Source organism: Lactuca virosa, chromosome 2, assembly GCF_052849685.1.
Source record: "Lactuca virosa cultivar CGN04683 chromosome 2, Lactuca_virosa_CGN04683_v6, whole genome shotgun sequence".
In the NCBI taxonomy this organism is placed as follows: Eukaryota; Viridiplantae; Streptophyta; class Magnoliopsida; order Asterales; family Asteraceae; genus Lactuca; species Lactuca virosa.
The window spans coordinates 277,142,940-277,215,028 of NC_136427.1; the positions used below are offsets into that span (position 1 = coordinate 277,142,940).

At 37.2% G+C, this 72,089-nt stretch overlaps 3 protein-coding genes and 1 non-coding gene across 18 annotated transcripts; all 4 read right to left on the reverse strand.

Moving 5' to 3' along the window:
* Positions 1-8,119: 8,119 nt before the first annotated feature.
* Positions 8,120-12,614, reverse strand: LOC145161156 (G-type lectin S-receptor-like serine/threonine-protein kinase At4g27290). 10 transcript variants are annotated; one of them, XM_079080615.1, is made up of 10 exons: positions 12,371-12,505; positions 11,629-11,680; positions 10,960-11,196; positions 9,991-10,771; positions 9,787-9,915; positions 9,565-9,722; positions 9,243-9,453; positions 8,934-9,171; positions 8,707-8,857; positions 8,120-8,594 (listed from the first exon to the last, which is right to left on the reverse strand). In XM_079080615.1, exons 3-10 carry the CDS (start codon positions 11,140-11,142, stop codon positions 8,301-8,303), a joined length of 2,145 nt encoding a protein of 714 aa, XP_078936741.1. In that variant the 5' UTR covers positions 11,143-11,196; positions 11,629-11,680; positions 12,371-12,505; the 3' UTR covers positions 8,120-8,300. The 10 variants fall into 10 exon arrangements, with proteins under 10 accessions (XP_078936741.1, XP_078936742.1, XP_078936738.1 ...); XM_079080616.1 differs by having other exon boundaries at positions 11,629-11,686; positions 12,371-12,485; XM_079080612.1 differs by having other exon boundaries at positions 9,991-11,196.
* Positions 12,615-20,459: 7,845 nt separating this feature from the next.
* LOC145161158 (G-type lectin S-receptor-like serine/threonine-protein kinase At4g27290) lies at positions 20,460-24,239 on the reverse strand. 6 transcript variants are annotated; one of them, XM_079080626.1, is made up of 8 exons: positions 24,084-24,239; positions 22,729-23,931; positions 22,435-22,590; positions 22,211-22,368; positions 21,903-22,113; positions 21,579-21,816; positions 21,342-21,492; positions 20,460-21,158 (listed from the first exon to the last, which is right to left on the reverse strand). In XM_079080626.1, the coding sequence occupies exons 2-8, from the start codon at positions 23,855-23,857 to the stop codon at positions 20,850-20,852; spliced, it is 2,352 nt and encodes a 783-aa protein (XP_078936752.1). In that variant the 5' UTR covers positions 23,858-23,931; positions 24,084-24,239; the 3' UTR covers positions 20,460-20,849. The 6 variants fall into 6 exon arrangements, with proteins under 6 accessions (XP_078936752.1, XP_078936750.1, XP_078936753.1 ...); XM_079080624.1 differs by having other exon boundaries at positions 22,729-23,934; XM_079080627.1 differs by having other exon boundaries at positions 24,071-24,239.
* Positions 24,240-26,200: 1,961 nt separating this feature from the next.
* On the reverse strand, positions 26,201-29,574 carry LOC145161159 (G-type lectin S-receptor-like serine/threonine-protein kinase At4g27290). The gene is made up of 7 exons (XM_079080628.1): positions 28,260-29,574; positions 27,945-28,112; positions 27,687-27,844; positions 27,376-27,586; positions 27,036-27,273; positions 26,728-26,881; positions 26,201-26,592 (listed from the first exon to the last, which is right to left on the reverse strand). The coding sequence occupies exons 1-7, from the start codon at positions 29,548-29,550 to the stop codon at positions 26,308-26,310; spliced, it is 2,505 nt and encodes an 834-aa protein (XP_078936754.1). The 5' UTR covers positions 29,551-29,574; the 3' UTR covers positions 26,201-26,307.
* A 24,707-nt stretch (positions 29,575-54,281) lies between these two features.
* LOC145162075 (small nucleolar RNA R71) lies at positions 54,282-54,388 on the reverse strand. The gene has a single exon (XR_013738932.1). It is a non-coding gene; the product is annotated as a small nucleolar RNA R71 (small nucleolar RNA).
* Positions 54,389-72,089: the final 17,701 nt, after the last annotated feature.

The window sequence follows — 72,089 nt, forward strand, 5'->3', positions numbered from 1 at the left end:
CTGTGGTGAAGTTCGTGTCGGTGGTCAGAGCAGCTTGGTCGTATCTCTTCAGTCGGCAATTGCAGGTGAGTTATCCTCACTATATCGATAGGGTCTACGGCACCAAGGCCAGCCCTTTATCGGATGGAAATCCGGGTATTGTTTGTTATGTTATTGCTTTGCTTGATCTGCATCCTGGTATTTAGGATGGTGTTATGTTAGTGACCTGTTTAAGGTCGGTACCCGGTATTTAGGGTAATGTTATGTTAGTGACCTGGTTAAGGTCGGTACGCGGTATATAGGGTAATGTTATGCTAGTGACCGGTTAGGTCAGAATCCTAGTTAGGTTGTTGATATGCTATGTGATCTGTTAGACTGTTTGTCTGGTTAAGGATTTGTTATGCGATTAATTGTTTATGTGCACATGGTTGTTTGACGGGGGTTGGGTTGAGGCGGGTCCTGCTTTGTGCTGTAGGCCAACATACCCAGGGCGGACCGAATATTCCGAAGGCCTAGCGAGCGGTCCGGATAGGCTGAAGGCCCCAAGAGGGCGGACCAGACGTGCCGAGGCTCGGAGAGTGGACCAGGCCGACTGAAGGCCCGGTGTGGGCGGACCAGTCATACTGTAGACTCAGAGAGTGGACCAGGTGGATTGAAGGCCCGACGCGGGCGGACCAATCACACTGTAGACTCGATGTACATGGTTAGACTCGGAGGGTGGACCAGGTGGACTGAAGGCCCGTTGCGGGCGGACCAGTCACACAGTAGACCCGATGTGCATGGTTGTTCTATCTGTGATATGTTATGAGTATGTTTATGTGTGGTTGGTATTTTGGGGGTAACTCACTAAGCTTTCGGGCTTACAGTTTCAGTGTATTGTTTCAGGTACTTCAGGAGATCGTGGCAAGGGGAAGGCATGATCGTACCGCTCCTCATGTTTTATGATTTATGTGATATGGTTCTGGGGGATACTCTGATGTTTAAACTATTTTGAAAACAAGGTGTATGAACTTAATGGTTTTTGAATGAATTAAAATGTTTTAATTTGGCTCAAATTTTATGGGTGTTACAGTGTTATTAAGCTTTTCTTGCCTTTTGTGTGATTTGAGGATAGAAGGAGGAAGGAAAGGCTAGAAGATCCAAGGAGAAGGCATAAGATCTGGTGTTTGTGTTGCATTTCAGAACTCTTGAAGGTATAAAGCTTGTACCTTGGCTTCTTTCCACTTAGATCTTCATTTAAGTTGTTTATGGTCTTTTGGGGCCATTTCTAAGGTCATTTCCGAGTGGAGAGCTTTTGGGGACATAAGGACTTTAGATCTAGGCACTCTTGAGCTCCAGAAGCTCAAAGTTGCCACCTTTATTCAGCCATGTCCCCATTTCATGCATTAGGTTCTCATGTTTAGCTTGGTTTTGGTGTCCTAGCTTTATAACGTCATGCATGCACGTAAAGTTAGCAACTTTACGTGAAAGGCTAGCCTAAAGTGTCCAGATCTATGAGTTGGAAGCACTGGAATGGATTAAAATCGACTGAATGGAAGGGTCACAAGGAGGACTCGGCGAGTTGTTCTTGGAACTCGGCGAGTCGGGTCGTGAACCCTAACTCCTTTTATGGTTATGAGTGAAAACACTGAGTCAAGGAGATGACTCGGTGAATTGGACAATAATAGGACTAGGAAGTTGAAGAACTCGACGAGTCCAAGGAGGGACTCGACGAGTAGGAGTCAATATCTCCCGATGTTATGTCAGGAAGAACTCGACGAGTCTGTTAAGGGACTCGACGAGTGGACTTGATTGACCACGGGTCTGTTTTGGTCACGAACTCGCCGAGTTGGGATAGGACTTGACGAGTAGGGTTGACTGGGATTGACCTTGACTTTGACCTTGACCAGGGGTAAAAAGGCCATCTTACCCTAAGAAAGGATTAGCAGATTCTGATTAAGTGTTATATTGGAATTGATAGCCGGGGGAGTCGTCGGAGCAGCAGACAGGGATCTCACACTAGGGTTTCAGCAGCCAGTCTTGCAAGGTGAGTTTCCTTTCAGTAGGAACGGGGCTAAGGCACCAAGGCCGACCCGTAGTATGAAATGTTAGTAGCTGAGTGTGGGCGGGGCCCGTATCTCACAGTTTAGTTTGATTATGGATATATGTCTGACTGTTAGAATTAGTTATCCTTGTTGTCTGTGTGATACTTGTATGTTGGATTAGTGGCTGAGTGTGGGCGGGGCCCGTATCTCGCAGTAGATGAGTGTGGGCGGGGCCCGTATCTCATAGTAGCCGAGTGTGGGCGGGGCCCGTATCTCGAAGTAGCTGAGTGTGGGCGGGGCCCGTATCTCAGAGTCAGTGGAGTGTGGGCAGGGCCAGTATCTCTTAGTTGCATGATATATGTGTATGGTATGTGGTAGTTTGGGGAACTCACTAAGCTTCGTGCTTACAGTTTTCAGTTTTGGTTTCAGGTACTTCTACTAGCAAGGGAAAGGGCTCGGGATTATCGCATGGCACACACCACAGTCATAGCCTGGGAGTTTACTCTGATGTTTTATTATGAGAATTCGATTTGAGACAGATACTATGATGTTTTATGATATATGAATTATGATTTTACTTATGACTTTAGATGGTTTATGATTTTAGTAATGATTTGAAAACGAAATTTTTGGGTCATATTTTTGGGTTGTTTCACACTCATACTCAGGTAGACCAAAAAGGCCCAAGCATTCAAGCCCAAAAGGTGGCCCAAAACTCAAAGCCTAAAGTCCGAAAGCCCAACAGATGGCGTACGTTGGGCGTACCAAAGGTACGCAGGGTGTACGCGAGCCTCGCATAGACTGCATACGGGGACGTTGACAAAGTACGTGGGGCGTACCCTCGCAGAGCCCAAAACATTGATAAGTGCTTAATCGCTTAAGCACTTAAGCCCAAACTCCAGATCCATGACTCAAATGTACTCTAGAATTATAAAGTCTCAAACTTTAAGACTTTAGACGTTCACAAAGTCCTTAATACATGGTCTTAATCCCATTAAGACCTCCTACAAGGAACATGGAGCCAAACTAGCTAAGGGGGCCTCATTTTTATGCCTTAGAACCCATCCTATGGTATGAAAGGACAGCCCAACACGTCCAAAACAGAGCATGCATAACAATGGGACATTTGGGACAAAAAGAACACCAAAAAGCTACCAAGATGAGATCCAAACAAACCAAGCATAAAGGTTGCAACTTTTTACCTTTTGGAGCTTCTAAATGAAGTGATGATCCAAGATCTACTAGCGTGCTTCAATCCCGAATCACCTTGATGCAACTCCTTCTTCTTCTTCTTCAAACACACAAGAAACACACTCTTAGCTTAAAACACACACTTATGGGGGTTAGGGTTTTCCAAAAACGACTCAAGGACTTGGAGGCTGGAAAGATGGGAGTAAATGGTCCATAAAGATGCTTAAATACTCCACAAACCCTAAAAATTAGGGTTTTCACCAGGAGGCACACGTACGCCCAACGTACTAGGGCGCGCCCTAGTACGATTAACGTACTCACATGTACACTTAGCGTACACCCCTTCCTTTCAAAATCACCATTTTGCCACTAGGTCTCCGGTTGCTTTCTCATAATCAAGGGACCAAAATTCCATAACTTAAGACCAGAGGAAGGATTTGAAAAATACCTGAAATCTTGGATGTTACAGTTTTCTTTAAATCGCAAGTGGCTAAGAACCACATACGATTACAGGTGACAATTGATGACACGACACGAAAAAAATAAATGACACGAAACGAAATTGGGACGAAACTGAAATTTGAATTCGTGTTCGTGTCAAGTGTAAAAAACACGATGTCGTGTCGTGTCGTGTTCGTGTTCGAAATTCAACACGAAATTGACACAATTTAGCATTTGTTTTTCTTGTTTTTCATGTTTTTCGTGTTATGCATGATTAAATATTAATTAAATAAACTAATTGTTATATTATGTTATCTTTGTCGTGTTTGTCATTTTTTAATTGGTTCGTTTTTGTGTTAGTTAAAAACACGACATCGTGTTACATAAAACCTTCTCGTGTCGTGTTGTGCCAGAAAAAATAACACGACACGATGACCCGATTTATCACCCATACCTGTGATTGCTCTATCCTGACCATCGATTATATATATATATATATATATATATATATATATATATATATATATATATATATATATATATATATATATAATATGGGTTAAGTTATTTTGTTTTTACTAACTATTGTGTGCCAGAATGCACAGATATGGACCAACGGATGAAATTAATCAATAGACATGATTTGAGGGTGTATGATAGTACAATGGGATAACATGTACCATATAATCACATAAATTTTAGCAAAAGGGTATTTTGGACAATTAACTATATTTAAAAAAGGAAATTTTAGGATTTTTAGGGATAATAAATTCTCCTAATTTTAAAAATCTGATTTTTTTAATTAATTCAATTTTAATTCTAAAGTAATTTGTAAACATAACCGATTTTATTCTGTCAGAATATTTTTTTGTTATAATGATGTTTTTTTAGAATTTTATTCCATTAGAATATTATGGAAGAATAACAAACTTCTTGAATCCGAGGTTGAAAAATAACAACATTCTAATATATTTTTATACATCCGAACTTAAATACAAATTCATGCATATTCTTACAAACTAAAAGCCTTATACATTTTAATATAATTGTACATATTCTAAAAGAATATCAACAAAAATGAATAAAATTCTTAAAAAATAACAACATTCTTAAATTGTGAGTATGATCAAATTTTATTCGTTCTTCAAGTTATTCCTATTAGGTCTTCAATGCATTCTTCCATCCATTCCTATCACAAATACAATAAAAACTAATAATGGTTAAAAACATGTTACTTGCAATTAACTATCACTATATATTCTGGTAGAATAAATAGAATATGACAGAATACATTATGGCAGAAATACACAGATTTTATTCTGGCATAATACATTCTGAAAGAATACATAGAATACATTCAAGCCATTCCTATCACAAATGCAACAAAAACATCAAAATCCAACAATAAACACTAATTCATTCTAAAAGAATGCAAACATTCTGAAAGAATGGATTTATATAGATAAATTCTGACAGAATACACACAAATCCATTCACACCTCATACTCAACTTTCACATCATAATAGACTAATTTCTTCTAAAAAACAACACCAATTGGGTTTTTTTATACATTGCAAGAGAGAAAAAGTAAAAAAAAAAACAAACACTAATGGTATCCTACTGAGAATTAGTCAATTACCGGGAATTTAGCTTGAAACATCTCTTATGCATTCTATCGAACACCTTCTGTGCATTATCAAATGCTTCTGTGTAAAAGGAAAACCACCAACAAACAACCACATAAGTGTGACCTGATGTGGAATAAAGAAAAGAAACAATAAAAAAACAATCAAATTTATTGAAAATCTAAGTGATTTGAAGCCATGAAGAAAAAATAAAATTGTTTAAAAAAATTATAGAACCTGTAAACTGGAGAGGAGGCGTTGTTGGAGAGGAAATCAAAATCGAACTCACAAATGTAGAAATCAAAATCGGACTCACAAATGAACCTAAGTCTATTGGATTCGAAGACCACTCGAAATCACCCTCCTCCACCACAATTATGACGTTTGACAAAGGGCTTTCAACCACTGATACCATTGCCAACACCAATTGAGACTTTCCTACACCACCACCAAAAAGAAAACAAGATTATACATACGCATACACAGATAGGCAGATACACTAGCAAAGTGACTAAGTGAGGATAAAAAAAAACTTGTGCATCAGGCCATAAATTGAAGGTGCGAAAGTAGAGTGCTTTAGAGTTACACTTCAACTTACTTATTGCGATCGAAGAAAACAAAATCGAGTGAAAATCAAGTTCAGGAAAGCAATCTGTTCTCACTTCTCAGTTCGATATCTATTGGTCATGGCCAAGGGAACAGTACGTGATGCTGATGATCTGAATACCGATGAGGGGGTGGGGTTGTTAAGGTGCTGATGGCGGCGGCCGGAGGAAGACCGATGATGAAGAGAGTCAATTGTTTTTTTTATTATGATTGAAGGGTTTAGTGGGTAGGGTTTTAATAGGTAAATAAAAACCATCAATTGTTAATTTTGGTTATTAATTAATGCACATGTGTAATATTACTAATGTACCCTTATTAATTTAATTAATGATTAAATTATTTCCTAAAAATTCTCATTGGTGCATACATACACACAATACTTGCTAGAAACATTTGAACCTAGCTCTATATAATATATATATATATATATATATATATATATATATATATATATATATATATATATATATATATATATTGTTCCCAATAAAAGCGTGTACATTTGACTATGATTTTTTATTTGTTCCCAATAAACTTTTTATGGTTTACATCTATTCTCGTCACATGTTATATTCACGTATGAATAAAACGTATACTAGCTCTTCTCACAAGTTATATTTATATATTAATAACACATTTAACAAAATTTTGTTACAGTTCATTTGCTATTCATTTATGAATAATGAGTTCGAATTTTTAAAACACTTTGTCTTTTATCAACATAACATTTATTTATATATGAGTAACAAATGAACTGTAACAAAAATATGATAAATGTTTTATTCATGTATGAATATAACATATGTTGAAAACTAATACACGTTTTATTCATATATTAATATAACATGTGACGAAAGATGATGTAAAAAAAATATTTTAGATAAAAAAACTTTATTACGTGTTATATTTATATATGAATGATAGTTGAACTGTAAAAAAGATTAAGCATATGTTTTATTCATAAGTAAATAACGAATGTAATATAATAAAAATCTGATGCATTTTTATTCACTTATGAATAACAAAAGCTAAAAAAAAAAAAAAAAAAAAAAAAAAAAAAAAAAAAAAAAAATACTATATCACATTACTGCAAAAGGCGTTAGGACTCGCAAAATAGGACCCGGTTTTTGGGAAAACCAAGATATATTATTTAAAAACCGGGACCTAAAAGGGGATAAGCTATATGACCCGCAAATCAAGGAGTTTTTTTCGACACACAAACACGTTTATATCAGTTTATATTATTAACTAATGGTTGGTTATTTAGCTTGTCTACATTAACATAACTTCTTTATCAGAGCATGTTTTTTTTGTATTGAATTTGTGTTTTGGATGTAAGTTTCAGTTGTGTTAGTGGTTAATTGTAACATAATGTAATTTTGGATGTACGGTTTGTTAGTTATTTTCATAAAAAACTATTATAAAAAAATATAAGCTCTCTTTAAATGAAACAATTATTAGAATGGAGCTGATGCATATGTGATCGTTGTAAGACCCGGTTTTGAGTGGTAGAACCCTGTCCAAATCTCCTTGTGTGGCCTGGTTTTGTGGACTTTGATAGCGTTATATGTCCCGATTGTTAAAATAAAACGCGTCTTTTTAATATTGATAGAACCCGGTTTTGAAATCGGGTTTTATTGCTTTTTTCACATAGGACTCGCAGACAATAAGACCTAATTTAAAACTGGGTTATTTAACTGATATAATCGGGTCCTATAAGCTTTTTTGTAGTAGTGTCAATATGGATATCTACTTATAGAGAATAAAAAATTATGGATTTTGATATATTTAAAATAATTTTTCGATAAAAATAGCTCCTTAAAAAAAAAAAAAAAAAAAAAAAAAACTTTGTTTTTGTATAAATTAAGGTAATGATTATCATAGTTTAAGGAAACATGTTTGGTTTGAAAACACATGTGTATCATTTGCTCATTTCCGCCGATACGCCCAAGTGTTTTGCGGCGAAATAAATATGTGGTTGAGATTGATTCCCTTATTCTCAATTTTTTTTCTAAATTGAAGCCTTATATATATATATATATATATATATATATATATATATATATATATATATATATATATATGGAGAGAGAGAGAACTCCATTTAAAATGAGAAATTTATTTGTAAACAACATTTTTCAAAAAAAAAAAAAATCAAAATTGCCCTTAATTAGTGATTAAGAGACGTGCCTGAAAAAAATTTGGATTTTTTCTTTTTGCTACGTGTTTGCATGTATTTGCATTAAAAAAAATAAAAAAAAAACTTTTTTTTTTCACATAGGTGCAGAAATACAAGACCGAAAACATATTTACTTCAATTTTTTATTGGTGGGATGAAGTAACCCAAAACTATGTTCAGGAGTTAAGCTGTATTGGGAAGATATCGCGAAATATTGTATGGTTTATGAACTTTGAAATATATGAAAATTCGTTCTATCGACCTGTCAATGATGTAGTGATATTAGCAACAGAATATTGTTGTGCAGTGGGTGCAAGCAGGTGGAGATCAGGCTCGGTGAAAAAGGCAGGTGGTTTAGGCTGAGGCAAGACACCATCATTACCAAGCATCAATACCACAGATGACATTGTCGGCCTATCTTCTGGCTGATTCTGCACACATAATAGACCAATGTGTATTGACCGGAGTACCTCCAACATGATGCATGACTCCCTTAAAGATCCACCAACCAGATCAAGACTCTTGTCGTCTTTATACAGTCTCCATGCCTGAGTGATAAGAGGTGTACGTATTAAATCGCAAGTATATATAATCAATAATCACACATAATAGTCAATAATAACAGCAGGAAACCCAAAACATCAGATTTATTAAACTTACATGTCCAAGAAGGTTGTCGCCGTGTTCTTGAGAAGAGAATTCTTGGTTTTTCATCCCACTTACTATTTCCAGCACCAAAACACCGAAGCTAAATACATCTGATTTTGTGGAGAAAATGCCGTGAACTGCATACTCTGGAGGGATGTAACCACTGTAAAGAATCTGACAGATCAGTTGATATGGGGATATATCTGAGAAGTTAAATTTAAGTGGTTTCTGATTCTTACTAAGTTCCAACCACATTCTTTGTGTTAGATCCAGTTTCGTATCCTTTAAATCTTCTAGCCAGCCCAAAATCTGATATCTTTGGGTTCATGTCATTGTCCAACAAAATATTACCAGCTTTAAGATCCCTATGTATGATACGAAGGCGCGAATCTTGATGCAGATAAAGAAGCCCTCGTGCAATTCCACTGATGATGCGGAATCGGTGATTCCAATCAAGCATTGAACTTCTAGTCTCATCTGTATGAAAATTAACACATGTTAAGTATATAGCTTTGGCTTGAAACTTTACCATGTTAATAGATTCTCACCAAATAAAATTTGATCTAGGCTTCTGTTGGGCATGTATTCATAAATCAACATGATTTCATTTTTTTGAGCACAGAATCCAAGAAGCTTCACAAGATTTCGATGTTGAAGTCTGTGGATACATCTAACTTCATTTTTAAATTCGTCAAGTCCTTGTGTCGATGTTTCTGATAGTCGCTTTACAGCTATTTCTCTCCCATCTTCCATTACACCCTAAGTATTTTGTCAACATCAAATATTTTCATTCATATTTTTGATATTCATTTCCCTTATATATACAGCAATATAAAATAAATCAGGCGCATATTAATATATATATGTTACCTTGTAAACTGGACCAAAGCCACCTTGTCCTAGCTTATTGCCGATGGAGAAGTTATTGGTCAACTTAGATACTTCAGAAAAGCTGAAAAATGGCAACTCTACATCTTTATTTTGGCCTCCATCTGTATAGTCTTCACAAAGGGTCTTCATCAGAGTACCTACAAAGTTATACATTCTTAATTATTATGCATTCTTTTTACCTCAAGGAATTGATTGCATTACCTTGAATTTGAGCATGAGACCATTTCTTCCTAATATACACTACCACAGCTAGGCATATAAGAATAAAACCAACTGAACTTCCAAGGGCCACTTCGATTACTTTTTTCTTGTTAAAGCCAGATTTTATGCCTGAAAGATATAACACGTCAAAGAAAGATTACTATATTTCTATGAATATGAATGAGAAATAATTTTTTTATGCACCTGTTAACTCAGATGCAGCCATTCTTATGTAAAGATCTTGATCTTCATCGGATTCTCTGATATCCATAAGATCATTAAACCATAGCAAACATCCACTTCCACCTCTTCTAATATCCACATTTGCATAAGCTGTACAAGAACAATTCCTCTTGCATGCCTTTTTACATTCTCCAAGGTTCATGCTCAGATTGTACCATGATTGCCTGGTATCCGGAAATTTCAAACCTGAAATCGCCCGAAAACCATCTTCACTCCCACATTTTAATGGTTTTTTACGTTGACAACCACCTGACCAATCTCCTGCATTCCATTCTTTGGGGTGTTTTGGTTCAAACCCTACCATACAACTACAAACAGGTGAACTGTTTATGTTACAGCTTCCATATGAACCACAGAGTCCATATGGTGCACATATGTCAACCGTTGCAGCCAAATATGGGACCCACCCTTGGGAGGGATCATCCCAGTTTAACCTCATTTCGTGGCCTTCAGGACCAATAACAAGTCTCGAAAGAAATGAGGTATTAATAAGATTATATATAAAATACGCCTCTTTCTCATTCAAAACAAAGTCATATCTGTAAATAGGATTTGGCTTACTAGGTAAACCATTTGTCCTAACACCATTCCATGGTCCAAATCTTAATGTTATAACTGAACCTCGTCTCTGAAATGATTGTGGATATCCATTTGTATCCAGCCAAGTTACATACAGGCCTGGAGAAGGATCATCCAGACTCTTCCAAGATGTCAAGCACCCTTCTCTTCCTGTAATAAAATCCTTCCCGAATTTCATTCCAGATAGCAAGGTGTCAGTAGGGTAATCAAAACTTTGCCAGATAGGATCTTCATCTGTGCTACTCATGTTATCATGCACAATAAGATTTCCTGAATCTAGAAGCTTTGCGACAATATTTTTATTACTGACAGATAATGAGGAATTTGATGACCAAATCAAGGTATTATTACCATTGAGAAGCAGCAGTGTTCCCATGCTATTGACTCTGAGCACACCGGAGGTATCAGTAAGTGGAGTCTCTCTGTTAGCAACCCATACAACTGTCTGAGGAAGAACTTTTTTATACCATATCCCCAAGTATCGATACTTGGAGTTACCAGGGGTAAAAAAGCCAAATTCAAACATTTCACCATCTGAAACAATCGTGTCACTGTCTCTTATTGCTTTATCTGTGGTTATGGTGTCCACTGCAGAAGAAATTGTCAAAAGTAAGAATAAAACACTGGACAAGAACAGAATATTTAGGAAACTGCTCATTGATGTGTTGTGCACCCTTCTGTTTCCTGGAAGATTTGCAGCTAAGAAAAAAATAAGCACAGTATCAACTATTTGATTAAAATTCTCTCTCTTTTTTTGTTTTTCTTTTTTTTTTCAGTCAAAGCACTGCATGGACAAGAACAAATGTTGTGAAGAAGCCCTCGTTACAGTTTCCAGCCTCCATTTTATTTAAGAATAATTTACGGGTAAGAAATAATAAACTTGGGCTCAATTATTTGATTAGAATTGTCTATTTACCAATTGAAGGAACAGAGACCCACAAAGAAATTAAATGTTCTCCAATCTTGATAACCATTTTTGTAAATGTGATCATAAATACAAGAAGGATTTTGTTTGTTGACCTTTTCTTCTCCTGCCATTCTTGCTTTCCCAGCTTTGATAGTGACTACTGTGCTGCAACTTGACATTGATTTTGTTATTCTCTTTATCAAAGAAAATGCACATCTTAACATTTGATAGATAAAACTTGTAGGTTTTACATAATTTTAAATTTGATACACATCTTATGTTAAAACTTTTATTTACTTAGGATGATTGCAATGTGATATCAGCATGTTGTTTAAGAATTAAAAACATTCATGTATAATTTGAGTTTAAAAATGATCTTTTTGATCACGTGAAGTTGATCTTACCTTAGATTTACTCATTATCACGGAATTTTTATTGAAATTTAATTTTAAAGATTGTAGTTTAATCAGATAGATATTCCTTTATTGATATGTACATTCCCAATATCTTTGAATTAGCAGTATCATCTGTAAACCATTTAATGTAATCATCATTATTATGTGGAGATTATTCGATATGATCTGCTTTTAAAGTATTAATTATTTGACTTTGTTAAACCATCACTTTCCCCAAATTTACAATTTATCTGTAGGTTATGAATTAAGAGGAACATAAAATAACGTGGAATTTATGCTGATTTAGTTCTAAACAAAACTGATTTTCTTAAAATTCTTACATTCCTATAGGAATAGATTATCTCCAAAACCTAACTAATCACTCACGCACACCGGAACATCATCGAAGAATTAAAAACACAAAAATACAGAAAATAAAATAAAAAATGGAGCAACTCACCGCAACAGAAGATATAGCGGTGGCGGCGCCGACGAGGAAGTGTGACAGTGACCATAGAGTTGAATTTTGTATCGAAAATAACTGAATTCAACCAACTCGTTCGTGAAATATCAGCAAATGTCGTTAATTTGTGGTGGAAGTGGAAGACGTTAACGTCGTTGGCGGAGTTCATACACAACTTGTCAACCAAAATCAAATGGCTAAGACCATTTCCATTCCCATTCAGAATCAAACAAACCCGATCCAACTATCACAAATGGTATTTGCTCAGAATTGTCAATTTAGTCCAAAAAAGTTTAGACCTGGTCCAAAGTTTTCATTTTATTGCTTGTTTCCAATTAATTTTGATTATTTTCAGAATGACGTATTTGCCCATGTTAATATGATTTTCTCTTTTTTTTAATTGTTTTTCTGATTTTCAGATTAAAAAAAAATTAAATTAAATCTCTCTCTCTCTCTCTCTCTCTCTCTCCTCATTATAAACCACAACTGGAAAAGATGGCATCGTTGTCGCCACCACATCTCCCTCTCATTATTTGTCTTCATCTTCCTCACCTTCGTCGAAGCTGGTTGAGCTTGATATCTCACAGAACCTGTTCGTCGGAAGGCGGCATCAGAGACATTGATTTATAAAAGGAAAATAAAGGGATTTAGGTTTACCTATGGGAAATTTAGTCCGTAACTGATACTAATTTGCTTAGAAGGGAATACTGATATTACAGAATCTCCTTTTGACACATGAACAGGTTGAGTAAGATATGGTGCTAGTTTCTCACAATTTCTTCCATTGGAATCCATAGCAACTGCAATCCCAACTTGCTCGATAGCTTCCACCCATTCCCTCGCTGATCCATCGAGAATGGGAACCTGTAATTGCATATGAAACCTATCAACCTAACTGAAGATTTCTATAACGTCAAGATAAACACACACACACACACACACAAATACCACACAATCGAAGATTTGGTTATGAGTTTACAAACCCATAAATTTGCAAAAAATCAAAGAGAAAGAAATATGTAGAAAATCTAACCTAAATGTATGCATCATGTACATCCTTTCAAGATCCAGTTTTATATTCATGATGCTTTCAAGAAAACCCCCATGTTTGCAGCAGATGCACAATCTCACCGGTACTCTCTCCTCCGATTAGGGCTTGAAACGATTTCGACTTAATAACTTTGGGTTGTGTTATATCTGATTTGGGTTTTAACCTAACACAAAATATAGAGGAGGGAGAATGTAGAAATGACATTTGAAAAGAGGAGGTAAAAGGTGAAGGAGGAGGGAGAATACAGGGGTGACCATGGCTGATGGTGGATCTATGCATCGTTCTTCGACAGGGCTATAGAGGACCGATGATACTTCAATCACTTTGTTGAAGGTATGAGGGCTCAAACTCGATTTCTTAGGTTTGATTTTAGATTTTAGAAATATGTCGATGAAGGTGATGAAGATGAAAGGTAGTAGAAGATGGGTGGTCAATTTTTTACGAGGGTATCTCTGATTTAGATGAACCCATCATTTCTGGTTGTGGTTTGTAATAGAGAGAGAGAGAGAGAGAGAGAGAGAGAGATTTAATTTTATTTTTTATTTTTTATTTTTTTTTTAAAATCTGGAAATCAATAAAACAATTAAGAAAAAAGAGAAAATCATATTAACAGGGGTAAATCCGTCATTTTGAAAAAAATCAGAATTGATTGGACCAAACCAGCTTAATTCAAATTTTGAACCCAATAAAAACCAACCCATACCTATATTTTATTAAATAATACTATAATTTATAATTATTTCTTTATTTACTAAAAATAAATATAAATATTTAAAAATTTTGTTTTATTTCGAAATAATAATTTATTTAATTTGAATATAAAAATAGAAAAAATATATTACATTCGTTTTTATAACTTAGACAATATTAGGTTTTCTATATTATATATTGACAAAATTACAAATATGGTCCATGTTGTCCAATTTTGGTTATTTTGTAAGGTTTTGGTCCTTATAATTGATATTGATATGTTTTTTTGTTTTTTTGTTCAATACCTAGATAAATATACCTTTAAATCATTTTTTTAAATCTTTTTTACTTATTTTCTTGTTATTTTCATTAAAAAATAAAAAGAAAACATCACTCACCTCTCTCTCTCTCTCACTCACTCTCTCTCTCTCCTACAATAGTCGGTTCACTTTCTCATTCTCACAAAAAGAATCACCACCACCAGTCAACCAAGAGGAGCTGTGCCGCCACCAGTTCTATCGGAATTCGACTTAAATGTAGTGGCTCATGTTGGTGATTTTAGTGTCACCATGTCATTTTTATATAACTAGAATTAACATGTGAGCTAAAAGGCTTCTTAATTTGTACTCTAATATATGTACGGGTTGGTGCGGAGTGCACGCATGTATAAAATCGAATTAGAAGTCGGTTCGACGACTAGTCGGGGGTCCGGGGCAGCGCACCTTTGGCGGGGTCTAGGGGCAGCGCCCCTAGCGGGGTCCAAGGGGCAGAGCCCCTGGCTGGGGTCCCGCTAATTATGGTAATATGGGAACATAGTGGAAAATTCAATTTCTTGAGGGTGATTATGGTAAAACTAACGAAACTCGTTAGTTTTGGTAACCTTAAATCCTCATTAGATTCGGATTATCCTAACTTGCTTCCAAAACAACTAATGACGGCCCAACCCTAATGAAACCCTAATCTCGTTTAATATATAAACGGTTCTTCCTTATCAGAAGAAGGTTACGATCATTAGCTCTCGTTTTCATCAAACTCTCACAGAATCTCTCTAGCAGATTGGCTTACGATTTCTGTGCCTAGAATCGTAAGTGTCCACTTGGATTATCCTAGGCTGAATTTCTTGCAACCCAGACATAGGGTAGAAATATCAGTTCGGAAAGTGTACTCACGATCCAAGTTGGTATTCAGATCTCCACCACAAACCCTATAATTTCTTACAGCTCAGATATGGACATCAGTGCTTACCTCATCAACGCTATCACTCTCACCGGTGTTCTTGATGATCTTGAATATTTTCAGATCTCGTTCTTCATATCTGACCACCAGTGCCATCCTTACCGTCATATTTTAGATATTAACATCGCCACGACCATCGTTTGAAAAACCTTAACCTCATCGTGTATGTAACCCTAACCTTAGCACATATCTGGAAAAATCCTCCGCTACTACCATTTTAATGTCTGCTTTCTGGAACCCTAACTTCACCGACGCCAGCGACTAATCCCCTCATCTTCCTACTTCTTCACCTTCTCCCCTATAGTGGTGGCTATAGAACCATATTTGTCTCCAGTTTGATCTGAGAGAAAAAATGGTGGTGGTGGTTGTAGAATAAGAGTCGGAGTTAGAGATGCTCGAGGTTACCCCTTACCATGGTGGGTGCATGCATCTGTATAATGGAGGTGTAGGGTTGTGCTGGTAATTAAAAATGGTGGCCGTCAAGTTAGAGATGCTCGATGTTACCATGGTAGGTGTAGGCAACGATGTAATGGAAGTGTAGGGTTGTGCTGGTAATTAAAATGGTGGTTGTCAATGTGGTTTTAGTGACATGATAGGGTAGCGGCGGATTAGGTGGCGAACAGTGATGGCAGGCGGAGATGGAGGTGTGGATTTTCTTAAAAGTGTGTGTTTTGAAAAGAAGAGAGAGAGAGAGAGAGAGAGAGAGAGAGAGGGAGGGAGGGAGAGGGGGGAGAGACCTTTTATTTTTAATTAATTAAAAACATTAATACAAATATAAAAAAAATAAAAAAATAAAACTAATAACAAATATAAGAGGTATAATTATTTTTAATACAAATTCAATGTAGAGAACGTTCATTAATGTCCTACACTTAGATATGCCCAACACTTAAATGGAACCAACACTTAGATAAGCCCAATATTTAGATTTTTTTTTGAACGGCAAACTAACTAACCTACTCCTAGATAAGCCCAATACTTAGATAACTTAGATAGACCCGATGCTTAGATAAATCCAAAACTTAGATATTTATAGATATCCATATTATATCATATCATCATATTTCATACTATACTATAAATGAGACATTTTTTTTATCACCATATGCATTTGAAACCTCCACGACCTTTCATTTCCAACTTAATATCATTAATCTATTAATTTAAAACATGTTCATTAATACTAAATATTATCTCATTATTGGTAGACTTTAAAATGATTATTATAAATTTATAATACACTTATTTGTTAATTTAAATATTATGTTAAATCTAAAACATATTTCAAAATATAAAATAAACTTTAAAAAAATATATTCAAATACTATTTTTCAAAATAGTTAATTTTTTTTTTAATATTGTACATGTTACATGTAGAACGACAAGTCAAATGAAATAATTTTTTTATTATTATAATTCATTTTTTCTAAAGTTTTGAATTAATTAGCAAAAAAAATTACATTGCGTTAACTTACAAACAATGGTTCATATACCAGTTAACCATAATGATCGAAATTAAAAGAAAAATCAATAGATGAGTAATTTATAAATTAATCACTCATAATGTTACATTGTAATACTAAATTGAAAACCATTTTTATTTTAATTTAAACGCAAACCATGGGTATGTGCTATGGAATATTATGATTGTAATAGATGAATAGCGAATGCACTTGACCGACCCGCCATCTGTTTCCTTCAATAATGTCTTCCCTTCACTTCAAGACGCTATTTGCCAATAAGAAAAAATATATTTTATAATATGTTTTAAAATAGATACAAATTTATAAATCAACTTAGTGTAATAATTATTATTTTGTTGGTAATGTCTTATTGTTTTCAACATGTATATACGAAAAAGCTTAACTATATAATTTTATTCTGCGCAATACACGGATATTAGCCTAGTACTTAAGTAAAACCAAAATGACTAACACATTGCTCTAAAAAGACTTGTATCTTATAAGTGTTTATTTTCATAAATTAGCTTCTAACTTCCATTAACCTTAGTATTTTCCCAATGTTCAACTTTTAAATCAATCTAGGAATTTGATAATTACAATATCCAACTAAAATTAGTCCTTTATAACAATTAAGGTCTCAACAAAATGGCATTGCATTTTCTAAATTTCCAAAATACTTTAATTCATCATAAGGAAGGTTAAAATGAGAATCACACTCACTCCTTTTTTTATTCATTAACACCCGATTATACAATACCCCAAAACAACTTTTTTTGATAGAAATTTCACACATAATGGTGCGGACTTTTAGCCCAAAACGTGAATGTTACATATAATGAATGTAAGTTTTCGAAGTATATTGAAATCAATAAAATTTATTTGTTATGAAACCCTAGACATTTATTTATGTTATTTTTCCCGTTCTGCGTCAAAATGGACGGGGGAGGAGCTCACTTTGTAATGATAAATAAAATATAATTATTATTAATTTTTTGAACAAAAAAGTCATTTCATGTAGTCTTAATAGTTGAATGTAGAGGTGTAGTAAAGACGAAATCCAAGAGAAATAAAATCACTTCTTGAACAAGATATAAGATAAATGGTATATCATTGTCGAAATTTGTAATTTACTCTAATTTAAAAGAGTCTTCTGCAATCAATCAAGTGCATGAAATGTTTTTTAAGAAGACATTTTTAAGAAAACTCGTGGATCACAAATTCACAACAATCATACCAAACTCTTGAACAGTTATTAATAAACAAATATAAAATTTTAAAAATAATCTTAAAAACAATTTAAAACAATCCCATATACAATAATCTATATATCTTATAAAACAAGCATTTTTCCTTGAATCTCATGCATTTGAAACTCCCAAGACTATTCAGCTTATACAAATTAGTTTATGATTAATTGAAATATTATAATTTGTAACTCCCAAAACTCTTTAAATCATACTATTTAATTGATGAGTTAAATGAAATATTTAGCCTATATAAGAAATTTGTAGATTACATATTGCATGTATGTCAACACAAAATGATAGATTATATTTGTAGAGTTTGAAGAGTTATATGAGTGGTTCCATGGATGTAAGAAAGCAATTGCAACTTTTCCAAATATAAATTCATGTAAACTCAAATTGGATGCATGTAAAGTTTTAGATATTAACGAAGGTTCAAATTTAGGTATGTTTGTAAAGATATACTTGAGATCATTTTTTAAGTTTATGTGTTATGCATCTTTCATTAATCACAGGATGATGAAGTGGGACTGATAATTACTTCTCATGAGCTTTTGGTAATCAACTTTCAAGTTATTTATCAGTTAGAACAGTTAACTTTGTTAACATGTATGTATCTTTATGTTGTCTCTCTTTTTTATGTTAAGAAAATATATTTTATATCCAAAAGAATATTATTCAACATGTAGTATATGCTATTATAAGTTATATATTATGTTAGTTTCTATCGCTTATTTTGTTGTAAATAACATCGATGTAGTTTTTTATAATTGATTTTGATGAAAGTAGTTTACAATAATTATTCCAAATTGTTGGTGATAATGACGAATTAGAACGAATGATTTTTAATATGATATGACTTTATTGTTGAAAACCAATGATTATGTGTGTTATAAAAATGAATTATTTATGTTCTACCAAAACTTATATGGATGTATCAATTTTAAATGTTTTTATAGTAATAAAAATAAATTATTATCTTATTACATTTGTCAATTTCCTTTTTCTCTATCGCTCTTTATCGTAAGAGAAAAGTAAAATAAATAATATATTAATATTTTCATAAGAATATATAAGTGATAAAAATATACCTCAAGTGTAACACTCTTCCTCCCCTAACCCACTCTTAACATATTTTTTTTAATATTGGTCGTAATACATAACACTTACTATAGTTTTGAAATTCAAATCACCATTTTATTTGTACTGTTCATTCTTTTCCAATATTTCATAGCTTTAATAACAAAAATGAAAATACAATACAAAAGTACGATAATTTTGTTTAAATATAATAATGAAACTTTTTCAAATAAGTAGTTTTTAATTAAGTAAAAAATAATAATTGTTTAAAATAACGTAAAATTAAAGAATATATTATATTATATCTAAAAATTATTGTTATTTGAAATAATAATAATAATAATAATAATAATAATAATAATAATAATATAGGAAATACAAAATATGCAAATAAAATATTTATAAATTAGTTAAAAATACCTATAGTTTAAAATAATTTTAAATCAAAACTTAATTAAATTTGATTCAAAACAACTTTTTATATCTTTATTACCGTATACTTATAATTATTATAATATTAGTTACAACTTAGTATAAAAATTATTATTTCAATAATAAATGTTTATAATATTGTTTTTATAACATATAATTGTTAATATTTATTTTACATTATTGGGCACAACTCAAGAGTTTAAAACTCCCACTACAACTCAATAGTTTTTTAATTTAAATGTAATTATGATTACAAATTTAATGTAATTAGCCATGTCTTTATATTTTCACTACGTTGAAAAGTTTTTTAAACTTATGGTTATTAATGTGCAATGCCTTTTTATTTTCCATTTATTTATTATACACATTGTAATTATATTAGTAGTATATAAGTAAGTTTTGATTAAAAATTATATGTTTGAAAAGATTTGTGATTCAAAATGAAAGAGTTGAAAAAAAAAATTATCGCATCAATGGTTATTTCAATACAGATTTTTTATAACAATGTTTTTATATATCAAATGTATGTTGATTTTTAAATATTCATTTTGATGATTTTTTGTGTTTAATAAGTTTTGTTTGATGTAAATGTTATAGTAGACGTTGTAGTGTTTTTATTTTATTAAAAGTTATAGTGTTTTTCCATACTATTTGTTATTTGTTTTATATACAAATCGGCATACGTTTTATATATAATTTCCACAACTTAAAATATTTTATAAAATCATCAAAAGTTGTAGTATTTATTTTTTCATACTAATTTGTATTTTTTTCATACTAACAAGGCACAATACTTTTTAAAGTTTTTCTATATTTATTATGTTAAGGAAATCTACATATAGAAATCATTATACTTATCATTCTCATGTAACCGTACATGCTATATATAGTTCAAAAAAATATAAATAAGTTGATATGCATGTATTGTTAGGTTTTCGTAATTACATTCTCTTTACATATACATGATGCATTATAGAATCATATATAGTTGAATAAAGAATACCATAAGAGCATCCACAATGCATGTAGTATAAGAGTTGAATATGGTGATGACTATGATTGAATAGGAGTTGAATGGAGTGTTATGATGTCATGGAGTAGAGTTGAACGAAGGAGTTGAATGGTTCAATAGAAGGAATAAAGTGGTGATTAGGATTGAATAAGTGTTTAATGAGTTGTGGGTGTTGTTGTATAGATGTTTAATGGATGATGTGACAATCTATTGAACTCTATAGAGTTGAATGGATTGTGGATGCCCTAATAAAGGAAGAATTTACTTGCTATCGAGCATCCAAAAGTGTTACAGTGACTTCATTGACAGAATCCAATGTTGGCGCCGATGACATAGAGTTGATTTCTGTCACAAACCTCTCTTCTGCAAAAAATGCAGGTTGTTTAGGTGGAAGCAAATAGTTCTCATTACCCAACATAAGAACCACTGACGACATCGTGGGCCTATCTTCTGCATGATGTTGCACGCATAACAAACCAATATGCACTGCTCGTAGTACTTGAGAGGCGACACATGAGTCTCGCATAGATGAGCTAACTAGCTCAACCGACTTTCCATCTTTGTGGAGTTTCCATGCCTAAGTAATGTCAAAATAGGAAGTTATTAGCATAATCTAGGGAGTTAATAAGCCTTAAGGCTACAAATAACTTCTATCATGCATGGTTTAAAGTTAGTTGATCAAGCAATTAATGGGTTGGACTATAACTTGGGTGGGTGTTTCAGAATATATAGGCCTCTCCTCAGGTTCTTATTTACTTACATGTCCAATAAGGGTGTCGTTGTAATCTTGTTGAGAGAATCCTCTGTTTTTCTTCCCACTCACGATTTCCAACACCAAAACTCCAAAGCTATACACATCTGACTTTACTGAGAAAAGCCCATGCACTGCATACTCCGGAGAGATGTAACCACTGAAATGTAGTTTCCGAACTTCATTGATATATGAGAATTTTAAATGAAACTAATACAATCAAATGAGAATAGTTTAGATTCTTACTAAGTTCCAACCACTTTGTTCGTGTTAGCTTCAGTCTCATATCCGCTAAACTTTCTAGCAAGGCCAAAATCTGATATCTTGGGATTCATGTCCTTGTCCAGCAATATATTACCAGCTTTCAGATCTCTATGGACGATTCGTAGGCGTGAATCTTGATGCAAATAAAGAAGTCCTCGAGCAATCCCATTGATAATATGAAAACGAAGAGGCCAATCAAGCATGATGCTTCTAGATGCATCTGCCAGATAATAGTCACTAAATTAGTTTATATACAATTATTAATGAACTTAACTATATATCACAAGTGAAATGAGTGCGTCGAACCAAATATAAAGAAGTCAAGGCTTTTGTTCTCCATGTATTCATATATCAACATTCTTTCATCTCCTTGGATGCAGTATCCGAGAAGCTTCACAAGATTTCGATGCTGAAGTCTGGCAATACATCCAACTTCATTCTTGAATTCATCAACACCTTGTGACGAAGTTGCTGAGAGTCGTTTCACAGCTATTTCTCGTCCATCTTCAAACACACCCTAAAGATTCAGGTTACGGATATATTATTAGCTATCTGTTATATCTAAATAACCTAATATTAATTACTATTTTTCACATAAAGAGGGAATGTATTACCTTGTAAACTGGACCAAATCCACCTTCACCAAGCTTATTGTCCAGAGCAAACTTGTTAGTTGACTTAGAAATCATGGACAAGCTAAAGGCCGACAGCTCTGTATCTTTATTACTATCCTCATCATTGGTATAGTTCTCATCACGGGCTTGCATTAAAACTATAAATTAGGATATATAATTAGTGTCTGCTAATTTCTAGTAAAAAAAGAACTTGGTTGGGGTACCTTGTCTTCGCTTGCCAGATCTTTTCTTCTTTCTCCATGCTACATATAGTGCTATAATCAGACATACAAGAAATGAAGCAAGTGAAGTTGACACAACTATGGTGATCGTTGGTTTCTTCTTTCCAGACCCTGAGCCATATTCTGGGGAAGTAGAACCTTTACTCAATCCAAATGAATGACAAATGATCGTCAGGATGTTATTTTGTAGATATACAGATGAAATCGGAATCATATACAACTACGTACAATTAAGGGTTTAATAAGAGAGATGGAGATGGAGAAGAGAAGCCTTACTTGGTAGTTCGGAAGCAGGCATTCTTATGTGAAGTTCTTGTGTTTCATCATACACCCGAATATCCATTAGATCACCGAACCATAGCATGCATCCGCTTCCACCATTTCTGATATCTAAACTTGCATAAGCTGTACAAGAGCAATTCCTTTTGCAAGTCGTTTCACATTCACCAAGTGTCATGCTCAAATCATACACTGAACGATTTGTATCTGGGAATTTTACACCTGAAAGTCTACGAAATCCATCCCCATTCCCGCAAGCTAATGGTGTTATCCTTTGACACCCACTTGACCAGTCTGCTAAATTCCATTCTTCAGTGTTACGTGGTTCAAAACCTTCTAGGCAACTACAAGCAGGGGCATTGTTAATGTTGCAGTTTGCATATGAACCACATGTAGCATAACGTGCACAAGCATCAACACTACTTGCAGTTGAATAGGTAGTCCAATTTTGTGTGCGACTGACCCAAATCAAGTCTTCCATTTTGCCATCCGCACTCAAATGCATCCTGGAAATAAGCGAGTCGTTCACAAGTGCATATTCATAGTATATCTCATTCTCATTGAAAACAAACTGGTGTGTGAATATTGAATTTTCGCCTAAATTAGGCATGCCATTGAATGTAACACCATTCCATGGTCCGAATCTCGACACTGGAACCATATTATGCCTCTCAAAAAGTTGTGGATACCCATTTGTATCCACCCGAAAGACATACTGACCTGCAGAAGGAGAAGGGTCATCATCGCTCTTCCATGACCTCAAGTATGTTTCTTTTCCTGTTACCAAATCCACGCCGATTCTCATTCCTGAGAGAAGGGTGTCTACAGGATAATCAAAACTTTGCCATATTAAACTTCCCTGATCCCTCAGAACAAGATTTCCAGTATCCAAAAGCTGTGCTACCAAATCGCTACCCCTGTCAGATGCGGATGAATTTGATGACCAGAATACAGAGTTGTTACCATTGAGAATTTGGAGTGCACCCTGGCTAATTCTGAGCACACCAGACGTATCATTCAATGGAGTCTCTGTGTTAGCAACCCACACCACCGTACGGGTTGATATCATCTTGTACCATATCCCTACGTACCGATTATTTGATCTGCCAGGTCTGAAGAACCCCATTTCAAAGATTTCACCAGCTGAAACAATGGTGTCACCATTTGTGATGGTTTGATTTGCTGATATGGTGTCTACTGCTGCTGCACAAGTTATCAAAATTGAGATTAGAAGAGCACCAAAGCATAAAAATAATATGGTAAGCTTCTCCATGAATGTGTTCATATGTGGATTATGTGTGGGTTTAAGCCATAACGACATGGGTCAAAAGAAACAAACTTAATTTCCCGACCGAGGCAAAATTCAAAGATGACGGTTCCACTTGAGAGAATTAGCAACTGTTCCAAGTAACGCCATTTTTCGACAACACCCACTTGGGACTTGATACTTGATACAAAATGGTAAAAGATTTAGGCATTTAGCGCGATCGACTTGTCACGGAAGTTATAATGATTAAAACCAGAAGATCCCAAGCAGCCAGAAAGATAACATATAAATACTCGGTCACGATGGCCTGAGTGTGACGGGACGTGTGGGAACCTTGATTAGTCAATGAGTGGGCCCAAACAACCATTGATTGAAAATATCGAATGTATGGCGGTGACCAGAATCATATGCTGTTTGTTTCGTTACGTTAAGATCTGAAATAAATAATATCATAAATTACATGTTCGGTCACTGTAAGCCCGGCCCATAGGGTGTCATCCTGGGCCACCCCACTTGAGAGAATTACCAACTGCATTATAGAGTAAAGTTCACAAAGGATCGTTGTTTATTAATGTGTGAATGGATCTCACATTGTACTAGTTTAGTTTTTAGAAAGCAAGATTGTTTTTTATGAACTTTACTCTATAATGCAGTTGGGGCAGGTAATTATAAGAAAAGAGAAGTGGATTTTGTGGATGAATCTCTTCTGCACGCCATGTGTTTGATTATTGGCCGGTTTGTATGAATCTTGAGTGCTTTAGGGAGGAGGGAATCCTTCCCTCCCAACCCACTGCCACATCAACATTTCTCTATCCTTTCTGTCTTTCTCAACCTACAAGATATATAAATCTTATCTTTCCCAACTCACTCAACTCACTTAATTTTTTATTTTAAAATAAACACAAACTAATAAAAGTTATACAAAACTAATTTACATAATATTAAAAATATACAAAATAATTTAAAAACTAATTAAATAATATAAAAAATTGATTTGGTACAAGTTTTGATGCATAATGTACAAGTGATTATTGCATGAGTTGAAAATTATATATACGGGTTAATGAAGCCGCATATATAACTCACTCAACCCAAAATATTGAAACCGCTCAAGAAGGTGTCCTAACTTGGAGGTACCGCCGGTACCTCCCTTAAAATATTCATGATACCCTCCTCCCTTGTATGTATATATATATATATATATATATATATATATATATATATATATATATATAGATCCGGTAAGAAATTTTTTTTGGTAGGAAGGTAAGAAGTTTTTTTTGTACATATTTTTTTGACGAACAAAATAAATGAATCACTAGATAATTCATTTGTAAGATGATTCACAAGAAAAAATTCCCAAAAAAACATTTTTATGATTCATTTTTAAGTAAATTATGAAAAAATTCAATTTTATGACAATTTTAGTGAATAACAACAAAATCATTGTATAAATGAATCATCAAGATGTTTTTTTAAGAATTTTTTCTTGTGAATCATCTTACAATTGAATCATCTAATGATTCATTTTGATTGGTGTTGCCTATAAAAATATACTTAAAGTTAGGGAAATCTCCGGAAAAGTCCCAATATTTTACCCTAATTTATGAAAAAATCCAAAACTAAAATTTGTTTACGAAAAAGTCCAAATTACCGGTAAAAACGACGATTTGGCCCTATTTTCCCGGTTTACCGGTTTCATTAGTTACCTGGTTTTAATAAAGTCCCATTATTTTACCATAATTTATGAATAAGCCCCAAATTATGGTAAAATAATAGGACTTTAATGAAAATTATGGTAAAATAATGAGACTTTAATGAAACCGGGTAAGTATTGAAACCGATAAACCGGAAAAAAGGGTCAAATCGTCATTTTTTCCGGTAATCGGGACTTTTTCATTAACCAATTTTAGTTTGAGATTTTTTCGTAAATTAGGGTGAAATATTAGCACTTTAGCTAATGTATATATGTCCTCTCTTGTAAATAGTTAATGTATGTACTCTCTTGTAAATTGCTTTTTTGTATGTGTGTAATGTACGGTTTCAAAATCTTCATAGATTTTATGCAGACATACTATTTTTTTTTGTCATTCCATATCATCAAATAAATAATTAATGCATGTTTACATCCCAACAGACTATTGAAAGTAAAGTCTTATTTAAACACTTGTATTATGCAACAAAACATATTTAGGGCCCATAGATTCTACATTATTTTTGTTGATGCGTCTTTAACATATGCATGCAGAAAAGAAAATCAAGTACTTATGATCACAAAATGGATCTTAACATGAACAGATATACATATATTATCGAGGTTCTAATGTTGTCATTGTGATGTCATTTCCAGAAACTAGATAACATTGAGGCACACTCCCTTTGGCAAAAAATGCAGGTTGTTTAGGTTGAGATAATGCACCTTCTTCACCAAACATCAAAACCACAGATGACATAGTTGGTCTGTCATTTGCATGATGTTGGACACATAAAAGACCGATATGTATTGACCGAAGTACTTCGGAGGCTACACATGAGTTACGCATATGCACACCAAGCAACTCCATAGCCTTACCTTCTTCAAAGAGTCTCCATGCCTAAAAAAACCATAATACCCCCCAACAAAATTAAATTAAATGTATATAGATAAATGATATTTCAAAAATATTTAAGAAAATAATCCTATTAGTGGAAATTCTTTCCATGTTGAGTTCAATAAGTAAAGAACTTACATGTGCAAGAAGATTATCACTGTCGTCATTTTCATGAGAAAATCCTTGATTTTTCTTCCCACTTACTATTTCCAGCACAAGAACACCAAAACTGAAGACATCTGATTTTTCAGAGAAAATCCCATCTAGAGCATACTCTGGTGATAAATAACCCCTGTAGGAAAATTCGTGATTGTGAACATTTAAAAATTTGTCTTGAAATATATATATATATATATATATATATATATATATATATATATATATATATATATATATATATATATATATAAAGAAAGTTGCATGGTTAACTAATGGATTCTAATTACAAAGTTCCAACTATGTTGTTCGTATTTGCTTCATTTTCATGTTCTGTGAACATTCTTGCGAGACCAAAATCTGATATCTTAGGATTCATGTCAACGTCCAGCAAAATGTTGCTTGCTTTAAGATCTCGATGAACAATTTTAAATCGTGAATCTTGATGAAGATAAAGGAGTCCTCGAGCAATCCCATGAATGATGTGAAAACGATCTGACCAACCTAGTATCGAACTTTTGATTTTATCTGCCCAATATAAGTTATCAGTATGATTTACTTTAAGAAAAAATGGATAGCAAGCAAGGAGAAGAGGAATTAATTAATGTATCATAGAAAGTAGAGTTATACCAAATATGAATAAGTCCAGACTTTTGTTAGGCATGTATTCGTAAATTAACATGCTTTCATTTCTTTGGATGCAGTATCCCAAAAGCTTTACAAGATTCCGATGTTGAAGTTTAGCAATGAATTTAAGTTCATTCTTGAACTCTCCAAGGCCTTGTCTTGATGTTTTAGACAACCTTTTCACAGCTATTTCTTGTCCATCATCCAGCACACCCTAAAGATTGAAATATATATTTTTATATACTTCAAGAAGTATAATCTGTTTTGCAATTATGAACAATATAAATAGAACAATGGTTGGTTAATTTTGCTACCTTGTAAACCGAACCAAAACCACCTTCTCCTAGCTTTTTGTCATTTGCAAAATTGTTAGTAGACTTGGATATCTTAGTCAGGCTGAAAGATGATAACTCTGTATCATCGTCTTGGCTTTCCATGATATACTTTTCGTCTATAGTTTCTGCCGTTTTATCTGCAAATGATAGAAACCAAACTAATATGAGTTAATGAACAATTTCTGTTAAAAATTGTTATATCAGCGATCACTTTATCAAAAGTAATCATAGAATTACCTGGAAATTTCACTTGGGATCTCTTCCTCTTGCTCCTAGTACCATACAAGATTGCTAAAATCAAAATCACTATAACAAGGATAGATAAAAACGATACCACCACTACGATCTTTTGTCTCTTTTTGTTGGAATCAGCTGGTTTGGAGGTAGATTGTGGGATTGATGGAACTAGTAACAAAATCGTAACAAATAATTAATGGTGTTTGAAAACCCGAACTTATAACATGAACAGTTAAAAAGGTGTCTTGCATGGATATCTCTTTTTAATTTAACATTTTTATATTAAACGCAAGTTATATATGTAAATAATCTTACTTGTAATATTTAAGTCGGAGATAGCCATTCTTACGTATAGATCCTGGCTTTCATCCACTGTTCTAATATCTATTAGATCGTCGAACCATAGCAAGCATCCACTTCCGTTGATTCTGATATCGATATTTGCATACGCTGTACACGAACAATTCTGCTTGCATGCTGTCTCACACTCGCCAAGTGTCATGCTCTGATTGTACCATGAACGCCGAGTGTCTGGCATTTTAACGTTTTTAAACACTCGAAAGCCATCTCCATTTGGACAACTTAAAGCAGTTCTACGGCGACACCCACTTGACCACTCGGAGGCACTCCATTCGTCTGGGTTTCGTGGTTCGAACCCTTCCATGCAACTACAAGCCGGTGAGTTCTTCGGGTTACATCTTCCATATGAACCACATTGTCCAAAACGGCTACACATGTCAATATCCGCGTTCCAGTATAGGAACCACATCTGTGTTCTTTCGATCCAGTTCAGTCGAAACGCGTCACCCTCTGGACTAAAGTAGACACGCGTCACCACTGAAGTGTTTACAAGTGTGTACCCGTAGTACACCTCCTTATCATCCAAAACAAATTTGTGTGTGAATAATGAGTTTGAAGTATGACTAGGCATGCCATTGAACGTAAGACCGTTCCATGGTCCAAACCTCAAGAAAGGAACAGGATTTTGTACTTCTTTGAAGAACAACTGAGGAAACCCATTCGTATCCATGAATGCTAGATACTCTCCTGGTGAAGGATCGTCAAGGCTCTTCCATGATGACCACCGCCTATCCCTCCCAGAGACCAAATCCTTCCCAAATTTCATTCCGGCAAGAAATGCATCTCCAGGGTGATCAAAGCTTTGCCAAATGAAACTTCCTTGGCCACTTTGATCTCTAACAACAAGATTTCCAGGGTTCAAAAGTTGCGCCACTGGATTTTTGGTTGTTAGAGATATCCGGCCAGGGTTAGATGACCAGACAGTGGTGGTGTTGCTACCAGCGATAACCAATAAGGATCCGTTGGTGTCAACTCTGAAGACACCTGACAAGTCGGTTATTGGTTTCTCCCTGTTGGCAACCCACACCACTGTCTGTGGGGATTTGTTTTTGTACCATATCCCCAAATACCGGTTCGTAGAGTTTCCGGGACTGAAAAAACCGAGTTCATACATTTCATCAGCTGAAACAAGGGTATGCCCGTCATGGATGGCTTCATCAGCTGCAATGGTGTCTTGTGCCCTACAAATTCTCAGATCAGACATGATCAGGAGGCCAAAAATTAAGAAATAATGAAGGACCTTCATTGAAGTTTTCTTTGGAGATTTAAATGTTAGTTCTTTTTTTCTTTGAACGGCTAACTGTTAATTCATTTGGAATATATGCATTTTTTTCAAAGAGTGTTAGATCAGAAGAAGACACTAAGGGTTGACCTGGTGAGTGATTCTCCAAGATTTTGCTCCAGAATTTGGACTTAGGCAGGAGCATGCATTTGGTCGACGACACTAGCATCAAACCCCACTTGCTATGTCGATCATGACTGACTTTTTTGGAATTCAATTAAATACATTTTTTTACGATGGTTCATCCACGGTTAAAGCTTATGGGAATCACTACTACAAAACAACCATGGTGCGGTATCAGTGTTTTTTTTTTTTTTTTTTTTTTTTTTTTTTTTGGAGTAAATTACACGATTCGTCCCTCGTCCAAGTGTTAAATTGCACGTTGAGTCCCTATTTTCAAAAATTAACTCGGACTGTCCCTGTAATGTATTTTTTTAACTAGGACCGTCCCTGACGGACATAAATGTCTATTTTACCCTTTTTATTTCTCTTTTGATATATTTTATGATTTGTTTGTTATTAACTATTTAAAAGAAAAATAAAAAATCCTGACAACAAAAAATGGGCCCACCACCCCCAAACACTTACCATCTATCCTAATCCTACCCACACCATTCAATCCTAGTCGGTTCATATTCTTCACATGGGTCGCCGGAGCTAGAGAGAAATGGGTCGTCGAAGCCACCACTGCCATCGCTTCACTCCACCTGCACACCGCTTCTCCTGCCGGAAACAACCATCAAAAAACTGATATTATTCCCTTTTCCCTTTATCTTTCCCCCCCCCCCCCCTTTCTTTTATCACTTGCATCCACAACCACTGAAGACACCAGAGGTGAATTGGAGTCCACCGGAAACAATCTCCCTCTCAGGTTCTAGGTCGTCATCATCTCTTCAAATCTTCACCTCCCCTGTATCAGATCGGAACGTCTCCATCGGCGGAGCTAAAACGTTGCCACCACCATACCTGCAACTCGTAGAGTGGTCGGAGAAGAGGAAGGAAGAGTGGAAGAAGATGGGTTCGGGTGGAGCTTTTTTCGTACCGAGTCTCATGTTCTCGCTGATTTCTTTGAAAGCTCCTTTGTTTTTTACGGAAGTAATTTCTGGAGAAGAAGACCACCACCATATGTAGGATTTTGATTTTGATTTTAGTTTCTGAACCAGTTTCGATTTTATTTTCTGGAACCAATTTCAAGTTTCTTTTTTTATTTTGGTTTGGTTTGGTGCTCTTTACAGCTGGTTGTTGGAGGCAAATGATGGTGGTTGCTGGAGGGAAAGGGTTGTGGTAGCTAAAACTGGTCGGAACCCTTCATCTTCTTTGATGTTTAGTAGCTGGTGGTGTCGGAAAAAAGTGCGTGTCGAAGAAGGGGATAGACGAGAAGGGAGAACCAGAGTGTGAGTTGTATGAGTTTTATTTGGATTTCTGGGTAATCTGGTGGTACTTGGTAGGTGGTCGGAGATGGTATAACTAGAGGTCATTTCAAAGTCGGTGGTAGGTGGCCGGAGATGGTGGTCGGTGGTCGATGGCTGGCCGGAGAGTATATGTCTGGTTCCTAACCTTCAAAGGAGTGGCTGGGTTTGGATGGGGTGTAGGTGTTTAACCAAATTTTTTTTATTTTTCTAATATAAATTAGAAAACAAATGATAATTAAAATAAAAAAAATTAAATAAAAAGGGTAAAATAGACAATTTTATGTCTGTTGGGGACGATCTGAGTTAAAAAAATACATTACAGGGACGGTCCGAGTTAATTTTTTAAAATAGGGACTCAACGCGTAAAGTGACACTTGGATGAGAGACGAATCGAGTAATTTATTCTTTTTTTTGTAAACTGTGTGTCGTACTAAGTATATTTGGCATCAGCTTCTTAAGCTATTGACAAGCTCGGTTTGTACAAATTGATACTAGTATGTACCAATTGACACAAATAATATTTAATTGAAGACAAGATATATAAAAGAAGAGATGTCCGACAATTTAAAGTGGCAAATTGTTTATTTTGAAGGCCCTGTACGAAAAATAAAATTGGGCCCCTAAACATAATTCTTTTTATATATAAGCAAATTCATTAATACTAAGATAAGTCGATAATTGTTAAAAAAAAACAATTAGATAAACTATAATCGAACATAGTTACAAGAATCGAGATGCTCTCATAGCATTTTTAGCGGTAAAGTTGTTCATCAACTTTTCACAATCAATATTCTCTAGTATATTAGTCTCAGTAATTGTTATTTCCAAATCATTAAGTTTTTCTTGTGACATTGTGGACACGAAGTACAAATTTAATAACTTCAATTTTGAGAAACTAGTTTCTATTGACGTAACACTTGCTAGAATAGTCATCAAGACTCTATTTGCATTAATTGCATTATGGAAAACCGACTTTTTTCATATATTTTAAAACATCGGTTATATTAGTAGTTTCATTCACTAAGAACTCGTCAACCAACTTTAACTCTAGATAAAGTTAACTGTCCTCAATATCTGATCATTCACCATACTTAAGTGTGGTAAGAACTTGTCAACCACCTATAACAACTTGGCAAGTTTAAGAGAAGGAGTAGCATCGTAGCGACTTACAACTAGGATTGGCGAAATTAAGATGTTGAATTCTGATGATGATACCTTTTAGTCAATTTTGTTTTCGGACTTAAATTACTAGTCTACTATAACAAATTGTATGTAAAAATTGGCCCCCCTCCACGACATAGGCCATGCGTTGTCCATCCACCTCGCATACCCTCAAAGACGTTCATATTGAATGATTTAATGCACAAACAATTTTTGGAGAAATGGATTTCACCTTACACTAAAAAATAAGACCATTCCTAACACAAAAAAAAGATTTCACCTTACACTAAAAAATAAGATCATTCCTATAAGACCAAATAACCCAAAAGAGTGACCTTATGCATGGAGATTAGGGATTTGAAGTAAGTTCAAAATTATTATCTCCACCAACAATTAAAAAAAATTGTCCTTTACTAAAGGTTTTATTTGTTATTTTTTAATTTAATAACTAATATTTTAGTCTTTAGGTTAAGTGTAGTCTCTGCTAACTTTATAATAAATATATTAAATAAGTTGGTTGATACAGTATTATTATGATATTCAAAATTTTGTATCATTGTCATACCAAGATAACACAATTGATACTGCTGCCAACCAAATATATTGGCTACCAATTTAATTAATTCAGTTCGTAATATGTTGGTTGGTTTTATTTGGTATATATTTGACATCCTAGTATTATTGACGGCCAATTTGTCAGTAGGTCGTACCAAAAGTTATCAGAAAAGTGTGAGGTTAACTTTTATGATTAACGAATGATTACACACAAAATGCATTTACAAAAGGATACTGTGACCGGTGGACGAGTTCTAGGATTTTTTAGTGGCGAAACTCTATCGCCAATCTATTAAGTGTTCAATCTTTTTTTTTTTTTAATTACAGAGATGGAATACACTAATATAACAAACACAAATCCATATTTCACATTACCAACCACAAACTATAAACATATATTCAAAAATTTTACAGCACATATTCCATAAAAATAAAACAACTAGGATGAGCAAGTGCATTACATTTTGCGTGAATTTTTTCAATAGTTCAGTATTGTTGTGCGAAACGAAACGAACTTCATACCTTTCACATTCTTCTCGTATTTGTTGTTGAAGACAGGCATAAAACTGTTCATGCTCTTCACATATATGTTGTTCACCCCCTGTTGTAACAACCCAACTTTTCAAAGAAAATTTTCATTTTTGATTAGCCAAAACACTTCTCCATAAACCATGAAATCCAAATACAAATGTTTTCAAAATTCATATCAGCTACAATTTTATTTCAAAACATCAGAGTGTCTCATAAAAACGTCTGAGAGAGAGTGCACGTCGCGCCATCAAGCCTTGCCCTTACCCTTGGGCTCAGATGTACCTGAAACAATCCACAAATTGTAAGCTAATGCTTAGTGAGTCCCCCAGATCATACCCCACACACAATCCACGTATCACATATCAAATTAGCTATAAAAGCTACATATATCACATAAGCCATGCATACAACATATAAGGAAGCCATGGAAACCCTCCAGGGTCTTACACCTAGTGCCACTGGAACCCCCACGCGGTCTTAACTACCTGCCACAGGAACCCCCACATGGTCTTCCTGCCATGGGAACCCCCACATGGTCTTCACTAACTTCCATGGGAACCTCCACATGGTCTTCTGTAACATCCCAAAATCGAGACCCAAATTTTTTTGTTAAATTATATTACTTTAGAAATTGTTCACGGAAAACATCATTAATATCATTTCAAAACATCAAGTCACAGATCACAAGTCTCGAAAACATAATAGCAATTAGTAAAATGCCAGAGTACAATCCCAGGGTTCTCAATACGGAAATCATCTGTGTATGTGATGCGCTGCTACCCCGCCGGCTCCTTCCCCTTGGATGAAGATGTACCTGAAACCAAAACTGAAAATTGTAAGCACAAAGCTTAGTGAGTTCCCCCATCATACCACATACCAAACAACATACATACTGCCGGGCAATTCTGCGGAGCCTGACCTACCCATGTCAAGCAGTTCTGGGGTGCTGACCAACCCATATCAAGCAGTTCTGGGGTGCTGACCAACCCATGTCAAGCAGTTCTGGGGTGCTGACCTACCCTCCAGTCTATCTCAACCGGCAACGAGGACTATTTCACCCCTACTACTAGCAAATCATAATCATACTATCATAATCATGCTGTCATAATCATACTGTCATAATCATACTGTCAAGCATTCCTGGGGTACTGACATACCCTTCAGTCCTAACGACCGAGGCGGGGGACTATTCCCCTCCTACTACCGCTATCACATACAGTATATCATGCTGGCACATAAAGCACATCTGGTAATAGCAACCTAGATAATTATCACAAAAACAATCATCTAAGGACAATCCGTGCTGGTGGGCCGACATTGTGGCCGTAGACCCACCTCTACTAGAAGGTAACTAACCTCGAAAATTGTGTGTCAAATCTCGTGGAAAGTAGTCTCTAACAGATGCTCTGATGACTCCCGGCTAACATAAACACATTAACACCCGATCAGAGTCTATAACACAACATAGGGTAAAATGACTATTTTACCCCTTGGTCCAATTGGGACATCCAAGAGTCCTAATTCTAATCTATTAAGCCCAGTCCTCCAATGGCCCATTAAAGACTCCTTAAGGCCTACTAATTGCCCAATTCCTGAATTGGGCCTTATCCCCCCCCCCCTTAATTGGGCCCAAAAGCTCCAAGTCCAAATGTAATAATTCCAAAGGGTTCAATCAATAGGCCCAATGATCTAGCTCCAGGTTTCTAAGTCCAAAGTTATACTTCTCGGTGGGCTACAAGGCCCAAAGCCCAGGCCCAGATCCTTAAGGCCCAAAAGCCCATGGTTGCCATTCTGCACACGTACGCCCGACATACCTGGCAAGTACGCCCAGCGTACTCTTGGCCGCAAACGGAGGTTGACCGTAAACGGTAACTGACCGTGAACGGTAACGGACCATAAACGACAACAGACCATGAACGTGAACCACCCCAGTACGCGCAGCGTACCAGGGTGTACGCTTAGCGTACAACTCAGTTTCCTTGGGACTTCACTTCCGACTTAATCCATTAAGTCTTTATGTCCAAAATGTAGATCCAGGTCCTTTAAGGCCTCCTAAGCCATAAAGTTACGAACTTTAGGTGCTTGCATGCATGGTTGGGGTCAAAACATGATTTTGGTCCATTATACAAGCTTTAAGACCAACTAACACTTGCATGGTTTTGGCTTAACCACCAAGATCCGATTTTTATGACCCTAGGTGCTTCTAAGAGTCCAAAAGGACAGCTCTTATGCTCTGGAACCAACAATACTTGAGCACTCCCAACAATGGGTCAAAAAGGACATCAAAACCCCAAATAAATAAATCTAAGCATACAATGGTGATGTATGGAACTTGATACCTCAAAAGAGTCAGAAATGGTGTCAATCCTCTGGATCTACAAGCTCTTGGTGGATCCTTTCTTCTTCTTCAAGCTCATTTCTTCTTTTCTCACTAAAGCAACATACAAACACTCTCAAATGGCTTCTAGAACACAAAGGCACACAAAGGGAGCTAGGGTTTTTGTGGTGGCTGGATAAGAGTGAAGGGAGGCTGAACCAACAGGGGTTATGTTCTTTATATACGGAGCGAACTCTAATTTTAGGGTTTAAGGATCTGCACACGTACGTTGGGCGTACTCCTGGTACGTTGGGCGTACGTTCATGGCTTCCGCGTTTCCTTCTCATGAGTACACTGAGCGTACATGGCAATGTACGCCCCGCGTACGATGTTCCTCAACCCACTCTTAAGGGCCCAAGGTCAAAGCCCAACCAAACAATTCCCTCATTTAATTAAGGTAAATAATCATAATACCTGAAAAATCCCGGATGTTACAAATCTCCCCCACTTGAATTAGACTTCGTCCTCGAAGTCCGTTGTTGCTGCTGAAAACAGCTCAGGGTAGTGCTCCCTCATCTCATCTTCCGGCTCCCATGTCCAATATGAGCCCTTGCGGTGCTGCCATTGAACCTTTACCAGCTCCACCCTCTTGTTCCTCAATTCCTTCGACTTCTTGTCGAGGATCGCCACTGGCCGCTCAATGTAGTTCAGGCTGTCATCCACCTGAATATCCTCCAAAGGCACCACTACCGAATCGTCCACCAGGCACATCCTTAACTGGAATACGTGAAAAGTACTATGAATCTAACTGAGTTCGGCTGGCAGGTCCAACCGATATGCCACCTTGCCCACCCGGGCTATAACCATGAAAGGTCCAATATACCTGGGGCCAACTTGCCCCGCTTCCTGAACCGAATGACACCTTTCCAAGGCGAAACCTTCAGGAGCACCATGTCCCCGACCTGGAACTCCAGGTCCGAATGACGCTTGTCAGCATAACTTTTATGCCGACTCTGAGCAGTCTGAATCCTGCTCCGAACATGTTGGATCCTTTCTGTGGTCTTGAGTACCACCTCGGTACTCCCCATGACCCTCTGTCCAACCTCACCCCAACATACCGGGGTCCTGCACTTCCTCCCATAAAACATCTCGAAGGGAGGACGGTCAATACTCGCGTGATAACTGTTATTATAGGAAAATTATGCCAAAGGAAGGTAAGTATCCCAACTACCTCTGAAGTCCAGAACACACGCCCGCATCATATCCTACAGAGTCTGGATGGTCCGCTCACTCTGACCATCCGTCTACGGGTGAAAAGCGGTGCTAAAGTGCAGACGAGTACCCGGCTAGTCGTGAAACTTCTTCCAGAACCTGGAAGTGAACTGCACCTCCCTGTTAGAAATCACCGAGACTGGCACCCCGTGCCAAGCCACTACCTCTCTGATATAGATGTCAACCAACTTTTTGGCCGAAATGATCTCCTGAATCGGGATGAAATGGGCGCTCTTGGTCAACCGATCCACGATGACCCAAATCGAGTCCACTCCCCGCGCGGTCTTGGGAAGCTTCGTGATAAAATCGATGGTGATATCTTCACATTTCCACAGCGGGATATCCAACGGCTGGGTCTTTCCGTGAGGCCTCTGGTGCTCAGCTTTGACCTTCCTGCAGGTCAAACATCTCTCAACAAACCAAGCTACATCCCGCTTCATGCAGGGCCACCAATAATCAAGACGAAGATCCATGTACATCTTCGTCGCTCCGGGATGGATATAAAACTTGGATTTGTGTGCCTCCTCCATCAGTACCTGGCGCACGCCTCCATGGTATGGGACCCACACCCTACGGTGTAGATTCAACAACCTACGACTGTCATAATCGAAGGAGGGAACATGTCCCACAATACGCTCGCTCTTGCGATGTTCCTCCTTCATAGCCTCCTGCTGGGCCTCTCGAATCCGCTCCAACAGTGGAGTCACCACCGTCATCCTCATGCAAAAGTCTCTGATCGGCGCTGTCTTACGACTAAGCTCATCGACCACAACATTGGCCTTCCCCGGGTGGTAGAGGAACTCATAATCGTAATCCTTCACCACATCTAGCCATCGACGCTGTCTCATGTTCAGATTCGGCTGATCCATGAGATACCTCAAACTCTTATGGTCCGTGTAAATGGTATAACGGACCCCATAGAGGTAATGACGCCAAATCTTGAGGGCGAAAACAACTGCCCCCAATACCAAATCATGTGTTGGATAATTCGCCTCATGAGGCTTCAGCTGCCTCAACGCGTAGGCGATAACATGCCCCCTCTGCATCAATACCGCGCCCAGTCCCGAGATGGACGCATCGAAATACACTACAAAATCCTCCACGCCCTCTAGCAGGGCTAAGATCGGCGCCTCGCACAATCTCTGTCTCAGTGTCTCAAATACGGCCTGCTGCTCAGTCCCCCAGGGAAATGTCACGACTTTCCTTGTCAACCGGGTCAAAGGCACGACTATCTTGGAGAAGTCCTGAATGAATCTCCGATAATAACCTGCCAATCCCAGGAAGCTCCGAATCTCAGATGGAGACCTTGGGACTTACCACCTCATCACGGCCTCCACTTTGGCCGGGTCGACCGAAATCCCGTTCTGGTTGACAAGGTGCCCAAGAAACTGCACCTCGCGCAACCAGAACTCACACTTGGAGAACTTGGCATACAAGCTCTCCCTCCTCAGAGTATCCAACACCTCCTACAAGTGGCCCACATGCTGCTCCCGAGTCTTGGAATAGACCAAGATGTCATCAATGAAAACTATCACAAACCGATCCAACATTGGTCTGCACACGCGGTTCATGAGATCGATGAACGCGGCATGAGCATTGGTGAGCCCGAAAGGCATCACCACAAACTCATAGTGACCATATCGTGTCCGAAAGGCAGTCTTCTGCACATCCTCCCCTCTGACCCTCATTTGATGATAGTCTGAACGTAAATCAATCTTGGAGAACCAAGGTGCTCCCTGAAGCTGGTCAAAGAGATCATCAATCCTCAGGAGTGGGTAACGGTTCTACACTGTTACTTTATTCAGCTCCCGGTAATCTATACATATCCGATGCGACCCATCCTTCTTCTTCACAAATAGAATCGGGGCTCCCCAGGGTGAACTGCTCGGTCTGATAAATCCCTTGTCTAACAGCTCCTGCAACTGTATAGAAAACTCCTGCATCTCGGGAGGAGCCAACCGATACGGTGCTTTGGCTATCGGAGCCGCACCAGGAACTAGGTTGATCCTAAACTCTACCTGACTCTCTGGAGGTATCCAAGGCAACTCTTCTGGAAATACATCCGCGTACTCTCGTACCACTGACACATCGCTCACCGTCACCTTACCCGTATCCCGGGTATCCATAACATAGGCGACATACCCTGCGCAACCCTGCTGGAGGTAGCGCCTAACCCTCGTTGCTGAACATAAAGCTGGTCCGCGTTGTGGCCTCTCGCCCTGAATCACTAGCTCTCCCCCGCTTGGGGTCCTTATCTGAACCAACTGCTGCCCGCAGTAAATCACTGCCCCATTGGGGCTCAGCCAATCCATCCCTATAATAACCTTGTTCCCCCGCAATGGTATGGGAACTAAATCTACCAGGTAGCGCTCCTCGTACAACCTCAAAACACAATCTCTAAAAACCTTAGATGCCCGCACTGATCGGTTGTCCACAATCTCAACCTCTAGAGGGCAATCCAACATGCCCCAGGACTCAGGGAACCTCTTGCTAAGCGTAAGAGACAAACGATCGGGTAGCACCCGAATCAAACAACACCTGAACTAGGATATCGTTCACATGGAACGATCCTAAACAAAGCATACAACATGGCACATCAATATCACAAGCGACATATAATAAAGTTAGAGGGAAGAAATCGTACCCGTCACCACATCGGGTGCGGTGCGTGCCTCCTCGGTTGTCAACTGAAAAGCTCGGATCCTCACCACTGGAGCCTCTGACTTGACCTTCTGGCCATCCGCAACTCGTGCAATCGCTGGAGTCGGCGCCAACACTGGCGCTGTTGCTGTTGCTGTAAATCTGGGGCAGTTGGCCTTTTTATGGCCGCTCTGATTGCAATGGAAGGAAATCAGATCTGATGTCGGAACAGTGGGGGCGGGGGCTATACAATCCCTGCCAAAGTGCCCCGTCTGGTCGCACTTGTAGCAACCCAACGATCCCGCTCTACAAGCTCCCTCATGCGGCCTGCCCTGTTTCCTACTGCGGCTCTGGCCCGGTTGGCCCTTTGACCTAGTCGGATCCCTTGGGTTTCTTCCCCGAAACCCCAGTAACCTGCTCTGTCTCAGCCTTCCTCTTTCTGAGGTGCTCCAAATCGATCTCCCTCTCCCTCGCCCTGGCAATCATGGACTCCAGGGTCAGGCAGGCTGAATAGCTGACATGCTCCCGAATATCAGCCCTCAACATATCATGATAACGGGTCTTCCGCATCTCCTCATCCCCCCGCATACTGAGGTACCAACAAGGCCCTCTCCCTGAACTTGGCGGTGATCTCTGCCACTGTCTCGTTAGTCTGTCTCATATCAAGAAACTCCCTGGCCAACTGTTGAAGCTCCACAGCTGGCGCAAACTCAGCCTTGAACCTAGTCACGAAGTCCGACCAAGTCATAGCCTCGATGGCTAGGGCTCCCAGCGAGTCATCAACTGACTCCCACAAATCCCTCGCTCTGCCCCTCAAACATCCTGCAGCAAAGCGGACCTTCGACCCCTCCGGGCAGAAACTCGTCAACTGCGCAGACTCAATGTTTGCGATCCATCTCCTGGCAGCAATGGGGTCATTCGCCCCATGAAAGTCTGGCGCACCACTCCCCCTGAAGTCCTTGAAGGACAGTGTGCGCGTACCTGACTGGCTAGACGCCAAGTCACTCCTGAATGCCTAGAGGCGATCCTCCATCAGCTCGATAATCCCCTCCTTCATCATTCCGAAAATAACCGGGGTCGACTCAAGGATACCTCTCGTGATCTCCGACGCGATGAACTCGCGTAACCCGTCACCAACCTGCTCGGATCCCGCACTCGAGCCTGATCCTGAACCTGATCCAGACCCTGAACCTCCTGCTCCATGACGCGTAACCACCATTCTGAAATAAAACACATAAATGTCAGGGTCATACCTACTCTCGAGTGGTCTCACACACTCTCCAAGTTCCCTGGTTCGATCTTAGCCTTCCTTGACTCGAGTACGGATCCTCTGCTTCCAGTAGTACGGGCCCATACTGCCTTCCACATCTATCCGTACTTTCCTCAAGGATTCCTTCGACTTCACCAAGTCCCTTCTACCAATACTACTTTCCAACTAATCTCATCCTAGGCTTGTCCTAGGGTACTCTCCAACCTACTCTCCGCCATCAGCTGCACAAGGATTCCCTACCACCTTTCCCTAACTAGCTTGCGAACACTATTACATGTTCGCTTACTAATTAGTTAAAGCTAGCTAGAACCCCTATAAGCACAAAGTAAGCAGCATTCGTGCATCGAGTAACTAAATCAAGCATAACCTAATCAGGCTATCATACTGCTGGCTAGACAGCCCTAGCATACAGTTTTATAAGCTCACACATCAGGCATATAAGGCATCCTCCCTAGATCCTTGGCTCTAATCTAGCATGCATTTCTCAAAATCACCTAACAGGCATACAAGGCATCCTTCCTAGATCCTTAGCCCTATTCTAGCATGCAGTTCTCATATATCATATAACATAACATAACAAGTATGGGTATCTTGGGGAAAAATTACTTGAGCTCGGTTGGTCGCACGCATCACACACCTTATTCTTTCTCGAAACTCTTTATTTTTAAATTTTTGAAAACTATTTTCTTGTAAAAATCCTTCAAGCCCTTGATTTGAGTCCAGACACCCCCGAAGGTGTGCCCGAATCCCTCAAACCAAGGCTCTGATACCAACTTGTAACATCCCAAAATCGAGACCCAAATTTTTTTGTTAAATTATATTACTTTAGAAATTGTTCACGGAAAACATCGTTAATATCATTTCAAAACATCAAGTCATAGATCAAAAGTCTCGAAAACATAATAGCAATTAGTAAAATGTCAGAGTACAATCCTTGGGTTCTCAATACATAAATCATGTGTGTATGTGATGCGCTGCTACCCCGCCGGCTCCTTCCCCTTGGATGAAGAGGTACCTGAAACCAAAACTGAAAACTGTAAGCACAAAGCTTAGTGAGTTCCCCCATCATACCACATACCAAACAACATACATACTGCCGAGGAATTCTGGGGAGCCCGACCTACCCATGTCAAGAAGTTCTGGGGTGCTGACCAACCCATGTCAAGCAGTTCTGGGGTGCTGACCAACCCATGTTAAGCAGTTCTGGGGTGCTGACCTACCCTCCGGTCTATCTCAAACGACAACGGGGACTATTTCACCCCTACTACTAGCAAATCATAATCATACTATCATAATCATGTTGTCATAATCATACTGTCATAATCATACTGTTAAGCGTTCCTGGGGTACTGAGCTACCCTTCGGTCCTAACGACCGAGGCGGGGGACTATTCCCCTCCTACTACCGCTATCACATATAGCATATCATGCTGGCACATAAAGCACATCTGGTAATAGCAACCTAGATAATTATCACAAAAACAATCATCTAAGGACAATCCCTGCTGGTGGGCCGGCATTGTGGCCTTAGACCCACCTCTAGTGGAAGGTAACTCACCTCACGGAAAGTAGTCTCTAACAGCTGCTCTGATGACTCCTGGCTAACATAAACACATTAACACCTTATCAGAGTCTATAACACAACTTAGGGTAAAATGACCATTTTACCCCTTGGTCCAATTGGGACATCCAAGAGTTCCAATTCTAACCTATTAAGCCCAGTCCTCCAATGACCCATTAAAGACTCCTTAAGGCCCACTAATTGCCCAATTCCTGAATTAGGCCTTATCCCCCCCCCCTAATTGGGCCCAAAAGCTCCAAGTACAAATGTAATAATTCCAAAGGGTTCAATCTTGGCCCAATAGGCCCAATGCTCTAGCTCCAGGTTTCTAAGTCCAAAGTTATACTTCTCAGTGGGCCACAGGGCCCAAAGCCCAGGCCCAGATCCTTAAGTCCCAAAAGCCCATGGTTGCCATTCTACACACGTACACGCGGCATACCTGGCAAGTACGCCCAACGTACTCTTGGCTGCAAACGGAGGTTGAACGTAATTGGTAACTGACCGTGAACGTGAACCACCCCGGTACGCGCAGCGTACCAGGGTGTACGCTTAGCATACAACTCAGTTTCCTTGGGACTTCACTTCCGACTTAATCTATTAAGTCTTTACGTCCAAAATGTAGATCCAGGTCCTTTAATGCCTCCTAAGCCATAAAGTTGTGAACTTTAGGTGCTTGCATGCATGGTTGGCGTCAAAACATGATTTTGGTCCATTATACAAGCTTTAAGACCAACTAACACTTGCATGGTTTTGGCTTAACCACCAAGATCCGATTTTTATGACCCTAGGTGCTTCTAAGAGTCCAAAAGGACAGCTCTTATGCTCTGGAACCAACAATAATCGAGCACTCCCAACAATGGGGTAAAAAAGGTCATCAAAACCCCAAATAAACAAATCTAAGCATACAATGGTCAAGTATGGAACTTGATACCTCAAACGAGTCAGAAATGGTGTCAATCCTCTGGATCTACAAGCTCTTGGTGGATCCTTGCTTCTTCTTCAAGATCCTTTCTTCTTTTCTCACTAAAGCAACACACAAACACTCTCAAATGGCTTCTAGAACACAAAGGCACACAAAGGGAGCTAGGTTTTTTGCTGTGGCTGGATAAGAGTGAAGGGAGGTTGAACCAACAGGGGTTATGTTCTTTATATAGGGAGAAAACTCTAATTTTAGGGTTTAAGGATCTGCACACATACGCTGGGCGTACTCCTGGTACGTTGGGCGTATGTGTATGGCTTCCGCGTTTCCTTCTCATGAGTACGCTGAGCGTACATGGCAATGTACGCCCCGTGTACGATGTTCCTCAGCCCACTCTTAAGGGCCCAAGGTCAAAGCCCAACCAAACAATTCCCTCATTTAATTAAGGTAAATAATCATAATACCTGGAAAAATCCCGAATGTTACATCTTCACTACTAAGCAAATATCATACAAGCTAAACATGCAAATATACTAGTATGCCATGGAAACCCTCCAAGGTCTTATACCAATTGCCACGGGAACCCCCCGAGTCTTCCATGCAAATGTTGTACTAGCATAACGCATAATCAATCGACAATCCACATGTCCTAAAATGGGTCGGCCTTGGTGCCTTAGACCCATTGGTATGGTGAGAAGACTCACTTCTCGAATGTTGAACTGACAAGCTAAGATCAGATGTATCCCACACACTGCTCCTCCTCAACTGACTATAACCAACATGTGATTAACTTGTCATAATCCCATAATTACCCTCAAAGTCAACCCTGGTCAAAGGCAAGGTCAACAGTCAAGGTCAACAGTCCATGTTGACCTCAACTCGTCGAGTGCATCTTAGCAACTCGTCGAGTTCCTCCCGAGTCCATTCCACTGAATCCTATGTCAACTCGCTGAGTCACCTAAGTGACTCGTCAAGTTCATCAAATGTCCAAAACACTAAAGGTCCATGCAGTCCCAAAACCCTAATCCTCCACTGCACTCATTCTGAATCTCGAAAACGGGTAAACCCTACCCGACTCGTCGAGTCAATTAAGGGACTCGACGAGTTCCTTCAGTCCCTTTTGTTTTCAGACCTTTTAGTGGGATCTAAGTTCCTAAACTTCAGATCCACCCTTCTCTAATGTAGTTACCTCGTAATGTTGCAAACTTTACATGCATGCAAGGCCTCACAAGGCTAAAACATCAAAACTAAGCTTCCTTCAAGGTTTTTGTGCATGGAAAGGGCCTAATCTGGATAAAGTGAGCAACTTTATGTCATTGGGGACCTAGAGAGGTCCAGATCTGGAACCATATCCTTGTGATAAGTCCATATCCGAGTATGACTCCATTTTGCACCAAAAATGGCCATTTACTTCCAAGAAAAGGGATCTAAGGAACTAGAGATCAAGGTAACGACTTTATACCTCAAGATGGTGGCCAATATAGAGTAGATGTCGGATCTACTACTTCTCTCCTTGCTCCTTCTTCTTCAAGCTCTAAAATCCTTCACAAATACACCAAAATTGCTCACAAAAGCTCTTTCTCTCACTCAAGAAGGTGCAAGGTCCAACGAGGGTTTTCTCTAGCTAATAGGGTGGTAAGGGAGGCCACAAGAGGCGGATTATGTTCTTTAAATAGGGTACAAACCCTAAAAATTAGGGTTTTCCTTTACAGTGCCTACTCGTCGAGTCGGGGCCTTCCGACTCGTCGAGTAGCATCCAAATCTCGCGTCCTCATAACAGTCTCTACTCGACGAGTTGGAGCACCCCAACTCACCGAGTCCATGCACAAAACCCTAAAACCTAGATAAATTAAATAATACCTGGAATAGGTGTTACACCTGTGTTGTGTTTGCTCGCTTTCAATTAGTCTCACCAACAAGCCTACTATCTAAAGTGTTTTTCAAAACAAAAAAAAAACATATAATTAGTAAAAAAAAATTATAGATAGAAATAGCAACATACTCACTCATTCTACCAAAAGAAAATGATAAAACAAAGAAATTATAAGTAGACAATACACTTTATTAAACAATACACATGATATCATAATATTTACCCTTTCGTCCATTATAGCAACATATTTTTATTTTAATCCATGATAGCAACGTACTCTACTTTTTTACCTATACAAACAATGCACTTATTTTTTTATTCATAATAGCAATATTTTATTTTTATGCATAATAACAGCGTATTTATCTTTTTTACCAAGATAGGTAGTGTAGTTACATTTTTATCTTTAGTAGCCTACACATGCATACATTTTTCCATGATAGCAACATAAATTTTTATCCGTTAAATAGCAACACACTTTATTTTATTTTACTAATATAGACAATGTACTTACATTTTTATTCATAATAGCCACATATGTTAGTTTTTATATATAAAGGCAACATATTTTATTTTTATCCATAATAGCAATATACTTTACTTTCTTTTAGCAATATAGGAGTTCTACTTACATATGTAACCATAATAGCAAAATACTTTAATTTTATCTATAAGAACACAATAAATAAATAAGTATACCTTTAGTTGAGATTGAGCGTAGTCCTAGGAGGACGCTTAACACTCGTATGGTGTCCCCATCACTGAGAAGTGGGGATCCGAGGATCCTACCCTAGAAACTAGAACCTTATTTCTATAACACCATGTTCACATTCAATGTCCTAATATAATTTCCTTTGATGTAATTTACATACATAAAGGTCAAAATATCTAGCCCTAAATCGTAAGTGTTACAAGTTGTCTTTGGCGACGAGTAGATTTAGCTAATATTGATGCAACTGGTCTTGCTTTTGGGAATTTGAGAGATCTCAACCTTGTCTAATTGTTTCCTTCATCATGGATCAACTTCAAGGTGTTATAATTATCTTGTGCATGGAAAAATGTGTATTCTTGCATGACATGCTAAGCTTTGAAGACTTCCAACTCCCTTAATCTATCTAAAATGGGTTCAAGTTGATTTTCATGGATACCCACTTTGTTCTTCAAACATTAAATCTAGATTCCATTCAATTTATATGTGTTTGGTGTCTTGCAAGGTGATAAATGTAATTACTAGACCGACTATGTTATCTTATTTGAGTAACTATTCATTATGGCCAAGGAGGATTCAGATCTAGTTGATACTTGTTTGGCTAAGGAAGCGATGATGTTGTCCTATGTTAGTGATGTTGGAAATAGTGTCCAAGGTCATTAACTGTTTTGGTAACATTTCTAATAATAGCATGGTCCTTTTGGGTTGGCCTGATGTGTCACACCCCGACCAACGGCAGAAAATCTAGGTTGCGACGCTGAAATTGGATCACAGTTAACAAACATACATTAAACATTACAAGGATTTAAAATAATATATTACAATATTTCTAAAATTCGGATACAAAGGTTCAACATTCGGAACTTCAAAAGTACGAAAGTACATAGACTAGTTTAGCTAAACGTAATTCTAAATAACAAAGAGGTCTGATCATAAAGATCAACACAAAAGCAAAGAAATAGAATTTCCAAAATACGGACACCATAATTTCCATCTTCTTTGTCCCTTAGAATACATGCGTTTAAAAACACGTCAACAAAACTTGTTAGTGAGGTCCACATGTTTTTGACACTGTATACTTTTATAAACAAAGAAGTTTTTAGATAAAAATGACATTTATAAAAGCAGTACTTTTCTAACTAAAAGTATAAAAGTGAATCTTTCGAAAGCTTGTAATCCCATACAAGTAAAAAGGTTATTCCACGACATGACTTATTAATTAAGTATAAATTTATAAACCTAAAAGAAAAGTGACAAAACATTCATTAAGTTTATCGTACTTAATTATGTAATTGAACCTTATCTGATTTTGAGCAAAACAATTCTTCTACATACAGTTCTATTCCAACTCGTATAAGTAACCAGACTGCATATAACTAGTAGTTCACTTTCCTATTTGAGCAAAGTGTTCCTACTAAGTACCATCTTATTTTAACTCGTAAGAGTATTCCAGACTTATTAACACTATTTATATTTTTCATGTGTACAGTAACAAACTTCGGGGTCTACAATGAGGCAATAATCGAGCTACGGATAAGAATGTCTCTGAACCAGCAAACGAGAAGGTGTCGAGACTATCATTGACACTCCATGGACGTCATGAAAAATGTAGATAATGAACCATTCTCCTGTTTGACTCGTTAGACGTAGGTTGTAGCTAGCAACCATGGGCGGGGCTGTCAACCCGTATGGATCTAAAACAATAAAGTTTCATGCTCCTTGTGGATTAACGGTTATAGCACAAAGGGCTTTTGCTAAGTTTTCTTAGCGAATGAAGAGAGTACAAACTATATTTAGTTTCCTGACACTATTTGGACATCATAACGGTTGTATTTTGACCAAAAGCCATATTTCAATCAATGTGAAATCAACCAAAATTTAGCAATTTAAACGTGTAAAAATTAGAGCAAATTCAAACGTGTACATAAACAAAGCAAATAGTATAATGCACACATATAACATTTCTTATTACATTCCTTTCACACACATACACACACACACACACACACATATATATATATATATATATATATATAGGCTTAGGTTATTCAATTTAAACTAATTATTGTGTTATTGTATGCATAAATGTGGGCTAATCATTTTACTTAATTTAAGAAAGTGATTAATATATATTATTAAATTAAAGATAATTGAAAAATACCATCCAATTTCATTCTAAGGGTATTTTAGACAATTGAGATAAATTTAAAAAAGGAAAATTCCATATTTTTGGGGATAATTAACTCTCTTGATTTTAAAATTCTAATTTTTTTAATTACTTTAATTTTAATTATAACGTAATTTTTATAATTAAACCCGATTTTATTCTGTTAGAATCAGATTCTCTACAAATTTCAGGATACATATTTCTATTAGAATGATATTCTATGAGAATGTCAACACCGACTAATAACACATTTTTGGATACAACTTCAAATTTTTCATTACATTCTTAAAGAAGTAAAAACTTTATATAATAGTCTATGACAATGAAATACTCACTAATAACAAATAAAATTATGTATATTATTCAACCTTAATATTCTAGCAGAATATATTATTACATATACTCCTATCATTCTATTGTAGATTATTCTATCAGAAGAATAGCTCTTTCCTTGATCATCCATGAAATTATACATTTAACGAAAATAACTGCCATGAATCAAATCATGTAAGAATAATATTCTCTGAGAATGCTTTGAATCACTTTCAAATTTGCGGTCCGTTCTTCAAGCATCAACTTCTGTCAAAACAAAACCAAATTGTAGTTTAGATTCCAACAGAATTGGAATTCATGATTCCATTCCAACATAATTGGAATTCATGATTCTTTTTATCTTCTTCATGTCAATCTCAAGAATTGTACCACACGTTTATGTTTTCTTTCCCTTAGATCACAATGTAGTCCATATCTATCAAAATTCACAACTATACAATAAGATCATCAAGATAATTGATTTTTTTTATCTATTTAAGTAGTAAAACCCAATCAAAAGAAACATACCCAATCAAAGAAGAGATCATCACCATTGTTCTTCCTTCTCTTTTCTGTCAAATGAAGCAACCAAATCCTTCCCTGTTCTTCCTTCTCTTTTCTGGAGAAAGAAACTCTCTCTCACTTTATTCCTTTGTCCTTCCCTGCACTTTATTCCATTCAAAAGCAACAAGGTTTTAATTTTACTTGATTGTTTGTTCTAATTCATTCATAAGATGTACTTGTTCAAGGTACGTATCTAATAGCATACCTGAGATAGATCTATACATAAGTTTAATCTAACTATAGTCCTCATATCTAATCCTCAATAACGATTGCAGAAGGACTAAATGAAAGACAGTATGTACTTATCTAATTGCTTTAACAAATCCACATTATCTAATTCCAGAAGAAATTATGTCAATCCAAATTTCTGAAAACCCTAATTCCGAAAATTCAATTGAAACCCCAACGAAAAGCAGTGCATTAGACATAAATGTAATACAGACAAACGGGAACGACATCTCGAAACACTAACATCATATAATTACGACTGAACTAACTTGAATCAACAAAATCAAATAGGAAAAAAAAAGGTACTTATAAACAAAGGGAGACAAACCATGTCTGAAGAAGTAGAAGAATATAAAGAAACCTGAACCTTCAGGCGGAATAGACAAAGCCGTTTGTCGAGAGCTTCAACAGCGTATTCTTCCGTCGAGCCAATGCCACCGAAGCCCCACCTGTCGTCGGACCCTCTTCTGGTCTCACCCCTCGCTGTTAGAATCAGAAGAGAGTAAGCGGAGAGTTGCTAATCAACCCTTGCTGCCCTCGCTTCACCCTCATCTCTTTCCGATTCAGTCGATTAAACCACCTAAAACACCCCCTTGGAGATCAGCGATCTTCTTTACCTTCCCTATTCGTGTGGCTGCTGATCGGTCCAGAAAGAAAAGAAAGAAACGCCGGTGATATTCGGTCGGCCGGTGCCCCTCAATTTATGTCATCGATCTCCCACAGCTTTCGTCCCATTCTTTCCCCTGTGCCCGATCGATCAAAAGGACGATACACAAACCAGAAGCAAAAACGTAGAACGGGAGTCGATGAAGCCACATAGGGGTGGAGACGTGGGGCTCTTCGATAAAGCGATGATGGTGGGGGGTAGGGGCACTGGTGGAGTCGGTGACCTGCTGGAGTTGGAGATGGAGATGGCAATCGATTTTTGTAGAACTCAAGATCGATTTTGTAGTCCATTCTAATTTTGCAGATCGGCCAAGATTTGGCTTTTAGATAAAGAGGGGAACGAGATTTAAATTAGAGAGATTAGGTCAATACCATGATTATAGGGATTAATTTTGGAAGTTACTAAACAAATTACTAAATTACCTTTATTTATTTATTTAATTATTTAATTTTTTTATTTAATTTTGATTGGCCCACATTTATGCATACAATAACACAATACTTACTTTAAACACCTAAACCTATTTCTCTCTCTCTCTCTCTCTCTATATATATATATATATATATATATATATATATATATATATATATATATATATATATATATATTTCAATCATTTATGTAACAATTGACATGAACATATATATAAACATTTTTGTGTATATTAATAGATGTATATATTCATTTTATGTAAAAATTCATATATATATATATATATATATATATATATATATATATATATATTATTTCATAATTTAATCATTGTAAACCATAAATATGGTAAATAATAAAATGATAGGAATAATTGTGTAAACATAAACGAAACTTGAAATAATGTGAACGTAACGTAACATAAACATAAAAACGTAAATAACAAAGTGAATGTTAATATGCATAATAGACGTAAATAAGTGTAATAAAGCATAAATAAATGAAATAATCATAAGTAAACAAAAACATAAATTTGCATGTAAACTCCCCTGAAAGTTTTAAAAGGTAAAATGGGTCGTAGAAACTCACCCTAGTTGCGTGAAATTCGTTCATTTTAGTTTTCGAGACCTGACTCGGGTTTTCCTCATTTTTCAACTGGTGAACTTTTTGAACGAACCAACATCTGAGGCTTGTTAAACATTGTGCAAGGAACTCTAGGAACTATTTTTCACAATGGTCGGAGCATCGAGGTACTCATCGGAGCACCAACGGCCACGATGACGTGTGGCTTTTCGACAGCACGTGCGGTGGTTCTAGCATTCGTTTGAGGCTATTTTCGGTAAGAGTTGGACAGGAGGGGTATTCGTGGTGGTGTAGGGTAACAAATGGTGATAGAAATAGGCAGGAAACAGTGGTAAAAAGGAGTTGTCAGCGAGGGTTTTCAGGTTGCTTTTTTTCTCGACAGTTTAAGCCTCCAGTGGGGGCTATTTTGCGACTAATAGAAAGATGGGCTGAGAAAGGGGTGGCAGGGGATTTTGTGGGATGATATGGTTGAAGAAGGGGCTGCCACCATCGTTGAAGGGGTCGCCGATCCTTCTTTTTCTCACTAGAAATGCTCAAAGGGAGAAAGAGAGATCGAGACTGAGAGATTGAGATTGAGTTAATGATTTTTAGGAGGTTTTTGAGTGTAGTTTGATATTTTATGTACTAAAAATCAAAATTTTGGAGATTTGGAAGTACACAATTTGATTTTTGAAGATATAGCACCCATGTGCATGTATAGCATGAGAGTTAGAGAGAGGGTGGTGAGAGAGAGGATGATCAAGAATGAGGGAGAAAGTAGAAGATTTGTGTGATCTAGTTTGATAATATAAGGACATAGGTGATCTTATGGAGATTTAATTGTACTTCGTATGTAGCAGTATAGGAATTCTAACGAATGACTTGAGCTGGACATTATTTAAACTAATGACATGCAATTGTGTAAAATATGATGTTGAATGCTAATAAAAACTAGCCTAAAAGATGCATAAAATGGTATCTATCATTAGCTATGTCATACACTCTCCGATAACAAGCCTATAATTTCACGCCATGTCACCTTCAATGAACAAACTTTCCTTTATCAAAATTGATCATCATATCCTCCTTCTTCATATGACTTTCTAAATGATATATACCACTTTCTACTTATTTTTCCCATCATTCTTAACAACCTCCTACCACCGCTAGTACCATCCAGAACACTGATGCAATTACTCCTCCCTCGGCTCACTCTACATTAAGTCAATCCCCACCGACCAGCCTCCTGGACCACCATAACCACCACCACCAACAACAACTCGTGTCCTTCCTCTTCCTATACATACATGATATGTGAATAATTAACTACATATTTAGTGCATATTTCTTAATACTTTTAGCTATAATTATGCTTGATTTGGGACAAAAGGTACTTATTATGTTTGAAATATGGTTTGTATCAGCGAAGACATGTTCGGGATGAGAAGGAAGCAAACAAGGAGCAGGAAGCAGGAAAATGTGAGCTTAGGCAAGAAGAAGAAGAAAATAAAAGGATGTTGTTGGACAGTTTGATCATGACTTGTAACTCCGCTTGATAAGATTCGAAATGTTCTGAAAACTAGACACAATTTCGGATAACTTTTGTGTTTTGAGAAAATGCTAATTCTCGATAACCATGACGTGGTGAACGGAATCTTCGCGATTCTTGATGCTGACTTGGAGAATACAGGATATACTCAAGTATCACGTTATGGTGGAGGTCAACCACGACGTGGTGACCAAATTTTGGTGTGTATATATATATATATATATATATATATATATATATATATATATATATATATATATATATATATATATATATATATATATATATATATATTCTGGACATTAGGTTGATTCGAGAGGGTAAAGGGCTTAAGGTTGTGATTATTTACGAAGAAAAACCCTTCTAAGAACCATTGGAGGCCAGAATTCGACTAGAGATCAAAGGATAAAGAGATTATAACAAGGATTCACATCTGCACATTCGGTTTGCTTAGTTGAATGATGTTTAGCTTAGTTTACCTTTTGTTTATGTGTTTTCCACTTGTGATTATGGACTAACAACCCTTGCTTTCGTTTAGATTAGATGAATTTTTAATTAATTATGTGTTGATTTCTTGTTTGATGGATTGATGAAGTTGGTTTTTGCTTTTAAATATTTTTTGATAAATTTAAACCTAGCTTGATTAAGTTTCTATCTTTATTGCCTTGTCTCAAATTTTGTATAGTTAAACTGCAGTTGATTGCATGAAATTGATTTACATAGTTGTTTATGATCATTAAATTGCTAGAGATAGATTGGCTATATCCTAACGTAGGTGATAAGTTAGTTTCTTAACTGTGTTAGAGAGCAATATTTTATCATAATATTTGCTCGATTACTAGACTTGACCAAAGAGTAGTAGTCTGTAGATTTTATCATTTACTGTCAAAATTACCTTTAAAATCAATTTAGTGTCCTTAACTTGCATGATAATTGGGGTTAAAGTTATTAAATTGAGTTATGCTAGTCAGTCTGACCATGATGACTAGTAACTTTTATTTGGTAACTAACGGAATTAATCTATTGTCTTTAAATAACCCATAGGATAAAAGAGGGATTCGAAGCTAAACGAGAGTATCTTTTTTTCTTGGTTTTAAATCGTCTTTTAGTCATTAATTAGGTATTTTAGTTTAAATTTTTCTGAACTTGTAAAATCAGATAAAACCCCCACTTTTAGTCGTTTTAGTTTAGCTTTTAGTAGTTATTTTATTAATTAAATATTGTTCCCTATGATCGACACCCGACTTACATATGCTGTTTTATAATCTGACTAGGTACACTGCCTATAAGTGCATAATTTAGCTAAGTAGTTAGGTTTATAAATTTAAAGCTAGATAGGTATATAAAGTGCACATCAAAGTTTTTTGCGTCGGTGCCAGGGGATGGCTTATTCTAGTTATAATTTAATTGCTTTTAGTTATTCGATCCTTTTTGTGGGGTAAAAGGCACAAGAAGTTACTTTTCTGCAATTAGTTAATTTTTTTTTCTTTCTAAGGTACAACCACATCGTGGTTATCTTCACCACGTCGTGGTCTCGCTTCAGTTAGTTTTTTGTTTATTTTTTGTTTGTTCCTTTTACGTGTGTTTTACTAGTTTTGTTTTAGTAAGAAATATGGAGGACATCACCACCATGTTAATGGATGAGTACAAGCGGCATATAAGGAACGACAACAAATGGGGTCTTTATTCACCAAAAATCCCAACCACAACAAAGTTTGAACTTTCGGGGAACATTCTTAATATGCTAAAAGATCTACCTTTTTATGGGAAGGAGTACAAGGACGCTTATGAGTACATAGAAGAGTTGGTGAAGATTTCAAATTACTTTAATGCACCAAACGTAAGTAAAGATGCGGTGATGCTTCGAATTTTATCGGTCATATTGAAGGATGAAACTAAGGAATGGCTAAAATCACTTCCCTTTGGAGCAATCACGACATAGGCTGATTTTAGGACTGAGTTCATAAACCAGTTTACCCCTCCTTCGAAGGTGGCGAAGCTTAAAAGAAACATACAAAATTTTCAACAATTAGAGGGGGAGTCTCTATACGAAGCTTGGGAGTGTTACAAGAGATTGTTATGGCATTTCCCTTAACATGACTTCAATGTTCAATAAGAAATCTCGATATTTTATGATGGAGTCAATGTGTGCACTCGCCAACTTCTAGACTTGTAAGGGCCCATGACAAGGAAAGATTCGGCAACAAATAAAGCTTTGATTGAAGAATTCGCTAAGCATTTAAGAGAGTATCACAACTCAAAGGAGGATTTCACCAAATAAAAATCAAGTAAATATGGATGTCAAATGCTATCAGTGTAGTAATTGCAAAGCTCGATGCAATGGAAGAAAAGATCAAAAAATGGGTGGATCAATTCAAGATAGATGCGGAGCTTGTGGAGGACCCCATTCTACTAAGGATTATGAGTTGGAGTACAAGAGAGATCGTGATGCAAAAGAAATTTAACAACTTAAGCACAATCTATGCCAAATTAAACAAGTCCAATCTGAGAAAATATCTGCTCTCGAGACAATGTTGTTTATATTTATGGAAGCTTGTGAAAAACGACATGATGCCATCGATGCAATACTTAGAGAACAAAAGAATCTATTTTGAGCATCTATATGCAAGTGGGGTAATTAACAAAGCTTGTACAAGAAATGATACCAGATTCACCTTCAAGAAAAGTCGATTTAATCCCAATTGCTCAAGTCATGGCCGTTTATACTGAAGAAGAAGACGAGTTGGTGCATATGGGAGTCCTTGAAGAACAGTCTGATCAGTTACTCGAAGTAAAAGCGAAAGACGGAGAAGATCATCGTGCACCTCCTAGTCGCCACGAACTTTACTTCTGGTGAAGCAAGTAAATGCAAAGTTCATGGAGCATAAAGAACCTGAAGAGAAATTAGAAGAAGAAGTGAATCATTCGAAACCTCCATTTTCAAGGCCTATGATTTTTGAGGTGCTTTCTTTTACAAGACCTCCAGATCACGTCATGGCGATAGTTGAAGAAAACGAAGAACAGAATGATGAGCCTCATTTTGACAAGAAAAACCTGGAAAGAGACAAGACAAAAGCTAAAGACACGGAAATGAAAAAAGAACCAAAGCGGAAACATAATGAAGATGTCAACCCAACAAAGCAAGAAAGCTCGATAAAGGCATTCAATAGAATGGTTGTGTACAAACGAACAAGGCTCAAGATGATGGAGAATGGGGAGGTTACAGTTCCACCTGATGCAACGTAGATGGAATGTAGTCTAGCTAACGATTCCTCAAAAATATGCGCTTCTTGGGAGGCTACCCGATTTTTAAGAGTTTGAATTTTCTTTTCCTTTTGATTTTCTTTTCAGTTTCAGTTTTTAGTTTTTAGTTTAAGTTTAACTGAATAATCATGTGTTTATCTAGTCTTTTGATCTTATTTTGTAGTGTTGAACGAAAGTGAAGCAGTGATGGAGCTTAATTGGAAAAAGTCCTGAAAATTTTGAAGATCATAATTGAAGACCATGTTTTTGAATAAGTGTGTGGTTCCCATATGATGAAGAAGGCACATTTTGAAGAATATTTACTGGAAGAGAAGATGGGGAATGGTCCTAAACATTAAGAAGAGTCGGTGCATTACTACAATTTTGAGATATGATCTGAGAAGACACCACAACCTGGACATCATCACCACGTCGTGGCAATTTATTTTATCGCGACTGCATCCGACTTAACCACGTCATGGCGTCCTTACACCACGTCGTGGCGATCTTATTTTGCTCGACCATTTACTACTTCGAGTTCTACACCATGTTGTGGCGTTGCTTTCCCACAACGTGTTTGAGTTTCAGCACACTTTATTTGAAGATTGGTTCTTTGATTTATTCCGATCCGACACATGTGCATTCATATGAAAAAGGTCCAGAAGTATCGTTTCCAGCAATTATATGAGAAGTCCAAGCTTTGCACACACTTTCAGAATTTGATATCGTCACTACTACCCAAGGGGAGTTTGTTCCAATTCTCCCTCTTTAATTTTATGTTCTTTTATTTTTTTAACATGCAATGGGGACATTGCATCATTTAAGTGTGGGGATAGGGTTGAATCTAGGAAAACAAGCATATTGATTAAAATTTGAAAAAATTACTAGGATTTAAAAAAATATATTAGAAATATTTGCAATAATAATATAAAATTGAACCTAGTTTAAAAAATTGTTATGTTGAGATCTGGGTTGCTAGTATTGTGTGGGACGATCCGATGCGAGTTTCAATGTTTATTTGAGGCAATATATGTTATAGTGTATTTGTAACTTCCCTATCCTAGTGAAATCATGGAACAAAATCACGACCTTGCTTAGTTTGAGGGCCACAATATGTTTAGCATCGTGTACCAGAAATGTATCCTGGAGAGCTTATGTAGTCATTGCACTTAGATTAATACCTCTAACCAATAAGGGTTGAAGTTAAGTTCCCTTGCTTAAGCATATGTTTTTAGTTTTAGGACTTTTAGTTTTGAGTGAAAAAAGTGAGAAAAAGAAAAAAATAGAAAAAAAAAGTTGCAGAAGTTTTAGAATAAGAGTCTACAAAGCTATGAACATCAAGAAATATCATGAAGAAAAGCTCCAAATCATTGAAGACTCAAGAATAAGGCGAAATTTGTCAAGTTATTTATTGTATTTTTATTTTATAGGTTATTTTTCCATATGTATGCTTGGGGGTTTAAACAAAAATATATTGAGATTAAGAAAGTTTTCTGGGGATGTATAACATCCCAAAAATTTCAACAACTTTAAACTTTTCAAAACGGTCCTTTTACTAATAAAATGTTTACAAAAATAGTGTTCTCAAAACATTATTTGAAAATCAATGCCTCCCAAGATCAATGACATAAAATCAGGATGTGTGCGGTCACACATTCGCCTTGCCACGAATATCTGAAACACCTAAAACCATAAACCAAAAAATGTAAGCACAAAGCTTAGTGAGTCTCCCCCAAAGTACCAACACACAACAGATAACATATACAACAAACAACATGCATACAGAGCCTTCAGCCTAACTGGAACGCCCCACCGGCCTACAGACTATCTGGACCGCTCACAAAACCTTCAGCATGACTGAACCGCCTCACCAGGCCTTCAGCCTATCTAGACCGTTCTCCGAGCCTTCATCCTAACTGGTACGCCCCACTGGCCCTCAGCCTATTCGGGCCGCCTTGGGTCTGTTGGCATTCAACACTAAGCAGGACCGCCTCAACCTAACCCCAAAAACAAACCATGTCGACATATACATAACAGATAAGCATACATATAACATACCGATATAAATATTATCGGGTTTATTGAATGGCAGCACAAATCAATACAGTCTCAACCCAACCACACTACATCAACACATGCGACTGGTAACCATATATCCAGAACAGATAACAGACAGATCCAACAGATCACTAAGCATAACATCATCATATCTACCAGGATACAGATCTAACAGATCACCACAGTAATCAATCATACGATAAACCAGGATAACAATCCAAAGGTCCAGCATTGGTGCCTTCGACCCGTAAGTATAGTGAGGAAAACTCACCTCGCACTGCCGAAACACACAGACGATCCCTGGCTGCTGGCTGACAGATTCCCCGAACTATCAATATCAAAACAACACCCAATTATCAATTGGGTTCCAAACCATAACCATAAATCCATACTCGGGGTAAAAAGACCATTTTACCCCTAACCTAGCTTGGTCCAAGACCAAGGCCCGACTCACAACCTGAAATGCCCAAAAGCCAAATAACCAACCAAGGCCCAATTATGACCTAATTTTCCAAATTGGGCCCAAACCCCCTTACATGGGCCTTACCCTAAAGCCCAACCAAAATTCCTAGTCCAAGACACTTATACTCAGATGTCCCATTAAGAACTCCAACACCCAAGCCCAAAAAGGAAGCCCAACACGAAGCCCAAAAGCCAAAGCCCTCCTGACTGAGTACACGAGGCGTACTCAGTTGTATGCTAAGCGTACATGCAATTTGGCTTGTACGTTGCGCGTACAGACTTGTACGCCCATCGTACTCATCTATTAATCCAAAACTCCATTAAACACTTAGTCCTCAACACCAGGAGTCCAAACCACATATCTACTTCTTAAAGAACGTCTAGAACCATAAATTCATTGACTTGATGACTTTGCATGGCCCAAAAGAACCCAACATCAAAATAAAGCATTATGTTTCACCAAATGGATACCATCTCATGCATGGGGGATTCCAAACTATAAAGGAGACAACTTTAAGCATCTAGAACCTCAAAAACACCAAGAGTGGCAACTCATAGCTCCTGGAGTGGTACCAATCCACTAGGTCTCATTCTTGGGACCAGAATGAACCAAAAACTCAAACAAACTAGATCTAAGCAAACAATGAACAAGATCAAAGTTTTTTACCTCACACAAGCTAGAAATGAAGCACATAATCCAGATCCATAAGCTCATCCTTTGATTCACAACCTTGCATCAAGTTCCATCTTCTTGGAAATGACCCAAAAACACCAAAATGCACATTATGAGCTCAAAATTACAACCATGGAGGTTTAGAGATGATTTCTAGGGTTTTGGAATCTTGGAGGCTTGTATAAGGACCAACCTAAAAAGACATAATGATATTATATAGGGTACAACTCCAAGAATCAGGGTTTTTCACTTTTCCTTCGTACCCCCCGCGTACGAGGTCTCGCAAACCCGCTATGACCCTCGCGGTACGCTAAGTGTACTCAACATTGCGCACAGCATAATGCCCTTCGCAAGTGTACGCCCCGCGTACTCCCTAGGGTTTCCCCACAAACCCTAACATATTCTGAAGACCATAACTTCTTCATTATAATTCTGATTCCGCCGATCCTTATATCCATAAAAAGGTAACGAGAAGCTATACACTTCCATCAACTCGTACCTGCCTTACCAAATCCCGAACGAGCATCCATTTTCCATAGAAGCCCGAGCTAACAAATTACCGAAATACCCTTTGACTCCAAAACACAAATGAATACTCGAATCATCCAAATTACATTATCCAACCCCAAATGAGTCCAAATATCAATTCATCAAGGGTGCCAAGCCCGCTAATACCCAATCCCTGATCACTACTCCAAAATGGGAAACGATTCGAAATAGGGTGTTACAAGATGGATTCGGTGGGATTCATAAAATGAGTGTTGCTCAAAAGAAGTGGGAGAGTGTTTATGAAGATTGTGAGTATTTAGGATTGGGGAGGGTTTTAGGAAAATATAGACACAAATACACGCATTGCGGTCTTGGAGTAATCGAGAAGCTCAAAATGGATTTGACTTATGTAATGTTGGTAGCTAAAGTCTTAATATGATGATAATAAAATTAGTTTTGCTTAAGGGAAAGAAAAATCCAAGTGAGGGGTATTTTGATATGTGCATAATTAACTACATATTTAATGTATATTTCTTAATACTTTTAGCTATAATTATGCTTAATTTGGAACAAAAGGTACTTATTATGTTTGAAATATTTTTTGTAGTAGCGAAGACATACTTGGGATGAAAAGGAAGCAAAGAGGAACATGAAGCCTGAAAATGCGAGCTTAGGCAAGAAGAAGAAACAAAAAGGATATTGCTGGACAGCTTGACCCCTTGTTAGTATTTTGACCATATCTCATGACTCGTAACTCCGATTGACAAGATTCAAAATGTTCTGAAAACTAGACACAATTTCGGATAACATTCGTGTTTTGAGAAAATACTGAGTTGTAACGACCCAATTTTTCAGAGAAATTTTTCATTTTTAATTAACCAAACACATTTCCATATTCATTACAACTTTATTTTTAAATATCAGAGTGTCCCATAAAATCGCCTGAGAGAGAGTGCACGTCGCGCCATCATGCCTTGCCCTTGCCCTTGGGCTCAGATGTACCTGAAACAAATCAACAACCTTTAAGCGAAATGCTTAGTGAGTTCCCCAGAGCATACCACACACAATACACATACACATATCCTGTTAGCTAATGGAAGGTACACCCATATCACATAAGCCATGCATACATAAAACCTGTAAGAATGCCATTGGCTACCCCACATGGTCTTTACCTAGGATAGCCATGGGCTACCCCACATGGTCTTACATCCAATGTCATGGGCTACCCCACATGGTCTTTACATAAGACAGCCATGGGCTACCCCGCATGGTCTTACATCCAATGTCATGGGCTCCCCCCGAGGTCTTCCATGCAAACACACATTCACATGACATACCAAACACATAACGACTAACACATATATCATAATCACATAATGGGTCGGCCTTGGTGCCTTAGACCCATGGGTATGGTGAGAAGACTCACCTCTCAAAGGCTGAACTGGAAACTGTAGTCAGATATATCCCACGTTGCTCCTCCCAAACTGTCTATAATTAATGAGTAAATAAATCAGCATAATCCCATAAATACCCCCACGCTCAACCCTGGTCAAAGTCAAGGTCTATAGTCAAGGTCAACAGTCCATATTAACCTTGACTCGTCGAGTACAATCAGTCATTCGTCGGGTTCCCTGCTTAACTCATCGACTCGTCGAGTCACCCGAGGGACTCGTCGAGTTCCTTGATGTTCACGGCTGTAAACCACCAACCGTACACCCTTGACCGTGAACCCTCGAACGTGAACCCTTGGCCGTGAACCCTTGGTCGTGAACCCTTGGCCGTAAATGAGAAAATCCTCTCGACTCGCCGAGTCACTAGAGGGACTCGACGAGTTCTCACGTATTCGGTTCTTTCCAGTGGAATTTAAGGTTTCAAACTTCAGATCCATACTCTCCTAGTGAAGATGTCACGTAAAGTTGCAAACTTTACGTGCATGCATAGCCTCACATGGCCATAACACCATAACTAACCTTCAAACAAGGTTTTAATGCATGGAGAGGGGATAAGCTTATAAAAAGGTGTGACTTTATGATATTTGGGACCTAAGAAAGTCCATATCTGGAACCATATCCTTGTGATAGGTCCAGATCTAAGCTTGCTTCCATTTCCTCAAAGTTGGTCACAACTCTCAAATAGAATCTAGGCTTAAGGTAACAGATTCATACCTCAATTCAATGCCCAAGACAAACTAGATGCTAGATCTAGTGTTTTCCCCTTGATACTTCTTCTTCAAGCTTGGAATTCCTTCCACAACCCCAAGATTAAGCTCCCAAAGCTCTTACTTCACACACCCAAGTGTTTGCGGCCGTAAACGATCTCTTATGATGCTAAGGGAGACTACAAAGGCGTATAATGTCGCTTATATAGGGAGAAAACCCCAAAATTTAGGGTTTTCTTTAAACAGCTCGGACTCGCCGAGTCGGGCCTTCGACTCGCCGAGAAGGTCCCGTCCTGCGTTCCACGATACCACGACCCTACTCGACGATTTGATCTCCCAACTCGCCAAGTCCATGCATAAAACCTTTCCAAATCAAACCAGGTGTTACAAGTCTCCCCCACTTGAACTAGACTTCGTACTCGAAGTCTGCTGACTCAAACAAATCGGGGTAATGTTCTCGCATCTCCTCTTCCGGTTCCCAAGTCCATTCGGAACCCTTCCGATGTAGCTATTGCACTTTCACCAGTCTTACGTCCTTATTTTGAAGAACCTTCTTCCTCCTATCCAAGATGGCAACGGGCTTCTCGATGTAGTTCAAGCTCTCATCCACCTGCATATCACCTGTGACAACCCGAAAATTTTATTCTTGTAAACTTTCTCTTTGGTCAAACTCATTCCTTCCAAGATTCTAGAAATTTGATGACTTATAAGCATTGAAACCTAGATAACTAAGTATGTTATAGTTTGGAAGAGAAAAAGCAAAAGAAATTGAGAAGCTTCGCATGACCGTAAACGAAGTTCCCACCGTAAACGAAGCTCCAACCGTAAACGAGGCTCCGGCCGTAAACGAGGCTTCGGCCGTAAATGACTTGCCGACTTCAGACCGTAAACCCTTCGGTCGTAAACCCTCGCATATATATATGAGTGTTAGCCATTTTTCCCTCATTTCTCATCTTCCAGCCGTGATCCTCCCAATTCTCTCTTAAGTATCATCTTCCAAGCCTTCAAATCTTCTTAGATTATTGTTTGGATCTTCAAGGTGTTCTTCATTCCTTCAAGAACACACAAATCTCCAGCCAAAAACACTTGAATATTCATCATCCTTTAAGATCAGTTGGCCGTAAACTCAAGAACACTTGGTGTTCTTGGGCCGTAAACACCTCCAGGTGACCGTAAACACCTACAGGTGACCGTAAACACCTCCAGGTGGCCGTGAACTCCATTTCAGCCTTCAAACTTGCTTCTAACACTCTTTTGGTGAGATTTTCTACCATACTAGGTTGTTTTCTAAACACCTTTGTCGTTATATTCACTAACTATATCCATATATGTGTCATAATATACTAAATAGGACTCGTTTGTGCTTCGGGATTTCACTCTGGAAACTTACCAATTTATACCAAATCTTCTATTTGAATCCCTCAAATAAGGTGAGTTCATACCCCCATATTTTCGAGCTTTTTAAAAAATGTTTTTTTTTGGGGGGGGGGGGGGGGGGGAATACAAGTAAAACACAAGATTACTTGTGTTTTAAAAACATAACTTATTTATTATGTTTTCTTGTCGTTTAATTGTATTTGAACTTGAAACTTGTTAAAACAGGGAAATCAACTTATAAACTATTATAGGTATAGTTTATGGATTGTAGGAACTATTTTACAAAAATCCAGGTTAAAACATGGAAATGGACTTATAAACTACAATATGTATAGTTTATGAAACAAAAGTAAATGTTTCACGAAATTACTTGTTAATTATAAAAAGGTTTTACATTTTATGTAAATAATTAATACAGGATTGTGAACCACTCGATGTACCACTCAGGATACCCGTTCGAATCTTAATTATAACTAGAGTCTTCATAAAGGAGAGCACGAGTTGGTGTATAGATCTATACGGGACTAACTTTGTATTAGTATGGTTATAATGAATATTCACAATAGTATTAACTAATTATTTACATAAAGATATACTTTTCCCAAACTTTCCCAAGGGATACTAACTATATGATTTCTCAGTATATACAATAGGGTTAGATAAAATTGAAGTCTGATAGACAGTGGAATGTATGACTTCCACCTCATTTCCTGTTCCATGTTTGGTTGTGGGCTTAGGGCAGATTCACCCATTCAACTGTCTATTCGATCTCGGTATTATACAACTCGTGTGTACTAAGTGATCATAGGAGGGTAGTATCGTCACGTCGAACTTTCAGGGTAATTGCATGTTCAGATGGGATTACTGATAAACAAATTGGGTATCATTAAGCTAAGTATGGTAATTATACTTGTGCTTCTCGGTCTTGGAGCGTTTAAGACTACAAATCGGTTTTATAGAAAATATAAGATTTTCTATGGTTTACATCGTTATTTTGGAAGATAAACAGTTTTCGATAGAACTTCCCGAAATCAATGTTTCACATAAGAGTTAGTGAAACTAGAAACTTATTTACAAAAGGTTTAATACTTCTTATTAAACTAATATTACATAAAGTACCTTTATGGTTAGTTCTATAATTCCTTAGTTTATACATTCAAATTATATATAAATAATATCCGATAGACAGTGGAATGTATGACTTCCGCCTCATTTCTTGTTCCTTGTTTGGTTGTGGACTTAGGGCAGATTCACCCATTCAACTGTCTGTTCGATATTAGGTTATATATAGTTAGTATAAACTAAGTAATTATAGAAGGAACTATTGTGGTTGCCATTTTACCGGAGATTCGTTAATGTGAATTATGTAATTACTTGATGAATACATTAGGATTATATATAATAAGGATCTGGTAGACAGTGGAATGTGTGACTTCTGCCTCATTTCCTGTTCCTTGTTTGGTTGTGGGCTTAGGGCAGATTCACCCATTCAACTGTCTAATCGATCTGTATTATATATAATTAGTATTCACTGAATGATTACAGAAGGATTAACTACAATCATATTACTTATTAAGAAAATATAGGATTTTCTTAAGGGAACGTTTTCAAATTAAAGGATCATTAAACTTAATGTACTTAGTAAATACATCAGGGTTATATACATGAAGATCCGACAGATAGTGGGATGTGTGGATTCCGCCTCATTTCCTGTTCATTGTTTGGTTGTGGGCTTAGGGCAGAACCACACAATCGACTATCTGTTCGATCTAAATGTATATGACTTGTATTCACTAAGTACTCGTAGAAGGGATAATCACGAGTTGTTTTACTTATCATTCATATACAACAGAAAATATAGGATTTTCTGGAGGAACTGACGAACTTTTCAAAAGAATAAAGGATATACTTTCTATAACAAAAATACTTATGAACTCACCAACTTTAATGTTGACACTTTTTCAAACCACTTGTATTCTCAGGGTCGTAAGTAGACATGTACTCTCTCCCAGGAGTTGCAAAGACGGAGCTTTACGTCTTATCTTTTGATGTACTTTTCATGTATTTCAAGTAATGTTTTAAACATAATGTAAATATTATATTATCAATACAATGGTTGTTGTTACTTTTATTACTATAATTCATGTGTTGTGATACTTGACATGACGTCCTCCACCCCCGAACGTTTCCACCGTTCCGTTTTGGGGGTGTGACATATTGGTATCAGAGCATTGTTTCTAGTGAACTAAGTATATCAACCTATAAAAGATATACAACTATAAATATAATGGGACTAAAACACTCTGACCAAGAATTATACTTTAAAATATAACAATATTTTATAAAATTATATATATATATATATATATATATATATATATATATATATATACATACATACTAGAACAAGTATCACAAGAAGAACGAAACAAAAGTATTTGGATGCTGGACACTATAGTCAAACCTGGACAATTATGTAATCATATCTGGGATCAATATAACCTGATCAACTATATTTATTTGAGATATGACCAACATGTGTTTGGGAGTGATAGTGGTGTTGCAACAAGTCTAAAACTTACCAACCCTATACACAAAGGAATCCTAGAATCGAACATAAAATACTATAGGAGTATTTTAGGTACTATAAATAACTTATGTGCAAACTAAAAGATCTCTACTGGTAAGGTTATAATTACTAAGTATATACATAAGGTTATATATAATTGAGATTTTATAGACTTAGAATCAATGATTTTCACTCTACTTCCTTTTCCTTGTTTGGATGTGGTTTTAGAGTAGGATCATTTATTCGAAGGTCTATTTGATTTGGAATATATATATATAATATGTATACACTAAGTGATTATAGAAAAACCTTGTAAGGATCGTTCTCGTAAGAATCTATTTTTAATAATAAAAATGTTTTATTAATTTCATAGATTCTTTAGAAATTTCTATTCTCGTACAACCGATACACCTAGACCTCGCAATCAGTCAACAGAGGAGTCGAGATAGAACCAAAAGAGGGTTTTCAGGGAGAATTCCGAGAAAGGATCGAACGAAGAGAAAAGTCCTAGAGAAATCATTATCAAACCTTACCTTATTAGGAACAAACTAAAAAGTACCGTATACATCATACTAATAAGTAAGAAACAAATTTAACTTAGTGAGTTAGTGATTACACTGCTCACATCAGGTGTTAAGTTTATCATGAATTTCATCCCAACTAGTACTTGCAAATCCAGTCACGAAACTTCAGTAAGGGTATTTATTATTGAAAATTTTATAATTGTATGTTCACATAGACTTCTATTATGAATTGATTTCAAAACACTCTCAGAAACATGATACACTCAATATTCTGGTATTATATCATTCGATTTATACTACCAATATCTTACCAACCTTTCATCTTTAAACTGTATATCAGAAAGATGCCGCCTCGTAGAAATATCAGGCATAATAACAACGCAACCACAAATCCTCTGCCACCACCTCCACAGTATGATCATGTTATGTTCCAGGCTGCAGTGACTGCCGCCGTAACAGCCGCCATGTCTCATATCCATGCAAGTGGTGCCAATGGAAGTGGAAGTGGTGCTAACCCGTCTAACTACGTAAATATCCACGGACTCCCTAGGGAATGTACGTATAAAGACTTCATGAATTGCAAACCCAAATCCTTTAGTGGAATTGGAGGAGTCATTGCTTTCATGCGATGGTTCGAGAAAATGGAGTCAGTTTTCGAAATTTGCATATGCCCAGAAGGGAGCAAAGTCAAATTTACCGCCTGCACTTTCTCCGATAGGGCTCTGACATGGTGGAATGGCCATGTTAAGTCACTGACCCTTGCAGTGGCTAATTCGATGGGCTGGGAGAACTTAAAGACAATAATGATGAAGGAATATTGCCCGAGAGGCGAAATACAAAAGCTAGAGGAAGAGCTTTGGGGTCTCACCATGACGGGCTCAGACATAGTGGCCTACACTAATAGATTTAGTGACCTAGTGGCACTATGCCCCGAAATGGTTACCCCGGAAAGCAAAAAGATAGAGAGGAACATCTGGGGATTATCTCCCCAGATTCAAGCAAGTGTATTAGCCTCCAAATCAACTACTTTTGATAGTGCCAATCAATTGGCACAGAGTCTCGTGGACCATGGGGTTCGCCAAGGAATAATGACCCCTGTTCCCGAGCCAACAAAAGAGGGCAACAATAAGAGGAAATATGGAAATAAGAAGAAAGGACAGTCAACACAAGAGGCCTAAAAAAGACAACAAATTGTAACTGCTCATGTTGTTACAATACCTGACATGCCAACGCCAGCACGACAATATGCGGGGAATCGCCCGAAATGCAATAAGTGTAACTTCCATCATTATGGAACCTGCCGAGAGTTATACTGTAGAAATTGTAACAGGAAGGGGCACACTGCCCGTTTCTGCAGGGCACCAGCACAACCCCTTAACCAAGTCTCTGATATTGGAGTAAACCCGACTTGTTACCAATGCGGGGATGGAAGAGTACTGATGATTACCGAAGGAGAGACTGTCCCGGAATCCCTGTGAACAGTGGTACGTTTTCCCAGTGAAAATATTTAAAAAAAAACTTAAAACTTTTTATAAATAATTATAATTAATTGAACAAAATACATCATTCATAAAAGAAACTAAGAACCCTTTTGCAGATTATTTGTGATGGCTTAGTGTATACATTAGGGTCATTTATAATTAAGATTTGTAGGCTTAGAGTGAGTAATTCCGCCTTATTTCCTGTTCCTTGTTTGGTTGTGGATTTAGGGCAAAATTGCTCAGTCAACTTTCTTTCTAATCTTAATTATACATGACTTGTATACACTAAGCGATTATAGAGAGATCTGTTAGGGGTTATCTTATGAATATTAATCAGTCTCGAATATCAGAACACTCATACTGCTAGTACTCGCTTAATGCGGTATAAATTGTTTGCAGTAATAATAACAAGGATAAAACCGGAGGGCACTGAAAACACATACATAGATTCGACTTAACAGGCGTCACGATAAGAAGTTCCGATGTTGTCTTTCGAAATATATTGGTTTGGTCCTTACTATACCAATTTCTTATTACATAAAGATCATTCGCCTTAATCAGCCGTCTAACGAAATCCTTTCAATCTATAACGATAAACTTGACCCGAACCTTCGTATCGTTTCTCGTTTCAAAACTTAGAAGTACCCATGCAAGGGGTACCACGTCTTTCCAGTTTACTCTGTAGACAAGGAACTTGAAGGGAGACACCAAGGATATTCTGAAAGTATCCATTTCTTCCTAAGTATTTCCAATAGATCTCCTAGGAACACCACTTATACAGCAAGTCAAGTTCAAGTATAGAGGCTAAGGACAAATACGATTAACCTATCAATGTTAAGTGTATACACAAGAGTGGTATATAATTAAGATTCTATAGACCTCGGATGTGTGTTTCCGCTCTATCTCTTGTTCCTTGTTTGGTTGTGGACATGGGACAGAGTCGCATATCCGACCATCTTACTAATCTTAATTATATACGACTTGTATACACGAAATGATAATGGGTGATCCAAGTATGAGTCTTACCATGAACTCCAGGACAAAGCTGTTCAGAACTACGAGTGGACATCCTACCAGTTGGATAAACGTAGTCAAGTAAGCCAAACCCGCATACTCTCTACTATTTAGAACATAAGATCAGATAGAACCAAGGTACCCATCCTTTTTCCCAAATTCTCTAGTAACCACTAAGAATTCTGAATTTCGGGACGAAATTCTCTCTAACGGGGGGATAATGTGACAACCCGAAAATTTTATTCTTGTAAAATTTCTCTTTGGTCAAACTCATTCCTTACAAGATTCTAGAAATTTGATGAGTTATAAGCATTGAAACCTAGATAACTAAGTAAGTTATAGTTTGGAAGAGAAAAAGCAAAAGAAATTGAGAAGCTTCGCATGGCCGTAAACTAAGTTCCAACCGTAAACGAGGCTTCGGCCGTAAACGAGGCTTCGGCCGTAAACGAGGCTTCGGCCGTAAACGAGGCTTCAGCCGTAAACGAGGCTTCGGCCGTAAACGACTTGCTGACTTCGGACCGTAAACCCTTCGGCCGTAAACCCTCGCATATATATATATATATATATATATATATGAGTGTTAGCCATTTTTCCCTCATTTCTCATCTTCCAGCCGTGATCCTCCCAATTCTCTCTCAAGTATCATCTTCCAAGCCTTCAAATCTTCTTAGATTATTGTTTGGATCTTCAAGGTGTTCTTCATTCCTTCAAGAACACACAAATCTCCAGCCTAAAACACTTGAATATTCATCATCCTTTAAGATCAGTTGGCCGTAAACTCAAGAACACTTGGTGTTCTTGGGCCGTAAACACCTCCAGGTGACCGTAAACACCTCCAGGTGGCCGTGAACTCCATTTCAGCCTTCAAACTTGCTTCTAACACTCTTTTGGTGAGATATTCTACCATACTAGGTTGTTTTCTAAACACCTTTGTAGTTATATTCACTAACTATATCCATATATGTGTCATAATATACTAAATAGGGCTCGTTTGTGCTTCGGGATTTCACTCGGGAAACTTACCAATTTATACCAAATCTTCTATTTGAATCCCTCAAATAAGGTGAGTTCATACCCCCATATTTTCAAGCTTTTTAAAAATTGTTTTAGGGGGGGGGGGAATACAAGTAAAACACAAGATTACTTGTGTTTTAAAAACATAACTTATTTATTATGTTTTCTTGTTGTTTAATTGTATTTGAACTTGAAACTTGTTAAAACAGGGAAATCAACTTATAAACTATTATAGGTATAGTTGATGGATTGTAGGAACTATTTTACAAAAATCCAGGTTAAAACATGGAAATGGACTTATAAACTATAATATGTATAGTTTATGAAACAAAAGTAAATGTTTCACGAAATTACTTGTTAATTATAAAAAGGTTTTACATTTTATGTAAATAATTAATACAGGATTGTGAACCACTCGATGTACCACTCAGGATACCCGTTCGAATCTTAATTATAACTAGAGTCTTCATAAAGGAGAGCACGAGTTGGTGTATAGATCTATACGGGACTAACTTTGTATTAGTATGGTTATAATGAATATTCACAATAGTATTAACTAATTATTTACATAAAGATATACTTTTCCCAAACTTTCCTAAGGGATACTAACTATATGATTTCTCAGTATATACAATAGGGTTAGATAAAATTGAAGTCCGATAGACAGTGGAATGTGTGACTTCCACCTCATTTCCTGTTCCTTGTTTGGTTGTGGGCTTAGGGCAGATTCACCCATTCAACTGTCTATTCGATCTCGGTATTATACAACTCGTGTGTACTAAGTGATCATAGGAGGGTAGTATCGTCACGTCGAACTTTCAGGGTAATTGCATGTTCAGATGGGATTACTGATAAACAAATTGGGTATCATTAAGCTAAGTATGGTAATTATACTTGTGCTTCTCGGTCTTGGAGCGTTTAAGACTACAAATCGGTTTTTATAGAAAATATAAGATTTTCTATGGTTTACATCGTTATTTTGGAAGATAAACAGTTTTCGATAGAACTTCCCGAAATCAATGTTTCACATAAGAGTTAGTGAAACTAGAAACTTATTTACAAAAGGTTTAATACTTCTTCTTAAACTAATATTACATAAAGGACCTTTATGGTTAATTCTATAATTCCTTAGTTTATACATTCAAATTATATATAAATAATATCCGATAGATAGTGGAATGTGTGACTTCCGCCTCATTTCCTGTTCCTTGTTTGGTTGTGGACTTAGGGTAGATTCACCCATTCAACTGTCCGTTCGATATTAGGTTATATATAGTTAGTCATAGTAAGTAATTATAGAAGGAACTATTATGGTTGCCATTTTACCGGATATTCGTTAATGTGAATTATGTAATTACTTGATGAATACATTAGGATTATGTATAATAAGGATCCGGTAGACAGTGGAATGTGTGACTTCCGCCTCATTTCCTGTTCCTTGTTTGGTTGTGGGCTTAGGGCAGATTCACCCATTCAACTGTCTAATCGATCTGTATTATATATAATTAGTATTCACTGAATGATTACAGAAGGATTAACTACAATCATATTACTTATTAAGAAAATATAGGATTTTATTAAGGGAACGTTTTCAAATTAAAGGATCATTAAACTTAATGTACTTAGTAAATACATCAGGGTTATATACATGAAGATCCGACAGATAGTGGGATGTGTGGATTCCGCCTCATTTCCTGTTCATTGTTTGGTTGTGGGCTTAGGGCAGAACCACACAATCGACTATCTGTTCGATCTAAATGTATATGACTTGTATTCACTAAGTACTCGTAGAAGGGATAATCACGAGTTGTTTTACTTATCATTCATATACAACAGAAAATATAGGATTTTCTGGAGGAACTGACGAACTTTTCAAAAGAATAAAGGATATACTTTCTATAACAAAAATACTTATGAACTCACCAACTTTAATGTTGACACTTTTTCAAGCCACTTGTATTCTCAGGGTCGTAAGTAGACATGTACTCTCTCCCAGGAGTTGCGAAGACGGAGCTTTACGTCTTATCTTTTGATGTACTTTTCATGTATTTCAAGTAATGTTTTAAACATAATGTAAATATTATATTATCAATACAATGGTTGTTGTTACTTTGATTACTACAATGCATGTGTTGTGATACTTGACATGACGTCCTCCACCCCCGAACGTTTCCGCCGTTCCGGTTTGGGGGTGTGACATCACCCAACGAGACAACCGCAACCTTATCTGTGACACACTTCCGAAGTTGCGACACATGGAATGTGTTGTGAATCTGGCTAATCTCCTCTGGCAGATCCAAGCGATATGCCACCTTGCCCACCCGGGCCGTGATCCTGAACGGGCCTATATACCGAGGCCCCAACTTGCCCCTCTTCCGAAAGCTGATGATCCCTTTCCAGGGCAACACCTTCAGCAACACGAAATCCCTCACCTGAAACTCAAGATCTGATCGCCGTCGGTCAGCATAGCTTTTCTGACGGCTCTGCGCGACCCACAACCGGTCGCACACCTGCTGAATCAACCCAGTAGTCTTGAGCACTACTTTAGTGCTTCCCATGACCCGATGTCCGATCTCATCCAACAAACCGGGGTCCTGCACCTCCGACCATATAACATCTCGAACGGAGCTCGATCGATACTCGCATGATAACTGTTGTTGTACAAAAACTCTGCCAGTAGGAGATATGTATCCTAACTCCCTCCAAAATCCAACACGCATGCCCGTAGCATATCCTCCA

Excerpts from the sequence above, each read along its gene's own strand:
- LOC145161156 (XM_079080611.1), bottom strand. The coding sequence starts at position 12,542 with ATGAACTCCGCCAACGACGTTAACGTCTTCCACTTCCACCACAAATTA. Across the intron at positions 9,454-9,564 it reads GCTTTGGTCCAGTTTACAAG|GGTGTAATGGAAGATGGGAG; the intron begins GTAACATATATA and ends CAAAATACTTAG. Across the intron at positions 9,172-9,242 it reads CCTAGATCAAATTTTATTTG|ATGAGACTAGAAGTTCAATG; the intron begins GTGAGAATCTAT and ends ATTTTCATACAG.
- LOC145161158 (XM_079080622.1), bottom strand. The coding sequence starts at position 24,052 with ATGTCGTTATGGCTTAAACCCACACATAATCCACATATGAACACATTC. Across the intron at positions 22,369-22,434 it reads ATCTGGCAAGCGAAGACAAG|TTTTAATGCAAGCCCGTGAT; the intron begins GTACCCCAACCA and ends CCTAATTTATAG. Across the intron at positions 21,817-21,902 it reads CCTTGACTTCTTTATATTTG|ATGCATCTAGAAGCATCATG; the intron begins GTTCGACGCACT and ends ATTATCTGGCAG.
- LOC145161159 (XM_079080628.1), bottom strand. The coding sequence starts at position 29,550 with ATGAAGGTCCTTCATTATTTCTTAATTTTTGGCCTCCTGATCATGTCT. Across the intron at positions 27,845-27,944 it reads ATCCCAAGTGAAATTTCCAG|ATAAAACGGCAGAAACTATA; the intron begins GTAATTCTATGA and ends TATCATTTGCAG. Across the intron at positions 26,593-26,727 it reads GTGATAATCTTCTTGCACAT|GCATGGAGACTCTTTGAAGA; the intron begins GTAAGTTCTTTA and ends TGGTTTTTTTAG.